The following is a 72089-nucleotide window of genomic DNA, read 5'->3' as shown; positions in this document are numbered from 1 at the left end:
GCCTCGAAGTGCAGCTAACATGGTTATACAAATACTATCCATGATCTCGGGCTTATATTTTCACTGCACTTTTAATGACCGCTTGCTATCCATTCCACATGCCGGAGAACTTGGTCTTCAATAGACACAAGAGGCTACAGACTGGTGGTGGTACCCCACAGAGCAGGCCCTTGACACTCTTCGAGGAAGCAGCATTAGCCATTTCCCCACACACAGCTCTTTGAGAGCGGGGTGGAATGCAAAGCAGCTGGAAGCAAACTGGATTGGTAATCATTGTATTTGTATAACACCGTATCAAATGCAAACATCTGAATGCACATCACGTAATGAATTACTTGAGGAGTGCATTATATTTGCAAGGCACGACACTGACAGGAAGGTGACACTCCATCTGGCCACAATAGGCACTAACAGTGCCCAAGGAATATGCATAACAATGCCTACATACTCATAATATGCCATTTCTTTTACAGGAGTGACAGAAGCCAGTGCTGATGAAGCCAGTGCTGAAGAAGTCAGTCCCTCTGGAGAACATGTGACAGCAACAGTGCCCTGTGTCAGCTTTGTTGTGAATCAGCAGAAACCCATTGACTATCCAACCAACTGACCAGGAAATCGTAAAGATACCCAGTTTCTGCTTGTCCGATTGTAGAATTCACATTCCCTTCCTGGAGAATGCACTTGAGTTAAGTACAGAACGATTGGGTACTGATTGGTAACAGCCATGATATAGTGGCCAGCACAGCCCGCTCACAAAGTGCGGACAGCGATCATACTGGAGATAACCCACGGCATCACCATACCTGACAGTGAGTGGTGGCTTGCTGAGTTAGTTGGGACTGAGTGGGAAAAATTGCCACACCCCCCCCCCCCCCGGCCCTAATTCCTCATGTCAGTCTGCCTTTAAGGTCCAATTAGTGGGCCTGGCTGCCTGATCAATCATCAGTTATGCGCTGGAGCACCCTGGACCCGTCAAGCACTGATAGCGGATTACCGAGTCTGCCACAGAACGAAAGACTTGCGTGCCTTTCACGAGCACCGGACCTCTCAACGCACTTTACAGCCAATGAAGCACTTTTTAGAATGTAGTCACTGTTGCAATGTGTGAGAGTTGATTCGATTCTAATCTTTCATCCTTCAGTCAACTGGACCCTAAATTGTCCACCACCCAGCAACGGACCCCGTCTCAGAACCACCCAGCAACGTAAGAAGTAGCCCTAGGCCCTGTCTGGGGAGGATGTGAGGAGATGATGCCTGGAACATGTGAGGAAGGGCCTTTGTTGACAACTGAAGCATTTCCGGGTGGAAGTAAAACATGATGATTGACCCATTTCGCAGTGCTTCTAGATTCTAATGTCACGAGACCAGCTTTGTGACAGGTACATGTTATGAATGTGTACACAGGAATTGTGCAACACTGCTGGAAGATAATGTGGGGAGTGCAGAACAGCCTACTATCAAAATGTGTTTCACTGCATCCAACCTGACCTGTGCCATGAGGGAGCAGGTGTCTGCATTCTGCCTTGAGCATATAGTAACATCTCTGCTGATGTTGAGGTACTGGGAATGAAAACAGCCAACTTCAGATCCCTTGTTGACAATTATGAAGGATGAACCTGAAGGCCCGAGACTAAACATTACCTATCTCCCATACCTATTTCCCTCTTGATTATGACACCGCCACCAATGACCAACTCATGAGCTCACAGAGTGTCACTGATATAATGTCTTCTGGATCTCCCCAAGGCCTCCAACCACATAGTTCCCCAACCTCTCAGACTCTTTCTCGCCAAAAAAACACACAAATTGACTCTCCTCTTGCCTGTACTCTTCCTTCCTTGTCGAGTCTCTATCTGCCTACATCCATGACTCTCCATTGATTGCATGTCGATCGTGGACCTACAGTCCCTACATACACCTACATCTGTCACTGGGAGAATCTCTGAAAATCAACTTCTTTGAACAGCACCACAACCATCACTGGACTTCCCCCCTGACTTCGTTCTTGAACAGCCAGTCCCGACATTCCACCACCTGAACTTGTTCTCACTAGGGAACAACTCTATTAATGACACTCACTGCCTCTGGGTGAAAGGCGGCACTGTGGGAACCCACATGAGTCCCAAATATAAATAAAAACTGCTGCAATGCTGGAAAAACTGGAAACCCCCGCGGAGAGAGAAACCGAGTGAAGGTTGCAGGTCGGGGAACTGGAAGAAGTTAGCGATGTAACATTTTTGGCAAGTACAGAGGCAGGGAAAGGGGGCGAGGAGAGGAGGAAGGAAGAAAAGAGAAGGTCTGTGATAGGGTGGAAGGCAGGAGTGAGTCAATGACAAAAGGGATGATGGTGCGAGGGAAAAGGGAACGCAGAGATCTTGGGGGGCTGTGGGGCTGGAGGAGGTCACAGAGGTAGGGAGGAGTGTAGGGGCTGGAGGAGGTTACAGAGATAGGGAGGAGTGTAGGGGCTGGAGGAGGTTACAGAGATAGGGAGGGGTGTAGGACTGGAGGAGGTTACAGAGAAAAGAAGGGTTGTGGGGCTGGAGGAGGTTACAGAGATGGGGGGGGGCTGTGGGGCTGGAGGAGGTACAGAGATTGAGAGGGTTGTGGGGCTGGAGGAGGTTACAGTGATAGGGAGGGGTGTAGGGGCTGGAGGAGGTTACAGAGAAAAGAAGGGTTGTGGGGCTGGAGGAGGTTACAGAGATAAGGAGGGGCGAGGGCCATGGAGGAAAATGAACACAATGACGAGAATTTTAAAATGGAGGTGTTAGTGGATCGGGAACCAGTGTAGATCAGCGAGCACAGGGGTGATGGGTGAACAGGACCTGGTGCGAGTTCGGATACGGGCAGCAGAGTTTTGGATGAGCTCAAGTTTATGGAGGGTAGAAATCAGGACAAGTAAAGAAACAAAAGATGTGTCTGCAGGAGCTTGAAATTGACCAGAGAACCATCAACTGCTGCTGCTGTCTAAGGAATGGTCTGAAGTCACTGAAACCAATGTTTAATCCACAAGGCTGTAAAGTTCCTCATCAAAAGATGAGGTGCTGTTCTTCGAGCTTGTGTTGAGCTTCATTGGAACAGTGTAGGAAACTGAGGACGGAGATGTCAGAGTGGGAGTGGGATGGAGAATTAAAATGGCAAGCAACCGGAAGCTCGTGGACTGAATGGAGGTGTTCAGTGAAGCAATCATCCAAACTGCGTTTGGTCTCCCGAATGTTGAGGAGACCGCATCGTGGCAGTATACTAACATGAAAGCAGTATAAGTAACTTGTGACAGAAGGTCAGGGAGCTGAAACGTTCATTCTGTTTCTCTCCCCACCTGCTCACCAACACACATTCTCTTTATTTCAGATTTGCCACATTCTCAATGTTTTGCTTGTGTATTATTGACACTGAAAACCTTGTTCGTTCTGCTTCCTGCTCTTGCTCTGATCCTGGCAATTTCATTGCATGTGCCACCCATCCCTCCCTAAGATCCGACAAATCCCCTGGGAGGACAAACATTAGCGTCCTCGACCAGGCCAACATCCCCAGTATTGAAGCACTGACCACACTCAACCAGCTCCGTTGGGCGGTCCGCGCAGTTCACATGCCAGACACGAGACTCCCAAAGCAAGTGCTCTACTCGGAACTCATCCACGCCAAACGAGCCAAAGGTGGGCAGAGGAAACGTTGCAAGGACAACCTCAAAGCCTCCCTGATAAAGTGCAACATCCCCACCAACACCTGGGAGTCCTGGCCAAAGACCAGTCCGCCCTAAGTAGAGGAAGTGCATCCGGGAGGGCGCTGAGCACCTCGAGTCTCATCGCTGAGAGCATGCAGAAACCAAGCGCAGGCAGCGGAAGGAGCGTGCAGCAAACCTGTCCCACCCACCCCTTCCCTCAACAACTATCTGTCCCACCTGTGACAGGGACTGTGGTTCTCGTATTGGACTGTTCAGCCACCTAAGGACTCATTTTTAGAGTGGAAGCAAGTCTTCCTCGATTCCGAGGGACTGCCTATGATGATGATGTTCGTTCTGCTTCCTGCTCTTCCTCTGGTCCTGGCAATTTCATTGCATGTGCCATCCATCCCTCACTTTTATGTGAGCCAAGTCTGATTCCTTCCTTCCTGGATTCGCTCTTTGCCTCCATGGCAAATGGTCTTTCCACAGGCATCTCTTACAAGCGTCACCAGTAATTCCCATAGGAGTTCTCACTATCCTATCGTAACTTCAATGGGAGGTCAACTGAAACCCCAGAGATAGGCATTTTTCCGCCATTTCTTTGGGGTTTCTGCCAATCTTATGCCAAAGTTACTCAGGACCATCAAGGAATCGTTCCACCTTCATCACGTTCTTCCAGTTTCTCTGTCTTTCTAATCACTTCACTTTCAACTACAACAATTGGCATGTATATAATGGCTTTACCAAAGTAAATCGCCCCACGGCGCTTCACAGGAGCATTATCAGATAAAATTTGACACTGAGCTGCATAAGGAGATATTAGGACAGGTGACCAAAAGCTTGGTCAAAGAGGAAGGTTTTAAAGAGAGTCTTACAGAAGGGAGAGGGAGAGAGGCGGAGAGGTTTATTGAGGGAATTCCAGAAGTTGGGGCCTCGGCAGCTGAAGGCACTGCTGACAATGGTGGAGCGAGGGAAATCGGGGACGCTCAATAGGCCAGAATTGGGAGAACGCATAGATCTTGGAGGGTTATAGGGCTGGAGGAAATTACAGAGATAGGGAGGGTTGTAGGGCTGGAGGAAATTACAGAGATAGGGAGGGTTGTAGGGCTGGAGGAAATTACAGAGATAGGGAGGGGTATAGGGGCTGGAGAAGGTTACAGAGATAGAGAGGGTTGTAAGGCTGGAGGAGGTTACAGAGATAGGGAGGGGTTTAGGGTTGGCGGAGGTTACAGAGATAGGTGGGATTGTAGGGCTGGAGGAGGTTACAGAGATAGGGAGGGTTGTGAGAGCTAGAGGGGGTTACAGAGATAGGGAGGGTTGTAGGGCTGGGGGAAGTTACAGAGTTAGGGCGGGTTTTACGGCTGGAGGAGGTTACAGACATAGGGAGGGTTGTGGGGGTGGAAGATGGTTACAGAGATAGGAAGGGTTTTAGGGCTGGAGGAGGTTACAGAGATACTGAGAGTTTTAGGGCTGGAGGAAGTTACAGAAATAGGGAGGGTTGTAGGGGCTGGAGGAGGTTACAGAGATAGGGAGGGTTGTAGGGCTGGTGGAGGTTACAGAGATAAAGAAGGTTATAGGGCTGGAGGAGGTTACAGAGATAGGGTTTTAGATCTGGAGGCGGTTACAGAGATAGGAAGGGGTATCGGGCTGAAGGAGGTTACAGAGATGGGGAGGGGTGTAGGACTGGAGGACGTTACAGAGATTGGGAGGTTTGTGGGGGCTGGAGGAGGTTACAGAGATAGGGAAGGTTGTAGGGGCTGGAGGAAATTACAGATAGGAAGGGTTATAGAGCTGGAGCAGGTTACAGAGATAGGGAGGGTTGTAGGGCTGGAGGAGGTTACAGAGATAGGGAGGGTTGTGGGGCTGGTGGAGATTACAGAGATAGGGAGGGTTGTAGGGCTGGAGCAGGTTACAGAGGTAGGGAGGGTTGTAGGGGCTGGAGGAGGTTACAGAGATAGGGAGGGTTGTAGGGGCTGGAGGAGGTTGCAGAGATAGGGAGGGTTGTAGGGCTGGAGGAGGTTACAGAGATAGGGAGGATTGTGGGGCTGGAGGAGGTCACTGAGATAGGGAGGGGTGAGGCCCATGGAGGAAAATGAACACAATGACAAGAATTTTAAAATGGAGGTGTCAGTGGATCGGGAACCAGTGTAGATCAGCGAGCACAGGGGTGATGGGTGAACAGGACCTGGTGCGAGTTCGGATATGGGCAGCAGAGTTTTGGATGTGCTCAAGTTTATGGAGGGTGGATTATGGGAGACTGGGCAGGCGAGCGTTAGAATAGTGTCACGGTAACAATAGAATGGCTAAGGGTTTCAGCAGCACGTAGGCTGAGGCAGAGGCCGAGTCGGGCAGTATTAGGAAGGTGGCAGTGGGCAGTTCCTTACCAGGACTTCTAAAATATCCATTTTCTTCAACCAAGGTTTTCCCTGCTGATCATACAATTGTAGAAATTTACAGCATGGAAGGAGGCCATTTCAGCCCATCGTTTCCGCGCCGGCCGACAAAGAGCTGCCCAGCCTATTCCCACTTTCCAGCTCTGGGTCCATAGCCCTGTGGGTTACGGCTCTTCAAGTGCACATCCAAGTACTTTTTAAATGTGGTGAGGGTTTCTGCCTCGACCTCCCTTTCAGGCAGTGAGTTCCAGACCCCCACCACCCTCTGGGTGAAGAAATTTCCCCTCAAATCCCGTCTAGACCTCCCCACAATTACTTTAAATTTATGCCCCCTGGTTGTTGACACCCCTGCTTATACACCTCAATAAGGTCTCCTCTCAACCTCCTCTGTTCTAAAGAAAACAAGCCCAGGTTTATGAGGCTATTGCCTGGACTGACGAATTTTAGCTATGAGGAAAGATTGGATAGACTGGAGTTGTTTTCATCAGAACAAAGGAGGCTGAAGGAGACCTTATTGAGGTGTATAAAATTATGAGGTGCCTAGATAGAGTGAGTAGGACGGACCTATTTCCCTTAGCAGAGCTGAAAAGTGGGATTAGGCTGGGTAGCTCTTTGTTGGGCGACGCGGACATGATGGGCCGCAATGGCCTCGTTCCGTGCTGTGAATTTCTGTGATCCTATGATTTCTATGAACAAAGAACTACCTGAAGTACCTGCATGCTGCATGCTTACACACTCAGGACAGGTGGCTCCTGGTATGTGTATTTTATAGTACCTTGAACATTCTTGAACACTCTTAGTTCAACGTAACTATTTATTTGGGAGATCTCAGACAGCCATGTGGAGCTTAAGATAGTGCTCCTTCACGAACCTCTCTCTCAATACAGCTCCCGATACCTCCGAGGTAAACGGCGCGATACATTATATCGATACCTCCTAGCTAGAGGACGCTAAATATTATATCGATACCTCCGAGCAAGAGGGCGCTATACATTATATTGATATCTCCGAGCTAGAGGGCGCTATACATTATATCGATACTTCCTAGCTGGAGGACGCTATACATTATATCGATACCTCTTAACTAGAGGGCGCTATACGTTATAGCGGTACCTGCTAGCTGGAGGGCGCTATACATTATATCATACAAACATAGAAAATAGGTGCAGGAGTAGGCCATTCAGCCCTTCGAGCCTGCACCACCATTTAATGGCTGATCATTCACCTCAGTACCCCATTCCTGCTTTCACTCTATACCCTTTGATCCCTTTAGCCGTAAGGGCCATAACTAACTCCTTCTTGAATATATCTTACGAACTGGCATCAACAAATCTCTGCAGTAGGGAATTCCAGAGGTTAACAACTCTCTGAGTGAAGAAGTTTCTCCTCATCTCAGTCCTAAATGGCTTACCCCTTATCCTTAGACTATGACCCCTGGTTCTGGACTTCCCCAACATCAGGAACATTCTTCCTGCATCTAACCTGTCCAGACCCGTCAGAATTTTATGTTTCTATGAGATCCCCTCTCATTCTTCTAAACTTCAGTAAATACAGACCCAGTCAATCCAGTCTCTCCTCATATGTCAGTCCTGCCATCCCTGAAATCATTCTGGTGAACCTTTGCTGCACTCCCTCAATAACAAGAACGTCCTTTCTCAAATTAGGAGACCAAAACTGAACACAATATTCCAGATGAGGCCTCACCAAGGCCCTGTATAACTGCAGTAAGACCTCCTTGCTCCTAAACTCAAATCCCCTAGCTATGAAGGCCAACATACCATTTGCCTTCTTCACCGCCTGCTCTACCTGCAAGACAACCTTCAATGACTGATGCACCATGGCACCCAGGTTTCGTTGTATCTCCCCTTTTCCTAATCTGCCGCAATTCAGATAATATTCTGCCTTCATGTTTTTGCCACCAAAGTGGATAACCTCACATTTATCCACATTATACTGCATCTGCCATGCATTTGCCCACTCACCTAACCTGTCCAAGTCACCCTGCAGCCTCCTCGCGTCCCCCTCACAGCTCACACAGCCACCAAGCTTAGTGTCATCTGCACACTTGGGAGATATTACATTCAATTCCTTCATCTAAATCATTGATGTATATTGCAAATAACTGGGGTCCCAGCACTGTGCCCTGCGGCTCCCCACTAGTCACTGCCTGCCATTCTGAAAAGGACCCGTTTATCCCGACTCTCTGCTTCCTGTCTGCCAACCAGTTCTCTATCCACGTCAATACATTACCCCCAATACCATGTGCTTTAATTTTGCATACCAATCTCTTGTGTGGGACCTTGTCAAGAGCTTTTTGAAAGTCCAAATACACATCCACTGGTTCTCCCTTGTCCACTCTACTAGTTACATTCTCAAAAAATTCCAGAAGATTCGTCAAGCCTGATTTCCCTTTCATAAATCCATGCTGACTTGGACCGATCCTGTCACTACTTTCCAAATGCGCTCCTATTTCATCTTTTATAATTGATTCCATAATTTTCCCCACTACTGATGTCAGGCTAACTGGTCCATAATTACGTGTTTTCTCTCTCCCTCCTTTTTAAAAAAGTGCTGTTACATTAGCTACCCTCCAGTCCATAGGAACTGATCCAGAGTTGATAGACAGTTGGAAAATGATCACCAATGCATCCACTATATCTAGGGCCACTTTCTTAAGTACTCTGGGATGCAGACTATCAGGCCCTGGGGATTTATTGGCCTTCAATCCCATCAATTTCCCTAACACAATTTCCTGACTAATAAGGATTTCCTTCAGTTCCTCCTTCTCGCTAGACCCTCGTTCCCTTAGTACTTCCGGAAGGTTATTTGTGTCTTCCTTCGTGAAGACAGAACCAAAGTATTTGTTCAATTGGTCTGCCATTTCTTTGTTCCCCATTATAAATTCACCTGATTCTGACTGTAAGGGAACTACGTTTGTCTTCACTAATCTTTTTCTCTTCACGTATGCTTTTGCAGTCAGTTTTTATGTTCCCGGCAAGCTTCCTCTCATACTCTATTTCCCCCCTCCTAATTTAACCCTGCTGAATTCTAAATTTCTCCCAGTCCACAGGTTTGCTGCTTTTTCTTGCCAATTTATATGCCTCTTCCTTGGATTTAACACTATCCCTAATTTCCCTTGTGAGCCACGGTTGAGCCACCTTCCCTTTTTTATTCTTATGCCACAGAGGGATGTACAATTGTTGTAGTTCATCCATGTGATCTTTTAACGTCTGCCATTGCCTATCCACCGTCAACCCTTTAAGTATCATTCGCCAGTCTATCCTAACCAATACACATCTCGTACCATCGAAGTTACCTGTCTTTAAGTTCAGGACCTTAGTCTTTGAATTAACAGTGTCACTCGCCATCTTAATAAAGAATTCTACCCATATTATGGTCACTCTTCCCCAAGGGGCCTCGCACAACAAGATTGCTAATTAGTCCTTTCTCATTACACATCACTCAGTCTAGGATGGCCAGCCCTCCAGTTGGTTCCTCGACATATTGGTCTAGAAAACTATCCCATATACACTCCGGAAATCCTCCTCCACCGCATTGCTACCAGTTTGGTTAGCCCAATCTATATGTAGATTAAAGTCGTCCATGATAACTGCTGTACCTTTATTGCACGCATCCCTAATTTCTTGTTTGATGCTGTCCCCAACCTCACTGCTACTGTTTGGTGGTCTGTACACAACTCCCACTAGCGTTTTCTGCCCTTTGGTATTCCGCAGCTACCCATACAGATTCCACATCATCCAAGATAATGTCCTTCCTTACTATTGCATTCATTTCCTCTTTAATCAGCAACGTTACCCCACCTCCTTTTCCTTTCTGTCTTCCTTCCTGAATGTTGAATACCCCTGGATGTTGAGTTCCCAGCCTTGGTCACCCTGGAGTCATGTCTCCGTAATCTCAATTATATCATATTCATTAATAGCTGCCTGCACAGTTAATTCGTCCACCTTATTATGAATACTCCTTGCATTGAGGCACAGAGCCTTCAGGCTTGTCTTTTTAACACACCTTGTCCCTTTAGAATTTTGCTGTAATGTGGCCCTTTTTGATTTTTGACTTGGATTTCTCTGCCCTCCACTTTTACTTTTCTTCTTTCTGTCTTTTGCTTCTGCCCCCATTTTACTTCCCTCTGTCTCCCTGCATAGGTTCCCATCCCCTGCCATATTAGTTTAACTCCTCCCCAACAGCACTAGCAAACACTCCCCCTAGGACATTGGTTCCACTCCTGCCCAGGTGCACACCATCCAGTTTGTACTGGTCCCACCTCCCCCAGAACTGGTTCCAATGTCCCAGGAATTTGAATCCCTCCCTTCTGCACCACTCCTCAAGCCACGTATTCATCTGAGCTATCCTGCAATTCCAACTCTGACTAGCACGTGGCACTGGTAGCAATCCTGAGATTACTACCTTTGAGGTCCTGCTTTTTAATTTAACTCCTAGTTCCCTAAATTCTGCTTGTAGGACCCCATCCCATTTTTTACTTATATCGTTGGTACCTATATGCACCATGGCAACTGGCTGTTCACCCTCCGCCTCCAAAATGTCCTGCACCCGCTCCGAGACATCCTTGACCCTTGCACCAGGGAGGCAACATACCATCCCGGAGTCTCGATTGCGGCTGCAGAAATGCCTATCTATTCCCCTTACAATAGAATCCCCTACCACTAAAGCTCTCCCACTCTTTTTCCTGCCCTCCTGTGCAGCAGAGCCACCCACAGTGCCATGAACTTGGCTGCTGCTGCCCTCCCCTGATGAGTAATCCCCCCCCAACAGTACCCAGAACGGTACATCTGTTTTGGAAGGGGATGACCGCAGGGCACCCCTGCACTACCTTCCTTCCACTGCTCTGCTTGATGGTCACCCATCCCCTATCTGCCTGGGTAACCTTTACCTGCAATGTGACCAACTCACTAAACGCGCTACTCACGACATCCTCAGCATTGCGGATGCTCCAGAATGAATCCATGCGCAGCTCCAGTGCCGCAATGCGGTATCGATACCTCCTATCTAGAGGGCGCTATATATTATCTTGTTACACCTTTCCTTTCATAAGAAACAAAAATGAATTAAAGTTAGCTTCAATATAAACGGGTAGTTAACTTCTTATGAATACATGTATTAAACAACTACAAGTTTAGCAAACAACAACAAAACTCTTGTCTTATTAATTCTTTATCCAAGTGTCCCGTGTCCATGATTCCTTATTTCTGTACATAGTGTTCCAGGTATTTCGGTGTTGTGCGGATTCTGTTACTTCGCCTCAAACATTGTTTCAGTGGTGTTCTGTGCACTGATCGCTTTAGTCCCTTTATCAGTGCTCTGAGTGGAAATATCAGGCAACATATCCCTGTTTTCACGTGTTGTCATTGAGGTGCTGTTTCGCGTGTTAGTTGGCTGTGTAGTCACTGAGATCTCTGGGGTTTCGATCAATGTCTCAGCGCTCTCTCTCAGATGTGTCCTATTTCTGCGATACTCACGGCCTCTGTAATGACCTGATATGATCGAATGCTGATTTGTTTCTGAACCTGAGCTTTTTGCCACTCTTTGCTTTCTCCAGTTTGTTTGAGTCTCACTGTTTCTTCTTCCTGCAGTATAGGAAGTGCTGTAACACCTCTGTTGTAGTAGTGTGTTTGTATGGCATGGTTCCTTTCTTTGTTGACGATGACATCGTGTATGATTCTTGGTTTGAGCAGTTGCAATTGGGAGTGTGTCTTCGTGTGGTGACCGAGTAAGCGTTGTGCTGGCGAACTATCAAGGCCTTCAGTTAGTGAGTTTTGCCAGATGAGAAGGTTCATGTAGAAGTCACCACAGTCTTTCTTTGATTTCTTGATTAACCGCTTTGCAAGCTTAACCGCGTTCTCAACCTTTCCGTTGCTTTGTGGATATTCTGGTGAGCTTGTTGCGTGATCGAATCAATATTCTGTGGCAAAGTTTGTGAACTGTTGAAAGTTGAAGGGAGGTCCATTGTCAGATTGAACCTTGTCTGGAATATTGTGGTTAGAGAAGTGTTTCTTGAGGTGTTTGATGATGACAGTGGCAACATTCTTTCCATGCAAATTGTCTGTCTCGAAATAGTCAGAGTAGTAGTCTACTGTGCAGAAGTAGTCTTTGCCATCGAGTGTGAATATGTTACAACCAATCTTTTCCCACAATCTCTCAGGGAGGTCGTGACTTATCAATGGTTCTTTTGGTTAGCTCCATTGATAGGTGTTACATGTTTCACACTTTGAAACATAGTCTTTAATGTTTAGTCCTTGTTTGGAGAATGGGAGGAAGTCCACCATGTGGATGCATTCCACTGCAATTTCTGTCGATGATCTCGCCACGTTTTTGAGGTATGCGCGTGAGAGGGTGTTTGCTAGGCACATTTCTTTTCCTGGTTGATACTTTATTTTGACGCTGTATTGGTTGAGCCGAATGAGCAGGCGTTGTAGTCACTTGGGTGCTGCAGATAACGGCTTGTGTCGTACAGCAACCATAGGCTTATGGTCTGTCCATAGCGTGATCTTGCGACCGTATACATATTGATGGTTTTGTTCCATTCTGAAGACTTGAGCAAGCAGCTCCTATTTGATTTGAGAGTATCGCGTTTCTGCTGGAGGTTGTCCCTGTTGCAGAAGGACGAACCCAAGACCCTTGCTTGAAGCATCTCCTTGACCTTCGGTTGCAAGTTTGTGGTCAAAGTACCCGAGCACCCGAGAATCTGTCATGCGTTGTTTGAAAGCTTCAAATGCTTTGTCTTGTTCTTCAGTCCATTTCCCGGCCGTGTCTTTATGAGTAAGTCGTTACAGAGGCTCACTGATCTGGCAAGAATTTTGCGAGGTACTTTGTCATGCCGACAAATTGTTGTACACCTGCGACATCCTGCGTTTTCTGCATTTCGTTGATTGCAACCACTTTGCTTGGGTCAGCTTTGAGTCCATCACTAGACAGTATGTGTCCATGTATTTCACATGGGAGCTCTTGTATTCGAACTTATTGAAGTTTAGTTTGATGTTTCGCTCTCTGCATCTCTGCATGAATTTGCGTAGGTTTGCGTTATGATTGTGATTAGCCTCTTTAAGTGTCTCACTGCATCCAGTGATCAAGATATTATCTGCAATCTTGTAGAATCCATCTCGACCCTCGAGGTTCTGGTCTAGCTTCTGCTGGAAGATTTCCGGGGCATGACTGATGCCAAATGGCAATCTATTATATCGATACTGTCCCCATGGTGTCTGAATGATCTAGTTCACATTGCAAGAAACCCTCCTTGCAGTCAGCTTTAGTGAAGATCTTTACATTTGACATCAGTGGCAAGATGTCATTGATCACAGGAAGTGGATAGTGTCCATGTTTCAGGGCATTGTTCAGATGTTGAGGGTTGATACATACTGGTATCTTTCTATTGGTTTTTGTACAGTCACTAAATTGGATACCCAGTCCGTCGATTCAACCACTTTCGTGATGATTTGTCGTTTTTCCAAACGATCGAGTTACTCTTTTAGCGTTTGTTTGATCGCTATTGGTACTCGTCTGGGTGGCATTACCGCTGGTGTCCCTGATTCATTAAGTTCAAGGTGAACTGTCCCTGGCATGTGTCCAAGTCCCTTAAGCACATCCAGATATGTATTGTTGACATTAGTTTTGGACGCTAGCGAGATGATGTTTGCCTTGTTGGTAGTTTGCGATTCGCGTGGTTCATTTCCCACCGCGATATTCTGATGCTGCACTTTTATCAGTTGTAGCTGTTGAGTAGTGCGTGAGCCAATCAGTGGTACACTTCGGCCCTCAATGATCACAAAGGGCACAACATGCTTTTGCTTGTTCTTTGTATTTTCCAGTGGCACATTACAAGGCCCCACCACTGGAATGGTTGCAGGTTGTCATATAGTGACAGTGTTGTCTTAGATTATTTTATCGTTAAGACTTTAGATAAGTATCTAAGAGGTAGCACATTGCATGTGGTCCCACAATCTATTTGCATTTTTAACATTTGACCTTTAATGGAGAAAGTAGCCATAATCTTGTTAGGATACTTTCTGTAAGCTTTGTTCTTGATTCTGCGATCAACTTTATCAAGCATCTTTACAGTCATGACTTCAAAATCAGAATCATAACTCTCCTCATATAGTGCATGAAATTTTGGTTTGCCCTTATATTTAGGGTTATGTGTAGACTTCTGCCTCGATCCACTCTGCCTGCACTTTTGAGAAAAGTGATTTAATTTACCACAACTTGTGCAGGTCTTCCCATATGCTGGGCATTTAGTTTTTGACAGCTCATGTCTGTTGCCACAATATCTGCAATTGTTCATGAACTCTTTGTCTGTGAATTCTTTCTTTGTGGGTCGGGGTTTCTGTCTGACAGCTTTGACATCTTCAAAGTCTGTTTTAGTGAGCTTCATGGATTTCATTTGCACAACTTGGCCTCTGTAGCTTTACAGAGCATCACACATTTATCGAGTGTTAGGCTTAATTCTTGCAACAGCCTCTTACGCAGAGTGTTATCAGATATTCCGGTGACTATGCGGTCTCTGTTGAAATCATCCCTCAAATTGCCGCAATCACATGACGATGCTAGCTCTCTCACTTTCACGAGATATCTGTCAAACCATTCATCCCCTTGTACAAGTTGTTAAACTGGTACCGTTCATAGATGATGTTGGTTTTACCTTTACAGTGTTCTTTCCCAGAGCTTCAAAATAATCTCAATTTCCTGCTTGTCTACCTCTGATTTGTAGGGAAGATTATTGTGGATATCTGGGGCATTGCTGCCAGTGGCAGTGATAAATGTTGCATCCCTAATCTATCTGTTTTTTCCACAATATTCTTGATAATTTCATAGCTGTCCCACAGCTGTTTGAATTTTTTCCAGTTAGTTCAAATCGCCAGTCACCTGCGATGGAGGTGGGTGAGGAATGTGTGCGGGAGTTGGCACTGTGGTGGTCATGATAGTTCGATACAGATTAGGACTTTGAGTTTGTCACATTCATATACACAGTTCAAATACCCAGAGGACTAGAAGAAGTCTAATAGTAAAATATTGTGGCCATGTAATTGTAGAAATACTTTTCCAATCGAGGTTCTACAATACGTTATGTCACTTTAAGTTTACTTTACTAATGCCTCTAGATTATGTTGCAAACTTCTGACTATTTATCGACCTTCACGGATCCACGCGTGATGTGTAGGAAGCATGCACTGCACTGCACTGCTTAATGTCGATTTCCATCAGCTCGAAAAAGCCTTACAGTTCCAATATTGCGGTCATAGATGCGTTCGACGAACGAGCGGAATTCTCCGTTTCTGACACCATGTATTTTATAGTCTCTTGAACACTCATAGTTCAACTTAACTCTATTTATTTGGGAGATTTCAGGCAGCCATGTGGAGCTTAAGATGGCATTCCTCCACAGACCCTCTCTCTCAATACAGCTGCCTATACCTCCTAGCTAGAGGGCGCTATACATTATATCGATACAATATGTACCCTTGGGTCACACAGGTTGAGCTACGTACAAGAGGCCAGTGGCATGTGAAAGGTCAGCAAGGTGCAGAGATTATCCTCAGTGGAAGTCATGACAACATAAGGATTGCCATTGCCAATACACAACAACTTGTATTTATATAGCGCCTTTAGCTTAGCGAAACATCCCAAGGCGCTTCACAGGAGTATTATAAGACAAAAAATTAGACACCGAATGCCATAAGTAGAAAATAGGGCAGGTGACCAAAAGCTTGGTCAAAGAGGTATGTTTAAAGGAGCATCTTGAAGGAGGAAAGAGAGGTAGAGAGGCGGAGAGGTTTAGGCAGGGAGTTCCAGAACTTGGGGCCCAGGCAACAGAAGGTTGAAAGATTATAATCCAGGATGCTCATGTAATGAAGGACGAGGAGGGATAGTTTACCTTTGTCACAGTGACAAAGGATGTCATTTGTGACTTTGATGAGAGCTGTTTCAGTACTGTGACAGGGGCGGGAAGCTGATTGGAGGGATTCAAACATGGAGTTCCGGGAAAGATGGGCACAGATTTTGGATGCAACAACACGTTCAAGGACTTTGGGGAGAAAAGGGAGGTTGGAAAAGGGGTGGTCTTTTGCAAGGACGGAGGGGTTAAGGGTTGTTTTTTTGAGGAGAGAGGTGATGACGGCAGATTTGAGGGAGAGGGGGCCCGTACCCGAGGAGAGAGAACCGTTAACAATGTCAGCTAACATGGGAGCCAGAAAAGGAAGTTGGGTGGTCAGCAGTTTAGTGGGAATAGGGTCAAGGGAGCAGGAAGTGGGGCTCATGGACAGGATGAGCGTGGAGAGGTCAAGAGGGGAGAGAAACTGGAGAAAGATGTGAATTGAGGGTTAGGCCAGGGCCTAGTTATTTTGAATTTATTTAACATTCATTGACTTCAGTTTAACTGTTCAATACTAGGAAATGTGTAAACATTTTTTAACTGCTGCCTTATCTGTGGGCTGGTTTGAGCCATTAATTAACTGATTACATAAGTGCTGACATTAGCTGTTCCCTGATTGGTGGCTCTTTCCACTGGCAGTTACACCATAGTGTAGGTTAATACAGAATTACTTTGAGCTAATGAAAGATTAATCTTGATCCGTGCAAAGCCGTGTAGGGAGTGGAAGGCTAGGAGAGCGTGGAGCTATAGAAGTTTACAGCACTTAAGGAGGCCAATTAACCCATGCTTACTCTTTGCTGGAACACTCCAGAACAAGTTCCTCCCCAGATTAGCCCCAGAGGGATGTCAGTTTTAAAGGGCCCTTAGTCTTGAGGTGCACTTGGCCAACAATTACACTTGAGCAATTCAACCGGAGAGTCTAGAACCAGGGGTCACAGTCTCAGAATAAGGGGTCGGCCATTATGGACTGAGATGAGGAGAAACCTCTTCACTCAGAGGGTGGTAAATCTCTGGAATTCTCTACCCCAGAGGACTGTGGAGACTCAGTCCCTTGAGTATATTCCGGAAATCAATAGATTTTTGGATATTAAGGGAATCGAGGGATATGGGGACAGTGCAGGAAGGTGGAGTTGAGGTAGAAGATCAGCCATGATCTCATTAAATGGCGGAGCAGGCTCAAAGGGCCGAATGGCCTCCTCCTGCTCCTAATTCCCATGTCCTTATGTTCTTCCACTTCATGAAATATCAAGGCAAAGTCAGGCAACTTCAGCACTGAAGGACAGACTGCAGGTCTTGTCGTGTCTGGACAGGTCAGTGCAAAGTGTAGAGGGCAGCACCTCTAGAGGGGCAGAAGGATATTGAGTTGATTATCTGTCAGGGATTGAAGGATCTTTCCGATTCTGTGAGGCCCATTCTCTCATTGATCGCTAGTAACCGGACTCCTGTTCTCGGTACAAGGGGAGGAGTTTGTGTACATGTCTCAAAGGCTGGAGCCCTTCACAGCAGCAGCACAGAGGAGCACACCACTAGCTCCCTGCAGAAGGCTATCGAGACTCCTGAATGTTCTGAGGAAGGATCATAAGAAGGAACAGAGGAATAGGAGGAGGCCATTCAGTCCCTCGAGCCTGTACTTCCCATTCAATTAGATCTTGATCAAATAATGTAAAAAGTTTAATTGGTTTAATTAGTCGGTTTTAGTGTCTCTTTTAAGGGGGGCACTTGGATAATAGTTTTCACTAAAATAGTTGTGGAGCTGTTGCACTGTGAGTGGCTTACCCAGTCACTTGGCATTCACAAGATGCAATAAAACCCCGGTTAATTGAGTTCAGATTCTCCACGATGGGCCTGGTGGATAAATTGGTAGTGTTCAGTTCGTTGTTAAACCTTTGCGAATACACAAGCTAGTTCTTTACAGCAAATGTGTATTCTTAAGCAAAGAATCCAAGAAGCAAACGTAGAGGAGCATCTAGGCAATAGTGAGCATAATATAATACACTTTCAGATGCTAATTGAGAAGGACATAAGTATGACGAAAACCAAGGTGATAGATTGGAGAAAAGCTGATCTGTATCTCAACTCCATTTACCTACCTTTGACCCTTGACACACTTATCCAAAAAAAATCTATCAATCTCAGTTTTGAAATTTTCAATTGACCCCCAGCCTCCCCCAGTTTTTGGGGAGAGAGTTCCAGATTCCCACTGCCCTTTGTGTGAAGAGGTGCTTCCTGACCATCACCCCTGAATGGCCTGGCTCTAATTTTAAGATTATGTTCCCTTGTTCTAGACTTCCCCCACTAGAGGAAATAGATTCTCTTCTGAGCATCCAAATAGTTTTCTCAATTCTCGTCCTTGCCTTAATTTGTATTTTGTTATAGAGTTGCTCTGCAGCACTGGTGGACATACATAGAGGATCGTGAGTTATGGAAGTAGCAGGAATCCCTTGTCGCCCAGAGGCTACCCGGCCCCTTACCTCTGCTGTTGAACTGGAGAAAGAGCTGAGACATTAGACTGATGAAGTACATCATCATCATCATCGGCAGTCCCTCGAGTCGAGGATGACTTGCTTCCACACCAAAAAGGATGAGTTCACAGGTGTTTCAATGAAGGACCTAATATTCCAGATCCTGAACTACATCCTGAAGGGTGGAAGATGCCTGTGCATGGATTTTTTTAACGTGGGGTGGCCGTTGCACACCAGCTAGGTCTTGGTCCAGTGGCAAGGGTTAACCAAGATGACTGGAGACCAGCTCTGCTGCATGGACCTAGTGCGCACACATATGTCCCTGGGCCCTCGGCTCTTCTGGGCCCCGAACTCACACCTCTCCTGGGCCCCGATCACATCCCTCTACAAACTCTCGCCGCTCCTTCGCCCCGACCTCGCCGCTCCTGCTGTACCTGCCGCGCTCCAATCACTGACCTGGATCTTGGTGACGTCCAATCCAGTCGCCCTCTTCGCTGCCGTTTCTCTCCTGCTCCAGCACATACAGCAGCATCATGACAGCTCCCAGCATGTTGTCAGTTCTCATGCCTCTTAAATGGGCAGTGCCAATGAGGACATTGCATGGGCGAATCATAGCTTGAGTGAGCCAGAGTGGAGAGTGGAAAGAAAGAAACACTTGCATTTATATAGCGCCTTTCTAGGCCACCTTAAAACGCTTTACAGCAAATGAAGTACTTTTGGAGTGTGGTCACTGTTGTAATGTGGGAAACGCAGCAGCCAAATTGCGCACAGCAAGCTCCCACAAACAGCAACAGATAATCTGTTTTTTTGTTATGTTGATTGAGGGATAAATATTGACCAGGATACTGGGGATAACTCCCCTGCTCTTTTTCAAAATAGTGCCGTGGGATCTTTTCCGTACACCTGAAAGAGCATACAGGGTCTCAGTTTAACATCTCATTTGAAAAACGGCACTCTGACAGTACAGCACTCCCTCAGCAGTGCACTGGAGTTGTCAGCTTAGATGTCCCTGGAATGGGACTTGAACCCACAGCCTTCTGACTCAGAGGAAAATGTGCTGCTCACTGAGCCACAGCTGACACTGACATTGGTTAAGGAGACTCTGTGTTGCTTGTCCTGCTCACTCAGGTCCCAGATGCTCTGTTTCCCTCGCCATGCTATTATCAGCTCACATTTTCACCAACTTTATGGGCAAAACATTTTTCAGTTGAAGGGCGCAGGGGCAAGTCTAACTAACGCTGTTAGATGCACTGCTACATCAAAGTTTGGCCCGTTAAAACTCTTTTGGATTAGCTGTAAACATGCAGATATCAAGTAACAAATAAACCTTTCACGACCATCCCCTCTTCACACCTCAGGAATTAATAATGACAAAAACAAAATACTGTGGATGCTGGAAATCTGAAACAAAAACAGAAAATGCTGGAAATATTCAGCAGGTCGGGCAGCCTCTGAGGAGAGAGAAACAGAGTTAACGTTTCAGGTCGGTGACCCTTTGCCAGAACTGGAAAAAGTTTGAGATGTAACAGGTTTTTAAGCAAGTGTAGGGGCAGGGAGAGGGGGGAGGGATTAATAATGATACTGCTCATGATGAAACGAGTTGTTTCCACATCGTACAGTAACAATGTGTGCTATAATCTTTCTAACTAGCCTGATTCGCTTGGTTCTAAAGAACAATGTGTAACGTCAACATCTATGGGATAGCCTTCCGCTGTCCAACAGCAGCCAAGAGTGCACAGCCTGCATTGTAGAAACAATAAGAACATAAGAAATAGGAGCAGGAGTAGGCCATACGGCCCCTCGAGCCTGCTCCGCCATTTAATACGATCATAGACTCAGGTCCACTACCCTGCCCGCTCTCCATAACCTCTTATTCCCTTATCGTTTAAGAAGCTGTCTATTTCTGTCTTAAATTTATTCAATGTCCCAACTTCCACAGCTCTCTGAGGCAGCGAATTCCACAGATTTACAACCCTCTGAGAGAAGAAATTCCTCCTCATCTCAGTTTTAAATGGGCGGCCCCTTATTCTGCCCTCTGGTTATTCTCCTATCAGTGGAAACATCCTCTCTGCATCCACCTTGTCAAGCCCCCTCATAATCTTATATATTTCGATAAGATCACCTCTCATTCTTCTGAATTCCAATGAGTAGAGGCCCAACCTACTCAACCTTTCCTCATAAGTCAAACCCCTCATCCCCGGAATCAACCTAGTGAACCTTCTCTGAACTGCCTCCAAAGCAAATATATCCTTTCATAAATATGGAAACCAAAACTCTATGCAGTATTCCAGGTGTGGCCTCACCAATACCCTGTATAACTGTAGCAAGACTTCCCTGCTTTTATACTCCATCCCCTTTGCAATAAAGGCCAAGATTCCATTGGCCTTCCTGATCACTTGCTGTACCTGCATACTATCCTTTTGTGTTTCATGCACAAGTACCCCCAGGTCCCACTGTACTGCAGCACTTTGTAATCCGGAAGTCAGTGTAAATGGGGCGGTGACTACACGAGAGGGGTAAAGAGATGGCGGTGACAGTAACTGGGGGATGAAGTTGGGGGGCGGTGCGGAGTCACCGTGCGATGATGTCATCACGGCGCCGCATCACCACGGCTCTCTCCTTCACTTAAAGGGGAGAGCTGCCGCCATTTTTAAACTTCGGCCTACTGGGCCACTCATGAGGGTTTCGGTCGGGCCAGCGGCCTGGCACCCAAGATGGGGTGTGTGTGCCAGGTTGCCTGTTGGTGGCTCGGCCGAACCCGGGGGGCATAATTGTCGGGCCGACCTGGCACCACCGCTGCAGAAGGCCACAGCCTCTCTGGACCACCGGGAAAAAGCTTGTTTTCGCACCGCCGGGTGGGCCAGAAAATATCGGAGGGGAATGTCGCCGTCGGCGGTACTCACGGTGATGACACGCTTACCGCGGATCAGCAGCAGCGGAGCGTTAAGGGGGTGATCGGGCACCACTAGGAAATCTCAGGAGGGCAATTGGGCTATCAGCGGCCATTCCACCAAAAGTCAGCGGCCCCTCCACTCATCAGCGTGGCCATCAATTTGAGGGTAACAGGTCGTAAGGAGAGGGGCAATTTTGGCCCCAATAAACTTACTGCAATTATATAGGGCCCTGGTGAGACCGCACCTGGAGTAATGTGTACATTCTGGTCTCCTTACCATTGAGGGAGTGCAACGAAGGTTCACCAGACTGACTCCTGGGATGGGGGGATTGTCCTATGAGGAGACATTGAGTAGACTAGGCCTATATTCTCTAGTGTTTAGAAGAATGAGCAGGGATCTCATTGAAACATACACAATTCTGACAGGGCTTGACAGGGTAGATGCAGGGAGGATGTTTCCTCTGGCTGGGGAGTCTAGAACCAGGGGTCACAGTCTCAGAATAAGGGGTCGGCCATTCAGGACTGAGATGAGGAGAAACCTCTTCACTCAGAGGGTGGTGAATCTCTGGAATTCTCTACCCCAGAGGGCTGTGGAGGCTCAGTCCTTGAGTATATTCCAGAGCTCGATAGATTTTTGGATATTAAGGGAATCGAGGGACATGGGGACAGTGCAGGAAACTGGAGTTGAGGTAGAAGATCAGCCATGATCTCATTGAATGGCGGAGCAGGCTCGAGGGGCCGAATGGCCTACTCCTGCTCCTAATTCTTATCATCATAGGCAGTCCCTCGAAAAGGAAGACTTGCTTCCACTCTAAAAGTGAGTTCTTAGGTGACTGAACAGTCCAATACGAGAACCACAGTCCCTGTCACAGGTGGGACAGATAGTCGTTGAAGGAAAGGGAGGGTGGGATTGGTTTGCCGCACGCTCTTTCCGCTGCCTGCGCTTGGTTTCTGCATGCTCTCGGCGATGAGACTCGAGGTGCTCAGCGCCCTCCCGGATGCACTTCCTCCACTTAGGGCGGTCTTTGGCCAGGGACTCCCAGGTGTCAGTGGGAATGTTCCACTTTATCAGGGAGGCTTTGAGGGTGTCCCTGTAACGTTTCCTCTGCCCACCTGGGGCTCACTTGCCGTGTAGGCGTTCCGAATAGAGCACTTGCTTTGGGAGTCTCGTGTCAGGCCACATTGTTCTCATGCCTAATTCTTATGTTCAAGTATTTATCCAATCCCCTTTTGAAAGTTATTATTGAATCTGCTTCCAACACCCTTTCAGGCAGCGCGTTCCAGATCACAACAACCCGCTGCGTGAACATTATTTCCCTCAAGTGTCAACACGCTGGGGATGAGGTAATTTTCAAAAATGTAGCAAGTGCTCCATGTTTTCTTTTGAAGGTTTCAGAAATAAAGTCAAATAATTTCTGCTCTGGATTTGCTCTGGTGTTAAAAGCGGCTCACTCGCAAGCTTCTTATCTTCCTGTTCTTGTATGCTGTGCATAGGTCATTCAGAGAACAAAACGGCAACCTTTTAGCACTCTCGCCTCTGAGTCAATTCATGGCTTCAAGCCCTACTCCAGAGACTTGAGCACACGATCTCAGATGATACATCTTTCAGAGGAGATGTTAAACCGATGCTCTGTCTGCCCTCAGGGATGGAGGTAAAAGATCCCATTGCAATATTCAGAGTAGGAGGGACGTTGTCCTGTTATCCCACACAATATTTATCCCTCAACCAACACCACTAAAACACATTATCTGGTTATTTATCTCATTTCTGTTTTTGGGACCTTGCATATTGATGTTGTTTGCCTTCATTGCAACAGTGGCTACACTTCAAATGTGCAACTTTGACTGCAACGCGCTTTGTGATGTCCTGGGGATATGAAAGGCACTATGTAAATGCAAGTTCTTTCCGCTGACAAGGCTGAATTGTCTCAGAGAGTGGGCCGGGGAAACTTTGTTAATGATAACATAAATAGCTTGAGTTCAATGTGTACATCACTGGAAAATGCATGGTGCCTGTTATAATGCTTGAGCAAAAACAACAGAACAAGTGACACAACTGACTCATGAAAACCTAAATTCCAGCAAAGTATCAGCTGTGGCTCAGTGGGTAGCACACTTGCCTCTGAGTCATGAGGTTGTGGGTTCAAGTTCTGCTCCAGGGGCCTAAGCACATAAATCTAGGCTGACACTCCAGTGCAATGCTGCACTGTTGGAGGGGCTGTCTTTTGGTTGAGATGTTAGAAAGATTTGCATTTATATCGTGCCTTTCACGACCACTGGATGTCTCAAAGTGCTTTATAGCCAATGAAGTACTTAAACTGAGGCTGCGTCTGCTCTTTGGTGTGTATGTAAAATATCCCATGGTGCTATTTTGAAGAAGAGCAGGGGAGATATAAAATTCTGACGGGACTGGACAGGTTAGATGCAGAAAGAATGTTCCCGATGTTGGGGAAGTCCAGAACCAGGAGCCATAGTCTAAGGATAAGGGGTAAGCCATTTAGGACTGAGATGAGGAGAAACTTCTTCACCCAGAGAATTGTGAACCTGTGGAATTCTCTACCACAGAAAGTTGTTGAGGCCAGTTCATTAGATATATTCAAAAGGGAGCTGGATGTGGCCCTTACAGCTAAAGGGATCAAGGGGTATGGAGAGAAAGCAGGAAAGGGGTACTAAGGTGAATGATCAGCCATGATCTTATTGAATGGTGATGCAGGCTCGAAGGGCCGAATGACCTGCTCCTGCACCCATTTTTATGTTTCTATCCCCGGTGTCCCAGCCAATATTTATCCCTCAATCAACACAACAAAAACAGATGGTCTGGGTCATTTTCACATTGCTGTGTGTGGGAGCTTGCTGTGCGCAAGTTGGTTGCCTTGCTTCCTACATTACAACAGTGACTGCACTCCAAAAGTATTTTATTGGCTGTAAAATGCTTTGGGACATCCTGAGAATGTGAAAGGCGCTATATAAATCCAAGTCTTTCGTTTTAGAAAAATAAAATACAAAAAAAATAAATTGGTCAAAAAAGGGAGTGAAAGTTTGTAAATGTGATGTACTTACGCTTGCCCGTTAATCAACGACTGGTTTCCCGGCAACGGCGGAAGCCCCATATCATGGGCCTTTCTTCAGAACCAACAATCAGCATGCCCTAATGTTGGGAAAAGCCATTGAGGATGTCCTGCCCCTGTGAATATTTAAACGCAGCATCAATCTCCAACAGGCAGGCACTCCCTACCTCACCGGTCTCACTCTCAGAAACAATACCATAGAGCCAAGGGAGCAGACTTCCAATCATACAATCATAGAACAGAAGGAGGCCGTTCAGTCCATCGAGTCTGCACGGCTCTTTCACAGTGCTATCCAGTGAGTCCCACTCCCCCGCTCTTCCCCAGATCCCAGCAACTTTTTCTCCTTCCAGTATTTATCCAACTCCCTTTTAAAGGCTACAATTAAATCTGTATCCACCACCCTATCAGGCAGTGCTTTCCAGATCCAAACCACTCGTTGCGTCAAAAAGCTTTTCCTTGTGTCGCCTCTGGTTCTTTTGCCAAACATCTTGGGCTCTGGGCTGGATTTCCGCTCGTTGCCATCTCAGTTTTTGCCTCGGAGCGGCGGTAATGGCGGCGGTGAGCTCTCCCTGGCAGGCGTCTGGCCTCCAGCGCCCGCCGGGGTTTTCGGGGCCGGTTACGCCGGGGCGAGGAGCAGTACTGCCCGGGAGAGGTGAGCCGGTGTGTAACACCCCCGGGTTGCGACACCGGCTCGGTTTGTGACTGCTGCCTGATCCGTAGCGCCCGGTAGAGCGCCCCCTGCTGGGACCGCCTGGGAAAGCGGGCAGTCCGACCTGTAGCGGCCACAGTAAGGTCAATAATGCCCACCTCTGGTAAGTGTGGTTGTGTTTCAAAATTTTGTTTTGCAGATTTATGATGTGAGTTATTTATTGGGAATGTTTTTGGTGTTTTATTTCCAGGTTTTTCCTCTCACCAGGCCTCTCTCAATGCATTCCGAGGCTGGCTGTTTAGCACGGGATCTTCCCATTCTCAGCTGGCCTAGCGCCCTGAGAGAGGTGTGTAACACCTCCCTTAGCGCCCCCCCCCCCCCCCACACTCAGGGCCCAGCTGCCCAATATTGCTGACTGAGGCACAAACTGTTCCCGGGCGCTAACTTTACCGCCCCACCACCATTACCACCTCGGAATCAACAGCATCGAAAATCCAGCTCAACTTTAAAGTTTAAAGCTGTCAATGTAACTGAGTATCAGACGCTCTGTAGACGGGCAGCCGATCCCATACCGCCCGCTTTGCACCAGCGCCCGTGACGAATTTCTAGGTCAATAGCTAATAATTTTTGAGTGAAATCATTTCTTCTGACTTCCCCCCTTCAAGATAATTCTGACTCTATGCGGCCTTTCTATCAATTGGCCAACCAGCGGGAACAAGCTCTCACTGCTTATCCTCTGAAAAACCCTTTCGAGTTTTAAAAATCTGTACTAGATTCTACTTCAACTTTCTTAACCAACATCAGTAGAACAGAGCATCTGGTCACCAGCTCATTGCTCTTTGTGGGACCTTGCTGTGCACAAATTGGCTGCCAAATCACAGAACCATAGAAATTTACAGCATGGAAGGAGGCTATTTCGGCTGACAAAGATCTATCCGCCTAATCCCACTTTCCAGCTCTGGGTCCATAGCCCTGTAGGTTACGGCACTTCAAGGGCACATCCAAGTACTTTTTAAAAGTGCCGAGGGTTTCTGCCTCTACCACCCTTTCAGACAGTGAGTTCCAGACCCCCACCACTCTCTGGGTGAAGAAATTTCCCCTCAAATCCCCTCGAAACCTCCTACCAATTACTTTAAATCTATGGCCCCTGGTTGTTGACCCCACTGCTAAGGGAAAAAGTCCTTCCTTTCCACTCTATCTAGGCTCCTCATAATTGTATACACATCAATTAAGTCACCCCTCAGCCTCCTCTGTTCCAAAGAAAACAACCCCAGCCTATCCAATCTTTCCTCATAGCTAAAATTCTCCAGTCCTGGTGTTGGAGCGGATTTTTGGACATATACTTGACTAGTATACGGGACCAAACATTTGTTTTTATTTTCCTCTTTAATGAATTTTGTAAGGGACAATACTGATGCATTATGCTTTATATAAAAAAACACAGTTAGACTTCAAGGTATGCTGGCCTTGAGTTATGGAGATAGGAAAGTGAGATAATGAACGACTGGAGAGATAATTAAGTGGGATGTTTGTCGATACCGGTGCCAAAAGCCTGCACTTGTTTATAATGCCCTGTCACAATGCGAGAATGGTTTATATCAAGAACTCAGCATTGGATGAAAAGCTTTGTAAACCTTGTAATGCGATGATTAGACTTAAGGACTAGTGCTAAAACATGTGATGTAAAGTGACGTAATTTGTAAGATAAAAGAACCTCACTGGAGATACCAAATTGAGAATTGGTTCAGAGACAGGGGTCTCTAACACTTCTCCCAAAGCTTTGTCTCCGATTTAATAAACCTCTCTTTATAGATTATACAGTCTCGGAAATATTTTTCCACAACACTGGCAACATCTTCGTAAATCTCCTCTGTACCCTTTCCAGTGCAATCACATCTTTCCTGTAATGTGGTGACCAGAACTGCACGCAGTACTCTAGCTGTGGCCTAACTAGTGTGTTATACAGTTCAAGCAAATATCCTACATTACAACAGTGACTTCACTTCAAAAGAACTTCCTGGGCTGTAAAGCGCTTTGGGACATCCTGAGGTTGTGAAAGGTGCTATATAAATGCAAGTCTTTCTTTCTCTCTTCCCATGAATAATGCACTCAATTGTACGTGTTTTTCATAACTATTATCTCTCGTTCCTCGTTCCTGTGTGACGTGTCAATGTCTTACCTTGGCTGTCTCTATGGCCTGGGTGAGACGGCCAAGGTTCAGGGTTGCATTCTCCTTTCTTTGATGGACTAGCAGCCGGGTCGTCCTGGTTAACCGTTGCCACGGAACCAAGACCTCGCTCTGTCAAGCCCGTGTGGTGGCTGGTGTGCAACGGTCATCCCACGTTAAAAAATCCACGCACAGGCATCTTTCACCCTTCAGGATGTAGTTCGGGATCCGGAATATTAGGTCCTTCATTAGAACACCTGTGAACTCACCCCTTTTTGGTGTGGAAGCAAGTCATCCTCGATACGAGGGACCGTCTAAGAAGAGAGAGCATCAGACTGGGACTTCTGCCCAACCATGCGAATCTGGCTTCAACCCACTGGGTTCCGGGACCAGCCCGTATTACTTCTGCTAGGTCGAATGGCAGCGGATAAAAATACCGCCTGTTGGTTTACCGCCACTGGCGGAGTGAAATTGAGGCATGGTGCGTCACTGGAAATGCACGCGCTATCTCGGAAGGGAGCAGAAGAATGTGAAAATGAGCAGCATCAGGAGCAGGAGGAGCTCCCGCATTTAAGAACATAAGAAATAGGAGCAGGAGTAGGCCATGCGGCCCCTCGAGCCTGCTCCACCATTTAATACGATCATGGCTGATCCGATCATGGACTCAGATCCACTTCCCTGCCCATTCTCCATAACCACTTACCCCCCTTATCGGTTAAGAAACTGTCTATCTCTGTCTTAAATTTATTCAATGGCCCAGCTTCCACAGCTCTCTGAGGCAGCGAATTCCACAGATTTACAACCCTCTGAGAGAAGAAATTTCTCCTCATCTCAGTTTTAAATGGGTGGCCCCTTATTCTAAGATTATGACCCCTAGTTTTAGTCTTTCCATCAGTGGAAACATCCTCTCTGCATCCATCTTGTCAAGCCCCCTCATAATCTTATACGTTTCGATGAGATCACCTCTCAGTCTTCTGTCCAAAGAGTAGAGGCCCAACCTACTCAACCTTTCCTCATAAGTCAACCCCCTCATCCCCGGAATCAACCTAGTGAACCTTCTCTGAACTGCCTCCAAAGCAAGTATATCCTTTCATAAAGTGATGCTTCCAGTCCCTTCAGTGGGAATATGGGCGAGAAGAGAAGGTTTGCTGGCACTGCGATCAGGAAGGTCCATACGATGATGGTGCGGACGCTATGGAGGGAGCTGGCAGAGACGATGAGTGCAGCCTCCAGCACCCCAGCTTAACGGGGGACACATTCCTCCAGTTGACGGAGGAGTAAGCTGTTACCAGACTGCGAGCCGTCGAGCTGTAGCTAACAGTGACATTCACTACCCGCTCGCAAACGCCAAACTACAGTTGCCTTGTGTGGGATTTGAACTCAGCTTTCCCGATCATTAGTCCAGACCTCTGGGTAAGTAGTCCAGCAACATAACCATTATGCTGCTGTACCCAGGCCTAAGGTGCGAAGGGTAGCACTCTCTCTCACCTCTGAGTCCGAAGGTTGTGGGTTCAAGTCCCACTTCAGGGACCTGAGCACATAAATCTAGCCTGACACTCCAGTGCAGTGCTGAGGGAGCACCGCACTGTCGGAAGGGCAGTGCTGAGGGAGCACCGCACTGTCGGAGGGGCAGTGCTGAGGGAGCACCGCACTGTTGGAGGGGCAGTGCTGAGGGAGCGCCGCACTGTCGGAGGGGCAGTACTGAGGGAGCGCCGCACTGTCAGTGGGGCAGGGCTGAGGGAGCACCGCAATGTCGGAGGGGCAGTGCTGAGGGAGCGCCGACTGTCAGAGGGGCAGCGCTGAGGGAGCGCCGCACTGTCAGAGGGGCAGTGCTGAGGGAGCGCCGCACTGTCAGAGGGGCAGTGCTGAGGGAGCGCTGCACTGTCAGAGGGGCAGTGCTGAGGGAGCGCCGCACTGTCAGAGGGGCAGTGCTGAGGGAGCGCCGCACTGTCGGAGGGGCAGTGCTAAAGGAGCACCGCACTGTCGGAGGGGCAGTGCTGAGGGAGTGCCACACTGTCGGAGGGTCAGTATTGAGAGAGTGCTGCACTATCGGAGCAGCAGTGCTGAGGGAGCACTGCACTGTCGGAGGTGCCATCTTTCGGATGAGACGTTAAACTCAGGCTCCGTCAGCTCTCTCAGGTGGATGTAAAATATCCCATGGCACTATTTCGAAGAAGAGCAGGTGAGTTATCCTCTGTGTCCTGGCCAATATTTATCCCTCAATCAACATAACAAAAACAGATCATCTGGTAATTTTCATATTGCTGTTTGTGGGAGCTTGCTGTGCGCAGATTGGCTGCCGAGTTTCCCACATTGCAACAGTGACTACACTTCAAAAGTACTGCATTGGCTGTAAAGTGCTTTGAGCCATCCAGTGGTCGTGAAAGGCGCTATATAAATACAAGTCCTTCTTTCTTTCTTTACCAGCTTGCACACAGTGGAGGAAGAGGTCGAATGATCTTCACAAGGTTAGCCAGAGTAAATAAAGGCATTGCTCCCTGTGTGCACCCTGTTGGAATGAGAGTGGCGTGACTCGCCTCCGTACCTGGATGGCCATTGCCTGGGTGACCTATTCACAGGGAACCAATAGCCCACCATGTTAACACCTAACCACTGGAAGAACTCATATCGACTGTCACAAGGGGTTTTTGTTGATCCTGAGTCTATGCCTGCAAGTGTGATAACAATGGCATGCAAGCACACATATGGGCGATAAGAATTGTCCTTGCTAGTCACGTTACTTTAACTCTGCGTTCTCTCACTTCAAAGGATAAACAATCGCACGCAAGCAGTGCCAAAGAACTGCTCCTGAAGGAGAGTCATCAACCTTGAAAACCTTGGCCCCGAATTTGCAATGGTAGTTCTCCTGATCTCCTGCTGCAACCTTTCGGCAGATTGGAGGAACCCTGGGGAAACAGCAGAAGCTGCTGGAAAAGACAGCTCCTTTGGAAGTTCGGCCGATCTCGCACTAAGGTTAAGGGTCAACCACTCCTGTATGTCTCAGAGATATGGACCATATACAGTAGACACCTCAAGTCGCTGGAGAAATACCACCAACGATGCCTCCGCAAGATTCTGCAAATCCCCTGGGAGGACAGACGCACAAACATTAGCGTCCTCATCCAGGCCAACATCCCCAGCATCGAAGTACTGACCACACTCGATCAGCTCCGCTGGGCAGGCCACATTGCCCGCATGCCAGACACAAGACTCCCAAAGCAAGCACTCTACTTGGAACTCCTTCACGGCAAACGTGCCAAAGGTGGGCAGCGGAAACGTTACAAGGACACTCTCAAAGCCTCCCTGATGAAGTGCAACATCCCCACTGACACCTGGGAGTCCCTGGCCAAAGAATGCCCTAAGTGGAGGAAGTACATCCGGGAGGGCGCTGAGCACCTCGAGTCTCGTCGCCGAGAGCATGCAGAAACCAAGCGCAGGCAGCGGAAAGAGCGTGCGGCAAACCAGTCCCACCCACCCCTTTCCCTCAACGACTATCTGTCCCACCTGTGACAGGGACTGTGGTTCTGTATTGGACTGTTCAGCCACCTAAGGACTCATTTTAAGAGTGGGAGCAAGTCTTCCTCGATTCCGAGGGACTGCCAAGGATGATGATGAAACCTCTGCAGTAATTCAGGACCATTAAATCGGCGAGGATGACATTTTGAAGGCAGTAGAACGATGAGCGGCGGCCGTTGCAGGAGATGGGGTATCAGGCGAGATGCCCAAGATCAAGATGACAAAGGCAGGGTAAGGCGGAACTCAGATTGGTTCCAGTTTTAAATGGGTTGTTACACTATGGCAGCGGCCATGCACTCTGTTGCTATTTCTTCAAGAAGCCATGCTAGTGCTTATACAGCTAAACAAGTTTCTGTTTTTTTTAAATCTTAGTGCACTTGGAGGAAGAGGCATGCCGCTCAGGTGAACAGATGGGCACAAGATCAACAGCCCATGCTCACCAACTCTGCCATAGCATCAGAGACATTTACAGCACGGAAGGAGACCATTTTGGCCCATTGTGTCTGCGCCGGCCGACCAAGAGCAATCCAGCAAATCCCACTTTCCAGCTCTGGGTCCGTAGCTCTGTAGGTTACGGAACTTCAAGTGCACATCCAAGTATTTTTTAAATGTGATGAGGGGTTTCTGCCTCTACACTCTTCTTCTTAGGCAGTCCCTCGTATCGAGGATGACTTGCTTCCACACCAAAAAGGGATGAGTTCACAGGTGTTTCAATGAAGGACCCAATATTCCAGGTCCCGAACTACATGTTGAAGGGAGGAAGATGCCCATGTGTGGATTTTTTTAACGTGTGGTGGCCGTTGCACACCAGCCACCACACGGGCTTGGCAGAGCTCGGCCTTTATCCAGTGGCAAGGTGTCATGTATCTTACATTATTATATATAACTGTATCCTAACATGCTGTACATGACTGTAATAAGATATGACCTGTAACCACCAGAATACCTTACCACCAGGGGTGCACTTGCAAGAGACAGGTATATAAGCACAGGTCTCAGGCAAGTGCAGCATTCCAGAGCTGTGAAATAAAGGTGCAGGTCCAAAGTGACCTTGACTTCACTACATGCCTTGTGTGAATCTGTACTGAGGGGACAGGACTTTACAGTGGCGACGGGTTACGGGATTACAGAATCCACAGAATGGCAAACAACGGATCAGATGAAAAGTACAATGCGGGAGACAATTGGGAGGACTTTATAGAAAGGCTCCAGCAAAGATTTGTAACCAAAGACTGGTTAGGCGACGATAAGGCAGACAAGAGAAGAGCCCATCTCTTGACCAGCTGTGGCTCGAAAACATACGCTTTAATGAAGGATCTGTTGGCACCCGAGAAACCAGCAAGCAAGTCGTTTGAAGAATTGAGCACACTGGTAAGAGACCACCTGAAGCCAGTGAGCAGCCTACACATGGCCAGACACAGGTTCTACAACTACAGACACTGTATAGGGCCAGAGCATACCCGACTTCGTGGCGGAACTTCGGAGGTTGGCTAGTTTATGTGACTTCTCTGATGAACTGAGGAGAGAAATGCTGAGAGACTTTTTCATTGAAGGAATAGGCCACGCAGGCATATTTCGAAAGCTCATAGAGACCAAGAACCTGACCTTAGAGGCAGCAGCATTGGTTGCACAGACATTCTTGGTAGGGGAAGAAGAAACGAGGTTGATTTACAATGCAGGTACAACAACTAACGAAATATCGGAACAAGAAGTTCACAGCACTAAACAAGCTGCCACCCCCACACACAGACAAAACCGGGAGAACAGGTTCTCGACAGCAGGCAGAAGCCATCAAGGGCCACAGGAATGGCCGTTCACACCTCATCAATCCAAAATGCGAGCAATCAACTACAAACTGAGAGAAGCTCAAGAGAGATCAGCCAGACGCTGCTCATTCTTTGGGAACACTTTGAACAATGGAACAGGTCTGTGCTGGAGGTGTGGGGGTGGGCACTCGTCAAGGGGATGTCGATTTTAGCAGGCTGTTTGCAGAAATTGTGAATATACAGGGCATTTGGCCCGCATGTGCAAAAAAATGGCAGCTCGGCTGGTATACGAATCGGATGGGTCGGAAAGCGAACCAGAAGATGGTGGGGACAGTACCCGGGACACCGATGTCCAGCGGGTCAACACGATCAATGGCCGCTGCTCCTACAACAGGACGCCTCCTATAATGATGAGGGTCCGACTCAACGGGATATCTGTCAACATGGAGCTGGATACGGGAGCGAGTCAATCTCTCATGGGTGCTCAACAATTTGAACAACTGTGGCCGCATAAAAGAGACAGACCAAAACTCACAAGGGTCGACACCAAACTAAGGACCTATATCAAAGAAATCGTACCAGTCCTCGGCAGCGCCATGCTCTGTCACACACAAAGGGACAGTGAACCGACTTCCCCTGTGGATTGTCCCCGGAGACCCCCCAGCACTGCTGGGGAGAAGCTGGCTGGCAAAACTAAACTGGAAATGGGATGATGTCCATGCCATGTCATTAGAGGAACGGACCTCCTGCTCAACAGTTATAAAGCGATTTGAACATCTCTTTCAGCCAGGTGTGGGCACTTTCAAAGGGGCAAAAGTCAAAATCTACATCACACAGGATGCTAGACCGGTTCATCACAAGGCCAGAGATGTACCCTATGTGATGAGGGAAAAGATTGAACACGAACTAGACAGGCTTCTGCGGGAAGGCATTATATCACCTGTGGAATTTAGCGACTGGGCAAGTCCCATCGTCCCAGTCATGAAGCCTGATGGATCCGTACGAATCTGTGGGGACTACAAATCTACCATAAACAGAGTCTCCCTACAGGACCAGTACCCGCTGCCCAGAGTGGAGGACTTATTTGCCACATTGGGCTGGAGGTAAACTTTTCTCAAAACTAGACCTCACATCTGTGTATATGACGCAAGAATTGACCGAGGAATCCAAGCTACTCACCACCATCAACACACTTCGAGGCCTTTTCATGTACAATCGATGCCCATTCGGCATCAGGTTGGCAGCTGCCATATTCCAGCGCAACATGGATAGTCTGCTCAAGTCCATCCCGGGGACGGTTGTATTTCAAGACGACATACTTATCACGGGCAGGGACACCGACTCCCATCTCCGTAATTTGGAGGAAGTACTAAAGCGGGTGGATCGGGTAGGCCTACGAGTCAATAAATCCAAGTGCCTGCTTCTCGCACCCGAGGTTGAATTTTGGGCAGAAGGATTGCCGCTGATGGAATCCGCCCAACAGAGTCCAAAACAGAAGCAATTCGCCTGGCACCCAGGCCCCGGAATGTCTCAGAACTGCGCGCCTTTCTCGGGCTACTCAATTACTTTGGGAACTTTATGCAGAACTTAAGCACGCTGCTGGAGCCTCTCCACATGCTACTCAGGAAGGGGTGCGATTGGTTTTGGGGGGACGCCCAGGAACGCACCTTCAATAAGGCATGCAACCTTCTGTGTTCCAACAGTGTTTTGACTTTCTTTGATCCAGGTAAAAAGCTAGTTCTCACATGCGATGCCTCAGCGTATGGGGTCGGGTGCGTTTTGCAACATGTCAATAGTGCGGGCAAATTACAACCCATAGCTTATGCCTCCAGGTCACTTTCGCGGGCGGAGCGTGGGTATGGAATGGTAGAGAAGGAGGCGCTCGCATGCGTGTACGGTGTCAAAAAGATGCACCAATACCTTTTCGGGGCCAAATTCGCGTTAGAAACCGACCACAAGCCCCTCACGTCCCTCCTATCCGAGAGCAAGGCAATAAATGCCAACGCCTCGGCGCGAATTCAACGGTGGGCACGCATGCTGGCGTCCTACGACTATACCATAAGGCACAGACCAGGCACAGACAACTGTGCCGATGCCCCTGGTGACCACGGAAGGGTCTGATGAACAGGACTGTGAGATAGTCATGGCAATCAATGCCTTTGAGTCCACAGGTTCGCCCATGACGGCTCGTCAAATCAGAGCCTGGACGGCCAGTGACCCCATATTATCCCTAGTAAAAAGATGTGTCCTAACCGGTGACTGGGCAGGGGCTCGCGATGCCTGCCCCGAGGAATTAAAACCCTTTCACAGGCGCATGCATGAACTATCAGTGCAATCAGACTGCCTGATGTGGGGCAGCCAGGTATTCATGCCTCTGCGAGGCAGAGAGGCATTTGTCTGGGAGCTCCACCGCGAGCACCCGGGGATCGTTCTCATGAAGGCCATAGCCAGATCCCACATCTGGTGGCCTGGTATTGACGCGGACTTGGAGCTCTGCGTCTGAAGGTGCACCATTTGTGCCCAACTCAGCAATGCCCCCAGGGAGGCTCCACTGGGCCCCTGGCCTTGGCCTACCAAACCGTGGTCGCAGGTGCACGTAGACTATGCGGGCCCATTCATTGGCAAAATGTTCCTCGTAGTTGTAGATGCATTTTCAAAGTGGATCGAATGCACCATTTTAAACTCGAGCACAATCTCCACCACTGTGGAGAGCCTCGCAACCATGTTTCCAACACATGGAATCCCTGACAGTGACAATGGTCCGTGCTTCACCAGTGCAGAATTCCAAGACTTTATAATTGACCACGGCAAAAATCACATCAAGATGGCACCGTTCAAGCCGGCCTCCATCGGCCAGGTGGAGAGAGCAGTGCAAATCATTAAACAAGGTATGCTTAAAATCCAAGGTCCCACGCTGCAGGGTCGCCTGTCGCGACTGCTGCTGGCATACAGATCTCGTCCGCACTCACTGACTGGGATTCCCCCCCCCCCGCGCAACTGTTGATGAAAAGGACTTGAAAAACAAGGCTCTCATTAATCCTCCCAGACATGCATGAAATCGTTGAGGCAAAGCACCGTAATCTGACTGAGTACCATGACAGAAATTCGAGGGGGAGATGGAATGAGATAGGGGACAAAGTGTTTGTACTAAATTATGGCAGGGGTCCCAAATGTCTTGCAGGGACAGTAATGGGCAAGGAAGGAAACAGGCTACAGGTAGTACAAATGGACAATGGCAAAACCTGCCGGAGGCATGTAGACCAAGTCAAAAGCAGATTTACCGACAACACTGTGGAACCAGAGGCTGACTACAATGTGGAACTCGCACCACACCTGGTGGACAGACAGAGGGAACAACCTGAGGAAAGGGCAATCCAACAGACAGTCCAGGCGAGTCAACAACAATCACACCAATCGAAACAGACAGCCCAGGCGAGATACCAGCAACCACACCCAAAGAAAAACAGACACCAAGGCAAACAACTGAACCACAACTCAGACGCTCCACGCGAGAGCGTAGACCACCTGAGAGACTGAACCTATAAAGACAATAAGACCTTGGGGGAGGGTGATGTCATGTATCTTACATTTTTATATATAACTGTATCCTAACATGCTATACATAACTGTAATAAGATATGACCTGTAACCACCAGCATACCTTACCACCAGGGGTACACTTGCAAGAGACAGGTATATAAGGACAGGTCTCAGGCAAGTGCAATATTCCAGAGCTGTGAAATAAAGGTGCAGGTCCAGAGTGACCTTGACTTTACTACATGCCTCGTGTGAATCTGTACTGAGGGGACAGGACTTTACACAAGGGTTAACCAAGACGACTGGAGACCAGCTCTGCTGCATGGACCTAGTGCGCACACATATCACAGTGTGGGCTGGCCCGTGCTGCCCCTGGGCCCTCGCCTCTTCTTCTGCCTCTACCACCCTTTCAGGCAGTGAGTTCCAGACGCCCACCATCCTCTGGGTGAAGACGTTTCCCCTCATATCTCCTCTAAACCGTCTACCAATCTATTCCCCGTAGTTGTTGACCCCTCGGCTAAGGGAAATAGGTCCTTTCTATCCACTCTATCTAGGCCCTTCATAATTTTATACACCACAATAGGGTCTCCCCTCAGCCTCCTGTGTTCCAAAGAAAACAACCCCAGCCTATCCATTCTTTCCTCATAGCTAAAATTCCCCAGTCCAGGCAACATCCTCATAAATCTCCTCTGTACCCTCTCTAGTGCAATCGCATCTTTCCTGTAATGTGACCAGAATTGCACGCAGTACTCCAGCTGTGGCCTAACTAGTGTTTTATACAGTTCAAGCATAACCTCCCTGCTCTTGCATTCAATGCCTCGGCTAATAAAGGCACCTGTCATGGCAACTAACCTGCTCAAGCAGCAGCCCAGATACAAGCACTGGGGCAGAAGTTGTTTCCAAGTCGGAAAGGTTTTCACTGGGTGAAGCAGCGTGCACAGTAAGCAAAAGAACCTGGGGGTGTATGAGCGCTGGAGAATTGATCACCCTCAGCTAAGAAGCCAGATCTCAGGAGCCCAGCCTTCAAAAGAAGAATGATTCAGGAGCATTTAATTTATGTGCAGGCAATGGAGATTGCATTCCTTTATACGATTCTGCTGATAGAGAAGTGGCAGGCGTCCACTGGGAAATGTTTGTGTTCAGAGGGACCTGGGTGTCCTTGTACACAAATCACTGAAAGTTTACATGCAGGTACAGCAAGCAATTAACAAAGCAAATGGAATGTTGGCCTTTATTACAAGGGGATTTGAGTATAAGAGCAAAGACGTCTTACTGCAATTATATAGGGCCCTGGTGAGACCGCACCTGCAGTATTGTGCACAGTTTTGGTCTCCTTTACCTAAAGAAGGATATACTTGTCATACAGGGAGTGCATCAAAGGTTCACCGGACTGATTCCCGGGATGGGGGATTGTCCTATGGAGAGATTGAGTAGACTAGGCCTATATTCTCTCGTGTTTAGAAGAATGAGAGAGGATCCCATTGAAACATACGAGATTCTAACAGGGCTTGACAGGGTAGATGCAGGGAGGATGTTTCCTCTGGCTGGGGAGTCTAGAACCAGGAGTCACAGTCTCAGAATAAGGGGTCGGCCATTTAGGACTGAGATGAGGAGAAACCTCTTCACTCAGAGGGTGGTGAATCTCTGGAATTCTCTACCCCAGAGGGCTATGGAGGCTCAGTCCTTGAGTATATTCCGGAGATCAATAGATTTTTGGATATTAAGGGAATCGAGGGATATGGGGACAGTGCAGGAAAGTGGAGTTGAGGTAGAAGATCAGCCATGATCTCATTGAATGGAGGAGCAGGCTCGAGGGGCCGAATGGCCTACTCCTGCTCCTAACGCTTATGTTATGTCCTTCTCGCAGCACATTGTTGGACTTTTCTCCTGTCAGTCAGAGCACCTTGGAGAGAGTGACAGTGCAGGGGATTCCCGAAACAAGCCATCAGGAGGGGTATTATTGGCTTCTGGAGTGGCAGCTATCCCTGCTCCAATAGATTCTTTGAAGGCATTCTAAACACACTTTCACAGACCTTACAAAACTTGAGTGGGTCTATCAGACTGTAGCGATAGTGACCAGTAGCACATCGCATCCTGTGCCCTAAAGCCATGGGAGACAGGCAGTGGGAGCAGATATTGCTGCCACTCATCATAGGCAGTCCCTCGCAATCGAGGAAGACTTGCTTCCACTCCTGAAATGAGTCCTTAGGTGGCTGAACAGTCCAATACGAGAGCCACAATCTCTGTCGCAGGTGGGACAGATAGTCGTTGAGGGTAAGGGAGGGTGGGACAGGTCACAGTCTAAGGATAAGGGGTTAGCCACTTATACCGAGATGAGGAGAAACTTTTTCACCAAGAGAGTGGTGAACCTGTGGAATTCTCTACCACAGAAAGTTCTTGAGTCCAGTTCGTTGGATATATTCAAAAGGGAGTTAGATGTGGCCTTTATGGCTAAAGGGTTCAAGGAGTATGGAGAGAAGGCAGGAATGGGGTACTGAAGTTGCATGATCAGCTATGATCATATTGAATGGTGGTGCAGGCTCGAAGGGCTGAATGGCCTACTCCTGCACCTATTTTCTATGTTTCTATGAAGGTGTTCTGAGTAGAGCGCTTGCTTTGGGAGTCTCGTGTTGGGGCATGTGAACAATGTAGCCTGCCCAGCGGAGCTGATCGAGTGTGGTCAGTGCTTCAATGCTGGGGATGTTGGCCTGGTCGAGGACGCTGACGTTGGTGCGTCTGTCCTCCCAGGGGATTTGTAGGATCTTGCGGAGACATCGTTGACAATGCCCCTATTGTCAGTGTCAGCTGTGGCTCAGTGGGTAGCCCACGCGCCTGTAAGTCAGAAGGTTGTGGAACATTGAGGCTGGGTCTCAGAGGTGGAACAGCAGTTTCCATTCTACATCACCACCCCAGGTCCCTGGAAAAACGATTCTGATTTCTATTTGGAAAATCGAGCAGACTTTCAATTTCCACGAAAAAATCCAAAAGGAACAGAGAGGGACCCTGACAATGTGCTTCTCGGGGGGGCGGGGTGTGGGGGCGGGGGCGGGGTGCCTTCCTGGAGTTTCTTTGTAAACATATTGTGTCGTTATTAAAAGAAGGGCTGCAATGTTATTAAGCAGCTGGATTTCTATAAACAAATGAACACTTGTATTTGGATAGCAGCAAAGGAATCCCTAGCTGTCAGCGGACTCCATGGTAACAATGGTCTGACTCAGCAACCATTCCTCTTGCAAGAAGGTTCAGCTGTAACACATTAACCAAACAGCTGTGTGAATAATACAGCATCCACCGGTAAAGCACAGAGGACAGAGACTCTGGCAGCCAGCCATCGGAGAGGTGCGGACTAACTCAACGATCACACACACACTTATATTTAACTCTTCCTCGTGCTGTATTGTAAGAAAGTTTACTGTGGTTTAGTTCAAGGTGGTGGGTCCAATTTAAGGTGTGCCACCTGTTTTTGAAAAGGTCTATCATTCTGTCTGTTGAAAATGAAGATCATCGTCATCATAGGCGGTCCCTCGAGTCGAGGATGACTTGCTTCCACGCCAAAAAGTTTACAGGTGTTTCAATGAAGGACCTAAATATTCCAGATCCCGAACTACATCCTGAAGGGTGGAAGATGCCTGTGCGTGGATTTTTTTAACGTGTTGTGGCCGTTGCACACCAGCCACCACACGGGCTTGACAGAGCTCGGTCTTGGTCCAGTGGCAAGGGTTAACCAGGACGACTGGAGACCAGCTCTGCTGCACGGACCTAGTGCGCACACATATCGCAGTGTGGGCTGGGCCGTGCTGCCCCTGGGCCCTCGGCTCTGAAAATGAAGAGCAGCTCTATTTTCAGCCGTAGTTGTGCAGCACTTAACAAGTCAGGAAAGATTCCCAATTGAAGTGTCAGCCGTGGTTCAGTGCGTTGCACTTCCGCCTCTAAATTAAAAGGTTGTGGGTTCAAGTCCCACTCTAGGGACTGAGCTCAAAAATCTAGGCTGACACTCCAGCGCAGTGCTGAGGGAGTGCTGCACTGTCGGAGGTGCCGTCTTTCGGATGAGACATTAAACGGACTCCCCATCTGCTCTCTCAGCTGCGTGTAAAAGGTCTCATGATGCTATTTGACGAAGTGTAAGGGAGTTATCCCTGCTGTTCTGGGGCAATATTTATCCCTCAACCAACATCACTAAAACAGATTATTTGGCCATTAGCAGATTGCTCTTCTTGGGATCTTGCTGTGCGCAAATTGGCTGCCGCCTTGCAACAGTGAGCACACTTCAAAAAAATGCTTAATTGTTTGTAAAATGTTATGGTCCACCTGTAGTCATAAGAACATAAGAAATAGGACCAGGAGTCGGCCATTTGCCCCTCAAGCCTAATCCACCATTTAATAAGATCATAGCTGATCTGATCCTGGACTCAGCTCCACTTCCCTGCCTGCTCCCCATAACCCTGTACTCCCTTATCATTCAAAAATCGGTCTATCTCCGCCTTAAATATACTCAATGATGCAGCCTCCACAGCTCTCTGAGGCAGAGAATTCCACAGATTTACAACCCTCTGAGAGAAGAAATTCCTCCTCATCTCAGTTTTTAAAGGGCGGCCACTTATTCTGAAACTATGTCCCCGAGTTCTAGATTACCCCACGAGTGAAAATCTCCTCTCTGCATCTACCTTGTCAAGCCTCCTCATTATCTTATATGTCTCAATAAAATCACCTCTCGTGGGTCCCGAAAGGTGCTATATAAATGGTCTTTCGGGCTGTAGTAATACCCGCCCTCCTGTATGGCTCAGAGACATGGACCATGTACAGTAGATACCTCAAGTCGCTGGAGAAATATCACCAACGATGTCGCACACTCTTTCCGCTGCCTGCGCTTGATTTCTGCATGCTCTCGACGATGAGACTCGAGGAGCTCAGCGCCCTCCCGGATGCACTTCCTCCACTTAGGGTGGTCTTTGGCCAGGGACTCCCAGGTGTCAGTGGGATGTCGCACTTTATCAGGGAGGCTTTGAGGGTGTCCTTGTAACGTTTCCGCTGCCCACCTTTGGCTCATTTGCCGTGAAGGAGTTCCGAGTAGAGTGCTTGCTTTGGGAGTCTCGTGTCTGGCATGCGGACAATGTGGCCTGCCCAGCGGAGCTGATCAAGTGTGGTCAGTGCTTCAATGCTGGGGATGTTGACCTGGTCGAGGACGCTGCTGTTGGCTGTTCCTCCCAGGGGATTTGTAGGATCTTGCGGAGATATCATTGGTGGTATTTCTCCAGCGACTTGTGGTGTCTACTGTACATGGTCCACGTCTCTAAGCCATACAGGAGGGCGGGTATTACTACAGCCCGAAAGACCATGAGCTTGATGGCAGAATTGCGGGCCTGGTCTTCGAACACTCTTTTCCTCAGGCAGCCGAAGACTGCACTGGTGCACTGGAAACAATGTTGAATTTCGTCGTCAATGTCTGCTCTTGTTGATAAGAGGCTCCCGAGGTATGGGAAATAGTTTGTAGCCTCTTGGCCACTGTAATGTATTTGCTACATGAGTTCTTTGCTTAAGAATTCATAGCAATACATTGATATTAAGAACTAGTTGGTTTATTAGCGAAGGTTTAACAATCACACTACACATTACCAGTTCATCCACCAGGCTCACAACCACCTGCCCCATCGTGGATCCCCCGAACCCAACTGGCTGGGGTTTTATTGAGTCTTGTGAACATCACATGACTGGCTAAGCCACTCCCAACTCAACAGCTCTACAACTATTTGAAGTTGAAACAATAATCAACTGCCCCCTGATTAAAGCAGTACTAAAACCGACACATTAAACTTTTGACATTAAATTTAAATCAAATTAAAATTTGGTTGCCGGGGGTGATGATGCACTCCAGTCCCACTGGCGCCCACCTCTCGCAGAAGGCCGCGAGCATACCAGTGGACACCGAGTGCTCCATCTCCAGGGACACCCTGGCTCGGATGTAACTGTGGAAGAGAGGCAGGCAGTCGGGCTGAACAACCCCCTCGACCGCCCGCTGCCTGGACCGGCTGATGGCCCCCTTGGCCATTCCCAGGAGCAGTCCTATGAGGAAGACCTCCGACCTGCCCGCTTCCCTCCGCACAGGGTGCCCAAAGATCAGGAGTGTGGGACTGAAGTGCAACCAGAATTTGAGAAGCAGCCCCTTCAAATAATGAAACAGGGGTTGCAAACTCACATATTGAACATAGACGTGGAACACGGACTCCTCCAGATCGCAGAAATTGCCTGGGAGCCCGTAAACTGACTTAAAAACTTATTGCACAGATTTCCTGACCTCTACCGACACATTAACACCCCAAATTGGAGTCACCACAAGGTGAGATTGTGAGTTGTGAGGAGGATGCAAAGATGCTGCAAGGCGATTTAGATGGTGATGGCTTGGGAAGTGTCGATGTACAGAGGGACCTGGGTATTCTTGTACACCAGTCATTGAAAGTAAACATGCAGGTGCAGCAAGCAGTTAGGAAGGCACATGGTATGTTGGCCTTCATTGCAAGAGAATTTGAGTACGGGAGCAAGGATGCCTTACTCCAGTTATACAGGGCCTTGGTGAGACCGCACCTGGAGTATTGTGTGCAGTTTTGGTCTCCTTACCTAAGAAAGGATAGACTTGCCATAGAGGGAGTGCAGCAAAGGTTCACCAGACTGATTTCTGGGATGACAGGGCTGTCATATGAGGAGAGAATGGGTCGACTAGGCCTTGGAAATAGCGGATGCATTGACAGTCATTTTCCAACATTCCATAGACTCTGGATCAGTTCCTATGGAGTGGAGGGTAGCCAATGTAACCCCACTTTTTAAAAAAGGAGGGAGAGAGAAAACAGGGAATTATAGACCGGTCAGCCTGACATCGGTAGTGGGTAAAATGATGGAATCAATTATTAAGGATGTCAGAGCAGCGCATTTGGAAAGAGGTGACATGATAGGTCCAAGTCAGCATGGATTTGTGAAAGGGAAATCATGCTTGACAAATCTTCTGGAAATTTTTGAGGATGTTTCCAGTAGAGTGGACAAGGGGGAACCAGTTGATGTGGTATATTTGGACTTTCAGAAGGTTTTCGACAAGGTCCCACACAAGAGATTAATGTGCAAAGTTAAAGCACAGGATTGGGGGTAGTGTGCTGACATGGATTGAGAACTGGTTGGCAGACAGGAAGCAAAGAGTAGGAGTAAATGGTTACTTTTCAGAATGCCAGGCAGTGACTAGTGGGGTACCGCAAGGTTCTGTGCTGGGCCCCCAGCTGTTTACATTGTACATTAATGATTTGGATGAGGGGATTAAATGTAGTATCTCCAAATTTGCGGATGACACTAAGTTGGGTGGCAGTGTGAGCTGCGAGGAGGATGCTATGAGGCTGCAGAATGACTTGGATACCATTTGCCTTCTTCACCGCCTGCTGTACCTGTGTGCCAACTTTCAGTGACTGATGAACCATGACACCCAGGTCTCGTTGCACCTCCCCTTTTCCTAATCTGCCACCATTCAGATAATATTCTGTCTTCGCGTTTTTGCCCCCAAAGTGGATAACATCACATTTATCCACATTATACTGCATCTGCCATGCATTTGCCCACTCACCTTACCTGTCTAAGTCACCCTGCAGCCTCTTAGCGTCTCCCTCACAGCTCACACTGCCACCCAGTTTAGTGTCATCTGCAAACTTGGAGATATTACCTTCAATTCCCTCATCCAAATCATTGATGTATATTATAAATAGCTGGGGTCCCAGCACTGAGTCCTGCGGTACTCCACTAGTCACTGCCTGCCATTCTGAAAAGGACCCGTTTATCGCGACTCTCTGCTTCCTGTCTGCCAACCAGTTCTCTATCCATGTCAGTACATTACCCCCAATACCATGTGCTTTGATTTTGCACACCAATCTCTTGTGTGGGACCTTGTCAAAAGACTTTTAAAAATCCAAATACACCACATGCACTGGTTCTCCCTTGTCCACTCTGCTAGTTACATTCTCAAAAAATTTCAGAAGATTCGTCAAGCATGATTTCCCTTTCATAAATCCATGCTGACTTGGACCGATCCTGTCACTGCTTTCCAAATGCGCTACTATTTCATCCTTAATAATTGATTCCAACATTTTCTCCACCACTGATGTCAGGCTAACCGGTCTATAATTACCCACTTTCTCTCTCCCTCCCTTTTTAAAAAGTGGTGTTACATTAGCTACTCTTCAGTCCACAGGAACTGATCCAGAGTCGATAGACTGTTGGAAAATGATCACCAATGCATCCATTATTTCTAGGGCCACTTCCTTAAGTACTCTGGGATGCAGACTATCAGGCCCCGGGGATTTATCGGCCTTCAATCCCATCAATTTCCCGAACACAATTTTCCGCCTAATAAGGATATCCTTCAGTTCCTCCTTCCCTAGTTCATTTGGAAGGTTATTTGTGTCTTCCTTCATGAAGACAGAACCAAAGTATTTGTTCAATTGGTCTGCCATTTCTTTGTTCCCCATTATAAAGTCACCTGAATCCGACTGCAAGGGACCTACGTTTGTCTTCAGTAATCTTTTTCACTTCATATATCTATAGAAGCTTTAGCAGTCAGTTTTTATGTTCCCGGCAAGCTTCTTCTCGTACTCTATTTCCCCCCTCTTAATTAAACCCTTTGTCCTCCTCTGCTGAATTCTAAATTTTTCCCAGTCCTCAGGTTTGCTGCTTTTTCTGGCCAATTTATATGCCTCTTCCTTGGATTTAACACTATCCTTTGCCAGTATCATTTGCCAGTCTATTCTAGCCAATTCACGCCTCAAACCATCGAAGTTATCTTTCCTTAAGTTCAGGACCCGAGTTTCTGAATTAACTGTGTCACTCTATATCCTAATAAAGAATTCTACCATGTTATGGTCACTCTTCCCCAAGGGGTCTCGCACAACAATATTGCTAATTGGTCCTTTATCATTACACATCACCCAGTGTAGGATGGCAAGCTCCCTGGTTGGTTCCTCGACATATTGGTCCAGAAAACCATCCCTGATACACTCCAGGAAATCCTCCTCCACCGCATTGCTACCAGTTTGGTTAGCCCAATCAATATGTGGATTAAAGTCACCAATGATAACTGCTGTACCTTTATTGCATGCATCCCTAATTTCTTGTTTGATCAAGGCCTATGGGGAAAAAGCGGGAATATGGTGTTGAGATAGAGGATCAACCATGATCATATTGAATGGCGGTGCAGGCCCGAAGGGCCCAATGGCCTACTACTGTTCCTATTTTCTATGTTTCTATGTTTCACCCCTCTTGTTCAGAATCGATTTGTTTTTGACCCTGGAAAATTACCAAGGGGGAAAGGAATTTGAACATTCACTCTGTACAAGGACACAAGGCCGAGAGCTGACTGTGCAGAGGGTGTATGTGAAGGGACTCTTCAAGGCAAAGCAATCTCACTTTGTTCCTCATTCCAGGCATTCCGTGCTGCTGGACACGGACTAAGTAGCAAACACTAACCGAAGTAGAGGCACGTGTTTGCAAGGAACAGAGGCAGAGACGGCAGCCACCAGAATAAACTTGGGTCGAGCTCTGAAATGCCAACAATAATATTGATGGCCCTGAAATCCCGGCCTCCCCGTGTCCGTATGGAGTGTGTACGGAGTGTGAAGGATCCGGGAAGGCATCGCAAAAGTCGGTTTTCAGCACGCAACGCGCATGCGCTGAAAACCAGATTTTCCGATCTGTTAAATTTCTGGCCTGACAGATCTCCCACATCTCAGGGAGAAGGACATTCCCATGGCAGAGATTGGGCTATTTGCCCGTCTCTTGCCCTACAAATGTCCTTAAAACTCTTGCGCCTGGTAAAAGCAGGTGCATAGCCTACTTTTACCAGCGTAAGAGTTTAAAAACATATCAAAACATATTAAAATAAAATTTAAAAATACATATTTATGTTAAAAAACCCTGCCCACTCAGGTAATTTTATTTTAAACCATAATTAAAACTTTTTTAAAAAATGGGCAAATATTTTTTTTCAAAAACATTTCTATCAACTTTAATTTGTATAGAGTATTTATGTGAGGCGTTTTATTTAATGTTTTATGTAGTGTTTGGGTGTTTGGGGTGTTTCTCATTCATAGTAATAGGAGTTTCGGACTTACGAAACCCCTATTACAATGAATGAGAAAATACTTTACTGTGATTGGGTGTCCAGGCCCATGTGACTCCTGCGGACGTCCCAAAGTGAATGCGCTCCGTTGCGAGTCCGGGATCTCTGGCAAGTATTCGACCAAATGGTAAGTGTGTATCTTCTGTCCTATTTTTAGTCGAACGCCCGCGGGAAGAAGAAACCGGGATTTCAGGGCCGGTGTTTAATAAACTATGGGGATTGCTGCGGGCGGCAGCTTTACAAATGGGCACTTACTTCCGGGAAGCCCAGGAGCCAAGTACAGAGTGTGTAGAGTGTTCCTCACCAAATGGAAAGTTTCCCACTCGCAGGATGGCATTCCATAAAAGGTTTAGCATTTCTCTGTTTGGCAAGAGCTTTTTCAAACGTTTGGGGATTGAAGTGAGACAAACAATTTTTGGATTGATGTAGGGATTTGGTGCAATAAAGGTCGAATGCCAAGGGTCGACAGGCATAAGCCTGAAAATTCCATTCTGAGTTCTGCTGACAACGAATTACTTAGCAGGAGTGACTACCTCTTGCTGGGGGTGCAAAGAAGGAGAAATCATTATGGACTTTAGCATTGGGTCCGCTACTGCCCAATTAAAATTAGCTTTGACTCCAGACTGATTGTCACTTACCCTGTAAAAGAAAGACTTGCATTTATATAGCTCCTTTCATGACCACCGGACATCTCAAAGCGCTTTGCAGCCAATGAAGCACTTTTTGGAGTGTAGTCACTGTTGTAATGTGGGAAACGCGGTAGCCAATTTTCACACAGCAAGCTCCCACAAACAGCAATGTGATAATGACCCAGATAATCTGTTTTTTTGTTATGTTGATTGAGAGATAAATATTGGCTAGGACAGCGGGGATAACTTCCCTGTTCTTCTTCGTCTTAGTGCCGTGGGATCTTTTACATTCGGTTGAGAGAGCAGACTGGGCCTCAGTTTAACGTTTTACCCAAAAGACGGCACCTTCGACAGTACAGCGCTCCCTCAGCACTGTACTCGCAGCCTAGATTTTTGTGTTCGAGTCCCTGGAGTGGGACTTGAACCCACAACCTTCTGACTCAGAGGTCAGAGTGCAACGCACTGAGCCACAGCTGATACTGGAAGCTGACAACAGTCAATTTCCATGTGGGGCGGGCGGGGAGGGGGGGGTGGGAGGCGGTGGCTCTCCTGCTTACCCGCTGTGACTTTGATGGAAGAACCAAGGAAACCCCGCAAAACTGTCAAAAACAAGGACAATCCTCGGCGTATTGTAACACGGAAAAGGAATATCGGAACCATCACCATCATTATCATAGACAGTCCCTCGGAATCGAAGAAGATGTGCTTCCACTCAAAAAATGAGTCCTTAGGTGGCTGAACAGTCCAATACGAGAGCCACGGACTCTGTCACAGGTGGGACAGATAGTTGTTGAGGGTAAGGGTGGGTGGGACAGGTTTGCCGCACGCTCTTTCCGCTGCCTGCGCTTGATTTCGGTATGCGCTCGGTGATGAGACTCGAGGTGCTCAGCGCCCTCCTGGATGCACTTCCTCCACTTAGGGCGATCTTTGGCCAGGGACTCCCAGGTGTCAGTGGGGATGTTGCATTCCAAAAGAGGGCACACTCTCTGAATGGTAGATATTACAGCGTGAAAGGAGGCCGGCCCATTGTGCATGTAGCAGGGCTGGTTCTTCAACTAGAACTATCAAGGTAGATTTTCATTTCGAGAGGGTTAGAAGTGTGTCGGATGATACTTACACCCTGATTCTACCATCACCCTGTCCTATTTTACTGAGTCAACCTTATCTTATTATTGGAATTAAATAATCTCTCACCATTGTGCTCAAATCCCTCACCTGGTCCCATTGTTATCTATCCAGAGAAGGACCATCGACCTGAAACATCTGTTATAATAACATAAGAGGAGGAGGCCATTCGGCCCCTCGAGCCTGCTCCTCCATTCAATGAGATCATGGCTGATCTTCTACCTCAACTCCACTTTCTTGCACTGTCCCCATATCCCTTGATTCCCTTAATATCCAAGAATCTATCAATCTCCGGAATATACTCAAGGACTGAGCCTCCACAGCCCTCTGGGGTAGAGAATTCCAGAGATTCACCACCCTCTGAGTGAAGAGGTTTCTCCTCATCTCAGTCCTAAATGGCCGACCCCTTATTCTGAGACTGTGACCCCTGGTTCTAGACTCCCCAGCCAGGGGGAAACATCCTCCCTGCATCTACCCTGTCAAGCCCTGTCAGAATTGCGTATGTTTCAATGAGATCCCTGCTCATTCTTCTAAACACTAGAGAATATCGGCCTAGTCTACTCAATCTCTCCTCATAGCACAATCCTCCCATCCCAGGAATCAGTCTGGTGAACCTTCGTTGCACTCCCTCAATGGCAAGTCTGTCCTTCCTTAGGTAAGGAGACCCAAACTGTGTACAATACTCCAAATAGCTGCACACAGGAAATGGCTGCCTGGACCCTTTCAGCTGCTGCAGCCACTTCAAGCAGTGCTGGAACTGCCAGAAGCAAGCTCCCAATAAGGGCAGCAAATCCCACTGGCAGCCCACCCGGTGTATTAACAACATCAGCTTGCATTTATATAGCGCCTTTAACATTATAAAACACCCCAAGGGGCTTCTCAGGAGCGTTAGCAGATAAAATGTAACACCGAGCTACATTAGGAGATATTAGGGCAAATGATCAAAAGCTTGGTCAAAGACGTAGGTCTTCAGGAGCGTCTTAAATGAGGAGAGAGAGGTGGAGATGCGGAGAGGTTTAGGAAGGGAATTCCAGAGCTTATGGTCTAAGCGGCTGAAGGCACGGCCGCCAATGGTGGAGCGATAAAAATCAAAGACGGGCAAGAGGCCAGAATTGGAGGAGCGCAGAGATTTTGGAGGGTTGTAGGGCTGGATGAGATTACAGAGATAGGGAGAAAACAGCAAAGAACTAGAGGAAAGGAATTGTCAGGGGGGAGGAACCCAAAGACTTTGCCCTCTCACCCTGTACGAAGAGGAAGTCTTGGAGCTGTGGGAGTTGGAGAAGCAGGAGTTGCTGGCGGTAAGTGATCAGGAAACTCCTCATGTCGTGTTGTTGTATATCATTACATTATCCCCGAGCTTGCACCACACCTACGCCGCGAATATGCAGTCTCCAGAGAACACAACCACTACACCAGCAAAGACATGCCGATCCAGGCCGACTTGAACAACTTACCACCAACCCGTCTCAAATCTAGGTGGCCATTTTGGACCGTCGCCGAAGCCCTTCAGCAATCTCCCATCAGCCTTGATGACTGATGGCGAAATGCTTTGAAGAACTGTGACATACGGAATGGATTCCTTATAGAGGACCCCACAGTATAACCTGAAGGATCAAACCTTCCTCACAAACAGTGGACAACCATCAACCGCCTCAGAACCGGTCACGGTCGACGCTGCCACTTTCTCCATAGGTGGAAGCTTAAAGCCTCCCCATCATGCAACTGTGGAGCTCCTAATCAGACCCTGGAGCACATTATTGAGCACTGCCCTCAGAGGGAATTCACAAGCAGCCTACAAGATATCCACATTGTTACACCGGGAGCTTTGGCCTGGATATCCAACTTAGATATCAACGTTCTACCATTCGAAAGAAGAAGAAAATTATATATTCATTGTTATTAAAAAGCGGGATACTAAGCTGACACCAAACTGCCACCAAGCTCATGGTCTATAGGGCTGTAGTAATACCCGCCCTCCTGGATGGATCAGAAACATGGACAATGTACATTAGACATCTCAAGTCGCTGAGCACCTACAAAACCTGGAGGAGGTCCTCCAGCGACTGGATCGCGTATGGCTGCGGCTGAAGAGGTCGAAATGCGTCTTCATGGCAACAGAAGTGGAGTTTTTGGGAAGAAAGATCGCGGTGGATGGCATACGGCCCACAGATGCCAAGACAGAGGCTATCAGGATCACAGAACATCACGGAGCTGCGGTCAATCCTGGGACTCCTCAACTATTTTGGTAACTTCTTACCGGGGTTAAGCACCCTTTTAGAGCCCTTGCATGTGTTATTGCGCAAAGGTGAAAACTGGGTATGGGGAAAAAAACAAGTAATTGCTTTTGAGAAAGCCAGAAACATTTTATGCTCCAACAAGCTGCTTGTATTGTATAACCCGTGTAAAAGACTTGTGCTAGCATGTGACGTGTCATCGTACGGAGTTGGGTGTATATTTCAACAAGCTAACGTTGCGGGGAAGTTGCAACCTGTCACCTATGCTTCCAGGAGCTTGTCTAAGGCCGAGATGGCGTACAGCATGATTGAGAAAGAGGCATTAGCGTGTGTTTTCGGGGTAAAGAAAATGCATCAGTACCTGTTTGGCCTCAAATTTGAGCTGGAAACCGATCACAAGCCCTTCACATCCCTGTTCGCTGAAAACAAGGGGATAAATACGAATGACTCAGCCCGCATACAAAGATGGGCACTCGCGCTATCAGCGTATAACTATACCATCCGCCACATGCCAGGCACCGAGAACTGTGCGGATGCTCTCAGTCGGCTACCATTGCCCACCACGAGGGTGGAAATGGCGCAGCCTGCAAACTTGTTGATGGTGGCACAGCCCGCAGACTTGTTGATGGTCATGGAAGCGTTTGAAAATGATAAATCACCTGTCACGGCCCACCAGATTAGGACTTGGACCAGCCAAGATCCTCTGCTGTCCCAAGTAAAAAACTGTGTACTGCATGGGAGCTGGGCCAGCATCCCCGTTGAAATGCAAGAGCCAATCAAGCCGTTCCAGCGGCGAAAGAATGAGCTGTCCATTCAGGCAGACTGCCTGTTGTGGGGTAACCGCGTAGTGCTACCCAAAAAGGGCAGGGAGACGTTCATCTCGGATCGCCACAGCACACACCCGGGTATAGTAATGATGAAAGCGATAGCCAGATCCCACGTGTGGTGGCCCGGTATCGACTCTGACTTAGAGTCCTGTGTACGGCAATGCCGTATGTGCTCAGTTGAGCAACGTGCCCAGAGAGGCACCACTAAGTTTGTGGTCCTGGCCCTCCAGACCATGGTCGAGGATCCATGTTGACTATGCGGGCCCGTTTCTCGGCAAAATGTTCCTGGTGGTGATGGATGCTTTTTCAAAATGGATTGAATGTGAAATAATGTCAGGAAGCACCGTCACCGCCACCATTGAAATCCTGAGGGCCATGTTTGTCACCCACAGCCTGCCTGACATACGTCAGTGACAACAGGCCATATTTCACCAGTGCCGAATGTAAAGAATTCATGACCCGCAATGGGACCTAACATGTCACCTCGGCCCCGTTTAAACCAGCCTCCAATGGGCAGGCAGAGCGGGCAGTACAAACCATCAAACAGAGCCTTAAACAAGTCACAAAAGGCTCACTCCAAACCCGCCTGTCCCGAGTACTGCTCAGCTACCGCACGAGACCCCACTCGCTCACAGGGGTGCCCCCGGCTGAGCTACTCATGAAAAGGACACTTAAAACCAGACTCTCGCTGGTTCACCCCAACCTGCATGATCAGGTAGAGAGCAGGCAGCAGCAACAAAATGTAAATGATGGTCGCGCCACTGTGTCACGGGAAATTGATCTGAATGACCCTGTGTATGTGCTAAACTATAGACATGGTCCCAAGTGGATCGCGAGCATGGTGATAGCTAAAGAAGGGAATGGGGTGTTTGTAGTCAAACTAGACAATGGACAAATTTGCAGAAAGCACCTGGACCAAACGAGGCTGCGGTTCACAGACTGCCCTGAATAACCCACAACAGACACCACCTTTTTGAGCCCACAACACACACGCAAAGGATCAATGACACCACCCCGGACCAGGAAATCGAACCCATCATGCCCAACAGCCCAGCAAGGCCAGGCTCACCTAGCAGCCCTGCAGGGCCAACAACACGCCAGCCCAGCGAGGGCACAGCCAACACACCAGAACAGAGATTTGTACCAAGGCAGTCCACCAGGGAAAGAAAGGCTCCCGACCGCCTCACCTTGTAAATAGTTTTCTTTGACTTTGGGTGGGGGAAGTGATGTTGTGTATCTGTAAAGCATGCACTCCCATGTCCCGCCACCAGGGAGTTCATCCCCTGAAGTCCCAAGGGATTCCAGCATCCCTTGGGAGCACTGTATATAAGCCGGCCCCTAAAGCCTGTTCCTCACTCTGGAGTGTCTTATTAAAGACTGAGGTCACTGTTACTTTAACCTCTCTGTGTGCAGCCTCATCTGTGTTAGGAACACAATAGATTATATGAAGATGTGGTTATAGTTTACATGCTGCTGATCTCGTAGGTTCCTGCAGAATAACCGGAGACAAGTGGCCAGCGATGTGGGAAAGCAGACACCCTGCTCAATAAATGTATAATTAACTCTTGAAAATGTTGTACTGCTGAAAAATTGTCAGCAAAGAATCCTTGAGGAAGGATAAAAATAACATATCATAAAGATTACATTTATAAAAAAGTGGGTTATGAAAGTGGAAAGGAGACAGGCTTTATTGCTGACAAGAGCTGACAGACCAATCGGGCGAAGGGGCCTCGACCACAAGTGAAAGGTTATGCATCTTTCTTCTCCTTCTTCTCAGGCAGTCCCTCGGAGTCGAGGATGACTTGCTTCAACACTAATATGAGTTCTCAGATGAATGAGGAGACCAATGAGGGATCTACAGTCTTTGTCACAGGTGGGGCAGACGGTTGGAGGGACGGGTGGGTGGGGTGCTTGCATTGTCGTGTGCTCCTTCTGCTGTTTCTACTTGACGACTGTGTGCTCCCGGCAAAGAGACTCGAAGTGTTCAAGCCCTTCCCGAATGCTTCTTTTCCACTTTGAGCGCTCTTGAGCCAGGGATTCCCAAGAGTCGGTGGGGATGTTACATTTTTTTCAAGGAGGGTTTGAGGGTGTCCTTGAAGCGTTTTCTCTGCCCTCCTGGGTCTGGCTTGCCATGACAGAGCTCGGAGTAGAGTGCTTGTTTCAGAAGTCTAGTATCGGACATGCGGACGATGTGGTCCATCTATCGGAGCTGGTTGAGCATGGTCAATGCTTCGATGCTGGGGATGTTGGCCTGAGAGAGAACATTGACGTTGGTACTCCTATGCTGCCAATATATTTGCAGGATCTTGCGGAGGCAGCGTGGGTGGTACTTCTCCAGTGTTTTGAGGTGCATGCTGTACATAATCCATGTCTCTGAAACATATAGGAGGATGGGTATGCTCTGTAGACCATGAGCTTGGTGCCGGGTTTGAGACCTTGGTCTTCAAACACTTTCTTCCTCAGGTGACCGAAGGCTGCACTGGCACACTGAAGGCGGTGTTGGACTTCGTCATCGATGTCTGTCCTTGCTGACAGTAGGCTCCCAAGGTATGGAAAGTGGTCCATGTTGTCCAAGGCCACGTCATGGATCTTGATAATCATGGGGCAGTTGTGTGTGGTGGGTGCAGGTTGGTAGAGGACCTTTGTCTCTCGTACGCTTCAGTGAAGGTGTCAACAATGGTTTGGAGTTCGGACTCCGAGTGTGCACGGACGCAAGTGTCGTCTATATATTGCAATTCAATGACAGAGGTTGGAGCAACCTTGGATCTGGACTGGAGGCGTCGGAGGTTGAACAATTTCCCCCTTGTCCTGTAGATTAACTCCACTCCAGCGGGGAGCTTGTTAAGGTTGAGATGAAGCATAGCAGTGATGAAGATCGAGAAGAGCGTTGGTGCGATGACACAGCCTTGCTTGACCCCGATCTGTACATGTATTGGGCCTGTGGTGGATCCGTTGGTGAGAATCACGGCTTGCATGTCATCATGAAGCAGGCGAAGGATGGTGACAAATTATTGAGGACAGCCGAATTTGAGAAGAACACTCAACATTCCCTCTCGGTTGACAGAGTCGAAGGCCTTTGTGAGGTCAAAGAAGGCATGTACAGAGGTTGGTGCTGCTCACTACATTTCTCTTGAATTTGTCGCGCGGTAAAAATCATGTCCATTGTGCCCCTGAGTGGACGGAATCCGCATTGCAACTCTGGGAGGAGCTCTTCAGCCACTGGGAGGAGGCGATTGAGGAGGATTCTTGTGGTAAGTTTCCCTGTGGCAGACAACAGGGAACCTCCTCTGTAATTAGTGTAATCGGACTGTACATAATGTTGTGTTAAGTGTCAAATAACTTTAGCAACAATAAACACAGCCACATTTATATAGCGACTTTCACGGCCTCAGGACATCCCATAGCTCTTCACAGGCAATAAAGTACTTTTGATGGGCAATCACTGTTGAAATGTAGGAAATGCGGTCACCAATTTGCACACAGCAAGGTCCCACAATCAGCAGTGAGATAAACAATGGGATAATCTGTTTTTAGTGATGCTGGTTGAGGCATAGATATTGGCCAGGACACCGGGAAAAATTCCCTTGTTCTTCTTTAAACAAGGCCTCAGTTTAACGCCTCAAATAGATGTGAAAACAAAAGGTGTGGGAATCTGTCTCCCTCTTTTCCAGAGTCATATCAACATTTCAATAAATCACAGGCAAGATAACAGCTGGTTCGGTAACTTGGGCAATATACGTATATAGACTGTCAAAGGTGGGTCTGATTGCTGAGTTTACCTGCACGGATCTGACACAACAATTTCTCTGCAGTTCCGGTTTCTCAAACACAATCTGTCATGACAATACCTTGCCAATGCTTCAGCTCTGAATGAACTTGAAGGGTTCATTTCTGGAGGGATAGAATTGAAGAGCAGAGAGATTATGTTAAATATACATTATGCAGTCAAGCAGAGTCAGCATAGTTTTATGAACGGGATATCGTGTTTGACAAATTTGCTGGAGTTCTTTGAGGATATAACAAGCAGGGTGGATAAGGGGGAACCAGTAGATGTGGTGTATTTGGATTTCGAGAAGGCATTCGATAAGGTGCCACATAAAAGTTTACTGCATACGATAAAAGTTCACGGGGTTGAGGGGTAATATATAGCATGGATAGAAAAAACAGAGAGTCAGGATAAATGGGTTATTTTCAGGTTGGCAAACTGTAACTAGTGGGGTGCCACAGGGATCAGTGCTGGGGCCTCAACTATTTAGTAAAGGCTAAGTGAGCGGGCAAACATTTGGCAGATGGAGTATAATATGGGAAAATGTGAGGTTAGCCACTTTGGTAGGAAAAATAAAAAAGTAAATTATTATTTAAATGGAGAAAGATTACAAAATGCTGCGGTACAGAGGGATCTGGGGGTCCTCGTACATAAAACATAAAAAATACGCATGCAGGTACGGCAAGTAATCAGGAAGGCAAATGGAATGCTGGCTTTTATTGCAAGGGGGATAGAGTATAAAAGCAGAGAAGTCCTGCTACAACTGTACAGAGTATTGGTAAGGCCACACCTGAAGTACTGTGTACAGTTTTGATCTCCGTATTTAAGGATGGATATACTTTTATTGGAGGCAGTTCAGAGAAGGTTCACCAGGTTAATTCCTCAGATGAAGGGGTTGTCTTATGAAGAAAGGTTGAGTAGGTTGGAGCTATATTTATTGGAGTTTAGATGAATGAGAGGTGATCTTAATGAAACATATAAGATTCTGAGGGGGCTCGACAAGGTAGATGCAGAGAGGATGTTTCCCCTCAGGGGGGAATCTAGAACTAGCCGGCATAGTTTCAGAATAAGTGGTCGTCCATTTAAAATGGAAATGAGGAGAAATTTTTTCTCTCAGAGGGTCATGAATCTGTGGAATTCTCTGCCCCAGAGAGCTGTGGAGACTGGGTCATTGAATATGTTTAAGGTGGAGATAGACAGATTTTTGAACGATAAGGGAGTAAAGGGTTATGGGGAGCGGGCAGGGAAGTGGAGCTGAGTCCAGGATTAGATCAGCCTTGATCTCATTAAATGGCGGAGCAGGCTCGAGTGACAAAATGGCCGACTCCTGCTCCTATTTCTTATGTTCTTATGTTCTATGTTCCAAACTTGTATAGAAACTTGGTTAGACCACACTTAGACTACTTGTACAGTTCTGGTCTCCTCATTACAAAAAAGATATAGAGGCACTGGAGAAGGCAAAAAAAATATTTACGAAGATGCTACGAGAACTGAGAGGTGACTGAACAGGCAGGGGCTTTTTTCTCTAGAAAAGAGAAGTCTGAGGGGTGACCTAATAGAGGTCTTTAATATTAAGACGGTATTGATAGCAGAGATGTAGAGAAAATGTTTCCATCTGTGGGGGAGTCTAAAAACTAGGGGCTGGATTTTATGCACGTTGCCGCCCCTGTTAGCACCCCGGAGGGGTGGCAATGGCGGCGGTGAACTCCCCTGAGCTGGCGGCCAGCATCCAGCATCCCGCCAGGCTTTTCGGGGCCAGTTTTGGTGGGGCGCGGAGCATCACTGCCCGGGAGAGGTGAGCCGGTGTGTAACGCCTCCTGGTTGTGACACCGGCTCAATTTGTGGCTCCCAACCGATCCATAGTGCGCCCCCTGCTGGACTGCCTGGGAAAGCGGGCGCTCTGTCCTGTTGCGGCAAGCAGCAGCCATTTTGTGGTGCTCCTTTCTTCCACATTTTTGTGGTGCTGCAGTCATTTTGTGGTCTTGTTGCAGGCAGGCTGTGGTAGTGGTGGTCTTTTCTTCCACATGCTTGTGGTGCTGCAGTCATTCTGTGGTCTTACTGCAGACAGGCTGTGGTGGTCTCTTCTTCCACATCACCACTTCCCCTGATGTGGACCCGGTTCATCCAATTCTTGCCCAGCAGCGTGGGACCGTCGCCGGCTACAATCCACAGGGGGTTTGTGCAACATGCCACCCTGGGAGATCTGGACGTCTACACTGCCAACGATTTGGATTTTACCTTTGGTGTAGGTGAGCAGCTTTGCCTGGACAGGAGACAGTTTTGGTCGAGTGGCAGGATTCCTCCAAATTTTTTCAAAGGTCTTTTGGCTCATCACAGACTGCTTGCCCCTGTGTCGATATCCATGGAAACTGGGACCCCGTCGATGTCCACTTCCATCATCCACGGAGAACTTCCGGTGGAGCAGGTAAAGATTCCATACTCCTCTCCCAGGGTTAAAGCAGCTTCATCTTCATCTGTGTCGGAGCCCTGGTGATTAGCCAATTCATCAGAGACACAGTGAGTACAGCCTTTTCTGCACATTCTCTGAAGGTGCCCTTTTTCTTTGCAACCTTTGCATGCATAGTCTTTGTAGCAGCCCTGGTGGGCCCTGTGGTTTCCTCCACAGTGCCAGTACAGGGCCATCCGGTTTGCCCCATGTGGCGGACTCAGGGTTGCAGAACTCGGGGCAGCATTTCCGCCTTTAGAAGTGTCTATGCGGTGCACTGCGCTCGCTGGTTTAGAGTCCTGGGTCAGTATTCGCCTGGAGTCGCTGGTCAAAACCATGTAGGCCTGGCTCACTTGAATTGCTTTCTGCAGGGTGACCATAATGTCAACTGAGAGCAATTTGTGTAGGAGGCCTTCGTGGCCGATTCCGATGACAAATATGTCCCTTAGTGCTTCATTAAGGTGGTCGCCAAACTCACACGATGCAGCTAGTCTTCTTAAGTGTGCAGCACACTTGGCAATTTCCTGGCCCTCAGGTCGCCGGTAAGTATAGAACCGGTGCCTGGCTGTGAGGATGCTTTCTTTAGGTTTTAGTTGTTCCTGTATGATTGTTACAAGTTCCTCATTGCTCTTGGTGGTTGTCTTCTCCGGGGCTAGTAAGTCCCTGACGAGACCGTAGATGGTGGGCCCACAACTGCTAAGCAGGATGGCCTGCGTTTGTTCGGTAGTGTGGCCGGTGTGTCCCCATCCAGGTCGTTGGCTATGAAGAAGTGTTCCAATCTTTCCACAAAAGCATCCCAATCCTCCCCCTCCGTAAATTGCTGAAAGTTGCTGAGGTTAGACATGTTGAGCGTGTAGTTCGTGATCCCGTATTCCCGTCGCCAGTTGTAGCGCATGTAGGCACCTTTAGTAATGACTCCACGAGGCAGGGTATGGTACTTAAACTCTGCAGCCCTGCAGTCCTTTATTAGCAGCTCCTGAGTGCTGACAACAAGCTGTGTGTTCCTTTTTATACTGGGTTACCTGCCGTGTGCAGGCAACCCCTGGGTCTCCAGCAACAGCACCCTCTGGTGTACCTGTAAGGTGTGTACAGTACAAGGGTACATTCAATGTTGCATACAGTGTTACAGACATCGCACAGTAAACAGGCATGCCTACACAACAAGGATCATCGTGGAGCAGGTACAGGATGATGACGTACTTTTGGGGGCATCCGAAATGGAGGAGACGCTCCATAGACCCTCGCGATTGACAGTGTCAAAGGCCTTTGTCGCGCTACAAAAATCATGTCCGTTGTGCCCCGGAAGGGGCGAAATCCGTACTGTGACTCCGGGAGGAGCTCCTTGGCCACAGGGAGAAGACGGTTGAGGAGGACTCTAGCGATGACTTTCCCAGTTGCTGATAACAGGGAGATTCCGCTCTAGTTGCCGCAGTCGGACTTGTTCCCTTTTTTAAAGATGGTCACGATCACTGCATCTCTGAGATCTCCCAGCATACTCTCCTCCCCCCAGATGAGAGCGATGAGGTCATGCATTCGCGCCAGCAGTGCCTCCCTGCCATACTTCAGTGCCCCAGTAGGGATTCCATCCACTCCCGTAATCTTGTTGTCCTTAAGCTTATACAGCTCAATCAGGTCTCCCCTCAGCCTCCTCTGTTCCAAAGAAAACAACCCCAGCCGATCCAATTTTTCCCCATAGCTAAAATTCTCCAGTCCAGGCAACATCCTCGTGAATCTCCTCTGTACCCGCTCTAGTGTAAGCAGCCACTCATCTCTCTCTGCTCACCCTTCACACTAAAAGCTCAACCATGTTCCTCACTTTCATTTCAGGTGCTGAACATGTTGGCATGCCTCTGCTATTTCAGGAAGCGGAGCACAGCCTTCCTGCAGAATCCTTCCTTCAATCTGACTCTAGGAATCACCAGTCCAGAGATGGGTGCGGCATGTACTTTAGAGGGTGGGTTAGAGGAGGAGTCTTCACATGCTGAACCACCAATCACAAGTGTGCAGCAACTGGGCCAGTGGTGTCAGCTTGCCAGAAGGCTGGATCACATACTAGCTCTGCTGTGTCAGCTGTGGCTCAGTGGGCAGCACCCTCACCTCAGAGTAAGAAGGTCAGAGTTCATAGTCCAACTCCAGGAACTTGAGCACATAAATCTAGGCTGACACTGCAGTGCAGTGCTGAGGGAACTGTCAGAAGTGCCGTCTTTCAGGTGAGATGTTAAACCGAGGCCCCGTCTGCTCTCTCAGGTGGATGTAAAATATCCTAAGTTCCTATTTTGAAGAAGAGCAGGGGAATTATCCCCAGTGTCCTGGCCAATATTTATCCCTCAATCAACATCACTAAAACAGATTATCTGGTCATTATCACATTGCAGTTTGTGGGAGCTTGCTATGCGCAAATTGGCTGCCGCGTTTCCTACATTGCAACAGTGACTACGCTCGAAAAATACTTCATTGGCTGTAAAGTGCATTGAGACGTCCGGTGGTCATGAAAAGCACTATATAAATGCAAGTCTTTCTTTTTCTTTGATCCCCCAGATCGCAAATGATCCAATTCACTAGTCGCCAACTTCCAGAGCAGAAGGGCAGAGAAAAAGAGGGAGACTTGCAGTTTGCAGTGCCCTGTGACAGCAGATTACCAGCCAAGCTCCACTGAGTTAGTTACAGAGTGGTTCTAACGTACAGTTCTGCTCTGAAAGCTCTGTGTGGAACAGAGAGAATCTCGCCCAGTGCTGGGGCAGTGCAGGGGCTAACCCTCCCATCCCCCACTTCCTTTCACCGCCACTTTCTGTCGACAAGATAATTTTTTGCTGTGCTGGCCTCTTTGTGAAGCCAGAGTTCAGAAAGCCTGCATTGCTGTTGTGAAAGATGTTTGTCTGTTCTGTCAGAGTCCATGGAGCCCCAATACAGTGGATGTTTTTTAAAAAATTTTAATTACCTTTTGGCCCTGCTCCACATACTTTCTAAATCAGCCTCCCTCCTGTGGATCTGTTTAGCTGGTTTGCATGAGGCTGTTCCGGTCTCGAGGAATTCTTCTATTCATTTGCCAATGAGCGACCCATGAAATTTAACACAGGCCAAGCCAAATATGGGGAGGCAGAGACATTGAACTATTTCATCTGTTTTTCCATTGTAGATGATTTTGATGAGATAGAGAGGAAACTTGCTATATATGGAACAACACAGTTCCTGTCCTGTTGGCATCATCGAATGTTAAATATGGAAATCAGCCGCTAGCGGTTAAATAATATCAATTATAATGTTATTAGTAGAATTGGAAAATGACTACAGGCTTATTTACAATTCAGCCAACATGAACCATTAAACGCACACTGATCCATTCACTTGTACTGAAGGCACCATTGAACGTCTAATCCACATCTATTTACAACCACAACGTGCTCCTAATTTTTAGGCTGTGACTTCCGACGCAGGTAGTGGCTGACTTTAATTAGAGATGTCTCTGGGGAGGGGCTGGCTTTATCGATTATATTGGCCGGGGTCTCCCTGACATCGGCGGGTCGGGGGGGGGGCGGGCGATGTCGGTCAGGGGTTGCGACCCCACTGCTGGCTCCACCCCACTCTGGAAAATGAACTCACATTGACGGGGCTTGTCAAATCCGCCCCGCCGCATTCTCGGTCCAGTTAGAGGCAGCGGGTCTGGTGACGTCATTCATGACCCGTCATCGGCCGGTTTCCTGAAGGGACCACGGCCAACTTACTTTTTACGTTGGTGCTGCCAGTGTTCTACAGCATTGAGGTGCTGCAATCATCATCATCATCATAGGCAGTCCCTCGAAATCGAGGAAGACTTGCTTCCACTCTTAGAATGAGTCCTTAGGTGGCTGAACCGTCCAATACGAGAACCACAGTCCCTGTCACGGGTGGGACAGACAGTCATTGAGGGAAAGGGTGGGTGGGACAGGTTTGCCGCACGCTCTTTCCGCTACCTGCGCTTGGTTTCTGCATGCTCTCGGCGATAAGACTCGAGGTGCTCAGCACCCTCCCGGATGCACTTCCTCCACTTAGGGCAATCTTTGGCCAGGGACTCCCGGGTGTCAGTGGGGATGTTTCACTTTATCAGGGAGGCTTTGAGGGTGTCCTTGTAACGTTTCCTCTGCCCACCTTTGGCTTGTTTGTCGTGTAGGAGTTCCGAGTAGAGCGCTTGCTTTGGGAGTCTTGTGTCGGGCATGTGGCAATGGGGGCTGGTCGAGTGTGGTCAGTGCTGGGGATGTTAGCCTGATCGAGGACGCAAACGTTGCTACATCTGTCCTCCCAGAGGACTTGCAGGATCTTGCGGAGACATCATTGATGGTATTTCTCCAGCGACTTGAGGATTTGAGCAAGCAATGAAGAAGGCAAATTGCATGTTGTCCTTTATTGCAAGGGAGTTGGAGTATAAGAGTAAGGAAGTCTTGCTACAATTGTACAGGGCCTTGGTGAGACCACACCTGGAGTACTGCGCACAGTTCTGGTCTCCGTATCTAAAGAAGGATATACTTGCCTTGGAGACGGTACAACGAAGGTTCACAAGACTGATTCCTGGGATGAGGGGCCTGTCTTATGATGAGAGATTGTGAAGAATGGGTCTATACTCTCTGGGGGCCGAAGTTGCCCTTTTCTACAAGAGCCTCAAAGAGGACAGCCGGAGGAGTCACCGCTCGGTCAGCCAGAGGAGCCGCCATTTTGTAAATTGCCCTCCTTTATTTTTGGAATGGTGTACGGGAATGCCCCATCCATTTTCCCGCCGTGTCGAGCACGCGCCAACCCCGCGTCGACTTCTTCTGGGAAATTGCCCCGCGGGAGCGACGCCGCCACCGGTCGGTGCTCCCGACAGCTTTTCCCGGCGGAAACCTTCTCGTGGCTTGGTGGCGCCGTCCGCCCTTAAAGGCCACGGCTGCCATTTTATTTTAATTGTCGGCCGACTGCCAGATCGGCCCAACAATGACGGCCACAGGTTCGGCCGAGCCGCCAACAGGCAGCCCGGCACCCGCTATTAGGTATGGGGGCCACTGGCCGGGCGGAAACCCTCCCTGGTGGCCCAGTGTAACCAGGACGACTGGAGACCTGCTCTGCTGCATGGACCGAGTGCGTACACATATCGCGGTGTGGGTTGCCCCTGGGCCCTTCGCTTTTCCTGGGCTCCGAACTCACGCCTCTCCTGGGCCCCAATCGCTTCCCTCTACAAACTCTTGCCGCTCCTTCGCCCCCCCCTGTTGTACCTGCCCGCACTGCAATCAGCGACCTGGCTTCACAGCCGCTGTCCTCCTGCAGCAGCACGCGCTGCACCCTGCACTGGTATGTCGCCGCACGCTGCTCCCTCCAATGGCCCCGGCCTGCTGATGGTCTTGCAGGCTGGGACCATGCTGAACCCACAACCTTCTGACTCAGAGGCGAGTTTGCTGCCCACTGAGCCACAGCTGACAAGATTTGCCTTTATATAGTGCCTTTCAAGACCTATGGGTGTCCCAACAACAACCTCCATTTATACAGAGCCTTTAATATACTAAAATGTCCCAAGGCCCCATCACACGAGCATTATCAAACGAAATTTGACACTGAGCTACAGAAAGAGAAATTAGAACAGGTGACCTTAAGCTCGCTAAAGAAGGAGAGAGGCAGAGAGGTTTAGGGAGGGAGTTCTAGTGCCTGGTGAGCTGAAAGAACGGCCGTCAATGGTGGAGTGATTACAATCCCAAACTGCTTTACAGACAATGTCGTACTTTCTTGAAGTTGCATTCACTGTTGTAATGTGGGAAACGCGGCAGCCAATTTGCACACAGCAAGCTCCCACACACAGCAATGTGACAATTTGTTTTAGTTACGTCGATTGAGTGATAAATATTGGCCAGGACACCGGGGGAGAACTCCCCTGCTCTTCTTCCAATAGTGCCGTGGGCTCTTTTACATCCACCTGAGAGGGCAAGCCTCAGTTAAACGTCTCATACAACAAACGGCACCTCCAACAGTGCGGCACTCCCTCAGCACTGCATTGAGAGTGTCAGCCTAGAATACTGAGATATTTCGCCTTGGTTTCTCAATGGTAAGAGAATTATGTACCGAGTCATTAAGCGAAGTAAGACACCTTCAATTTTTTAAATCATTTATATATGTTGATCCAAAAGTTGCAACATTCAAAGATTACTGCCACATTTTATTCAAGTTTGGTTCGATGTCGAAATAAAATGTAGCAGAAAAGATCGTTGTGGCCAAGCAGTGGAATGGGGAGGCATTCATCTCATGACCCTAAGCGCTATGATTAAACATACACTCGCGCGTCTGAGAGCTAACAGAAAATCAAAACTCTCTGTCACCCTGTTACCATGGTGACTTCCTGGCAGTTCCAATTATAACATAAATGTGACAATAAGGCAGTGCTAGCAAATAGAGGGCTAGATTTTCGGTCCGTTGCCGCCCCTGTTAGCGCCCCGGAGGGGCGGCAATGGCGGCGGGAAGCGTTTCCGGGCGGGCGGCCAGCTCCCAGCGCCCTGTGGGACGTTCGGTGCCGGGTTTGCGGGGCTCACGGAGCAGTACTGCCCGGGAGAGGCGATCCAGTGTGCAGCGCTCCCGCTGGCGACACCAGTTTGAGATTTCCTTCGCGCCCGATCCGTAGCGCCCCGCAGCACCCCCTAGCGGGACCGCCTGAGAAAGCCGGCGGTCCGAGCGGTAGCGGCTGCAGTGAGGGAAGGAATGTCGGCCTCGGGTAAGTGTGGATGTTCGTTACATTTTTATATTTTGCAATTTATGTTGATATGGCGTCAGGAAGCTATTGGGGAAAGTTTCTGGTGGGTTTTTTGTCAGACTTATTTCTCTCCATGGAAGCCTCTCTCAGGGCGCTCAGAGGCCGGCTGGTTATCTGGGGATTTTCAGTTGCTCAGCCGGCCTAGCGCCCTGAGAGAGGTGTGGAACACCTCCCTTAGCGTTCCGCCCCACACTCGGGGCCCAGCTGGTGAATCTTGCGGCTGGAGACTACTTGAGCTCTGCTATAACTATAGGGTTAAGAAGGGGTTGCGGGGCTCAAATGAAGTGCTGAGAGTAACATGTTGACTTTGCAGTAACTACCCGAGATAAGCTGCATGACTTAGAAAAGGAACCACAAGGGGCCTCGGAGGGTCGGAAAGCAGAACAATGGGACAGGTGTGAACCGTTAACAGGATACCACCTGGCCTGAGCAAAGGTCAGGACTGACAATAGATTATGGCCACATCAGTCATGCGCTTCTTCCGGTTATGGAAGCAGTACCTTAATGTTACGCAAGCTAGGCAGAAAACAGAGGTGAATGACGTTATGTGACGCTGAAGGAAATTAACCAGTCACGGGCTTTAAACTAATCAAATTGTGCCAAAGGATCGTGCACGAGGTTGAGCATGTACATTTAAGTGTATAAAAGGTTGTTTGAAGCTACGTATCGTTGGACAGTGACTTGGCTAGTCTCACAGTGTGTCACCTCCCCACCAGTGCGAATAAAGACTGCTTGAATCTTCGAATACAGACCTGGTGTCGAGTGCTTATTTAAATATTCCAATTCAGAGACGCAAACCATTTCCCGGCGCAAAATTGACCGCTCCGCCTGGGTTAGTGCTGCAACAAAGGCACGACCGAATCTCCATCCCCATGGGCTATCATTCAGAATTAAACTTAGAGTATTAAAAACAGAGAATGCGGGAAATCTCAGCGGGTCAGGCTGCAACTGTGGAGAGAAACAGAGTTAACGTTTCAGGTCAATGACCCTTCATCAGAACTGGCGAGTGTTCGAAAAGAACAGATTTTTAAGGAGCACTGAAAGGGGGAGGGAAGAAAGAACAAAAGAGAAGGTCTGTGATAGGGTGGGAGGCAGGAGAGACTAGAGAGACAAAAGGGATGATGGGACAAATTGAAATAGTAATGAGAGAAGTTAGAAAACGGTTAGTGTAGATAGGGTGTGAATGGTGAAATAATGACCAGCTGCCATTGGAGACAGAGAAAAGACAGAGATAAGATCCAGGGGGGGGCCGGGCGTGGGGGGAGGGGAGGGTAGGTGGTGCGGGGGGGTGGGTGAGGGGGGCTGGGAAAGGAACCAAAGATGGACAGAGCTTTGAAATTGTTGAACTCGATGTTGAGTCCAGAAGTCTGTAAAGTGTCTAAACGAAAGATGAGGTGATGTTCCTCGAGTGTTACACATAGTGTAATTGGCTGCAAACCATGATTTTAGATTAGCTTCACATTGTAAACGCTACAATTTGAATGTCCCGCTGCTATGAAGGACAGAGACTCTGTATTCTGCCCACATATCTGAGCTCCAAGGCCAGCCAGACTCTGCAATGGTTCTTGTACAATTGCATCAGATTCTAAGTTACAACAAATCTTAAGATTTACTGCAGAACCTATGTATTTTTAGAAAAGGCTGTATCCCCTATAATTCTGTTAAATTTAATTAAGCACATTTAATTTAATTAAATATAATTAGATTAACATAAATTAATCTCAGAAGTTTAAAGCACACCAACAACGGACTGTCCTGATGCCTGATTGGGTAGAATCACATGGCACGACACGGAGCTAATTAAATGCTCAGAGTTAGACGGTTTGCCGCAGTGATTGGGGTGCTACATAGAAAGTAGGTGCAGGAGTAGGCCATTCAGCCCTTCGAACCTGCACCACCATTCAATATGATCATGGCTGATCATTCCCTCAGTACCCAATTCCTGCTTTCTCTCCATACCCCTGATCCCAAAAGCTGTAAGGGCCACATCTAACTCCCTTTTGAACATATCCAACGAACTGGCCTCAACAACTTTCTGTGGTAGAGAATTCCACAGGTTCACCACTCTCTGAGTGAAGAAGTTTCTCCTCATCTCTGTCCTAAATGGCTCACCCTTAGACTGTGACCCCCTACAGTTGTGGTCCTCATGCCCCGAGGCTGGAGAAAAGGTTAAAGCATCAGCCGGACTTCTCAATCCGGACAAGTATGCTGTGGCACTTGCTGGATAATTCACAGGTCCCGATGTCCTCTGCTAGTGCTCTCCTTGGCCAATTTGGGCACAGACCACATCCTCAGGGCCTCAGCTTTCTCTCATGCCTTACTTACAAAACCGAGGCGTACATAAGGACATAAGGACATAAGAAATAGGAGCAGGAGTCGGCCATATGGCCCCTAGAGCCTGTTCTGCCATTCAATAAGATCATGGTTGATCTGATCATGGACTCAGCTCCACTTCCCTGCCCGCTCCCCATAACCCTTGACTCCCTTTTCTCTCAAAAATCTGTCTATCTCCGCCTTAAATATATTCAATGACCCAGGCTCCACAGCTCTCAGGGGTAGAGAATTCCAGAGGTTCACCACCCTCTGAGTGAAGAAGTTTCTCCTCATCTCAGTCCTAAATGGCCGACCCCTTATTCTGAGGCAGTGACCCCTGGTTCTAGACTCCCCAGCCAGAGGAAACATCCTCCCAGCATCTACCCTGTAAAGCCCTGTAAGAATGGTGTATATTTCAATGAGATCCCCTCTCATTCTTCTAAACACTAGAGAATATCGGCCTAGTCTAATCAATCTCTCCTCATAGGACAATCCCCCCATCCCAGGAATCAGTCTGGTGAACCTTTGTTGCACTCCCTCAATGGCAAGTATATCCTTCCTTAGGTAAGGAGACCAAAACTGTGCACAATACTCCAGGTTTGGTCTTACCAGTGCCCTATACAAAGTCAGTTGTTAAATCCCCTGCTCCATTTCCAGTGTTTTTTTGGCAGGTGTCAGGGTCTGTAACTCCGCGCCCCCCCCGCCCCTCCCGCCATTGTCGGTGTTCATGATCCCCGCAATGCCCACCCCCATCATTGCTACCGCACTTGACTCTATCCGAGCGATTGCTGGTCCCGATCTTCCCTGACCTACTGTGTCAGCCGTGGCTCAGTGGGCACCACACCCGCCTCTGAGTCAGAAGGTTGTGGGTTCAAGTCCCACTCCACGGACGTGAGCACATAAATCCATGCTGACACTCCAGTGCAGTGATGAGAGAGCGCTGCACTGTCGGAGGTGCCATCTTTTGGATGAGACGTTAAACCGAGGTCCGTCTGTTCTCTCAGGAGGTTATATTGAGGCACTATTTCGAAGAAAAGCACGAGAGTAATCCCCGTTTTCTTGGCCAATATCTTTCCCTCAATCAACATTAAAAAAAAACAGATTATCTGGTCATTATCGTATTGCTGTGTGTGGGAGCTTGCTGTGCGCAATATGCTGCCGCGTTTCACACATTGCAACAGTGACTACACTCTAAAAGTATTTCATTGACACCGACCTCAGTGACCCCCGACCTCAGTGACCCCCAACACCGACCTCAGTGATCCCCGACCTCAGTGACCCCCGACACCGACCTCAATAAACCCGAAACAGAACTCAGTGACCCCCGATACCAACCTCAGTGACCCCGACACCGACCTCAGTGACTCCCGACACCGACCTCAGTGACTCCCGACACCGACCTCAGTGACCCCGGACACCGACCTCAGGGACCCCCGATACCGATCTCAGTGACTCCGCCACCGACCTCAGTGACCCCGACACCGACCTCAGTGACACCCGATACCGACCTCAGTGACCCCCGGCAATGACCTAAGTGACCCCCGACACCGACCTCAGTGATCCCAGACCTCAGTGACCGCCGGCACCGACTTCAGTGATCCCCGGCACTGACCTCAGAGACCCCCGACACTGACCTCAGTGACCCCGACATCAACCTCAGTGATCCCTGACCTCAGTGACCCCCAACACCGACCTCAGTGATCCCCGACCTCAGTGACCCCCGACACCGACCTCAATAAACCCGACACAGAACTCAGTGACCCCCGATACCAACCTCAGTGACCCCGACACCGACCTCAGTGACTCCCGACACCGACCTCAGTGACCCCGGACACCGACCTCAGTGACCCCCGATACCGATCTCAGTGACCCCGCCACCGACCTCAGTGACCCCGACACCGACCTCAGTGACACCCGATACCGACCTCAGTGACCCCCGACAATGACCTAAGTGACCCCCGACACCGACCTCAGTGATCCCAGACCTCAGTGACCCCGACACCGACTTCAGTGATCCCCGGCACTGACCTCAGAGACCCCCGACACCGACCTCAGCGATCCCCGACCTCAGTGACCCCCGACACCGACTTCAGTGATCCCCGGCACTGACCTCAGAGACCCCCGACACTGACCTCAGTGACTCCGACATCAACCTCAGTGATCCCCGACCTCAGTGACCCCCGACACCGACCTCAGTGACCCCCGACACCGACCTCAATAAACCCGACACAGAACTCAGTGACCCCCGATACCAACCTCAGTGATCCCGACACCGACCTCAGTGACCCCGACACCGACCTCAGTGACCCCCGATACCGACCTCAGTGACCCCCGATACCGACCTCAGTGACCCCGCCACCGACCTCAGTGACCCCGACACCGACCTCAGTGACCCCCGATACCGACCTCAGTGACCCCCGTCAATGACCTAAGTGACCCCCGACACCGACCTCAGTGATCCCAGACCTCAGCGACCCCCGACACCGACCTCAGAGACCCCCGACACTGACCTCTGTGAACCCGACACCAACCTCAGTGACCCCGACACCGACCTCAGTGACCCCCGACACTTACCTCATTGAACCCAACACCAACCTCAGTGACCCCCGACACCGTCCTGAGTAACCCCCGACACTGACTTCCGTGACTCCCGACACCGACCTCAGTGATCCCCGACACAGACCTCAGTGACCCCAGACACCAACCTCACTAACCCCGACACTGACCTCAGTGATCCTCGACACCGACCTCAGTGACCCCGACACCGACCTCAGTGACCCCCTTCACCGTCCTCAGTGACCCCCGACACCGATATCAGTGACCCCCACACCGACCTCAGTGACCCCGATACCGATCTCAGTGACCCTGACACCGACCTTAGTGACCCCGACACTGACCTCAGTGACCCCCGATACCGACCTCAGTGACCCAGACACCGACCTCAGTGACCCCCGGCACCGACCTCAGTGACCCCGACACCGACCTCAGTGACCCCCGACACGGACCTCAGTGACCCCCGACACTGACCTCCGTGATCCCCGACACTGACCTCAGTGACCCCAGACACCGACCTCAGTGACCCCCGACACCGACCTCAGTGACCCCCGAAACCGACCTCAGTGACCCCCGACACCGACCTCAGTGACTCCCGACACCGACCTCAGTGACCCCCGACACCGACCTCAGTGACCCCCGACACCGACCTCAGTGACCCCCGACACCGACCTCAGTGACCCCCGACAGCGACCTTAGTGACCACCGACACCGACCTCAGTGACTCCCGACACCGACCTCAGTGACCCCCGACACCGACCTCAGTGACCCCCGATACCGACCTAATTGATCCCCGACACCGACCTCAGTGACCCCCGACAGCGACCTCAGTGACCACCGACACCGACCTCAGTGACCCCCGACAGCGACTTCAGTGACACCTGACACCGACCTCAGTGACCCCGACAGCGACCTCAGTGACCACCGACACCGACCTCAGTGACCCCCGACAACGACCTCAGTGACTCCCGACACCGACCTCATTGATCCCCGACACCGACCTCAGTGACCCCCGACCTCAGTGACCCCCGATACCGACCTCAGTGACCCAGACACCGACCTCAGTGACCCCCGACACCGACCTCAGTGACCCCGACACCGACCTCAGTGACCCCCGACACGGACCTCAGTGACCCCCGACACGGACCTCAGTGACCCCCGATACCGACCTCAGTGACCCCGACACCGACCTCAGTGACCCCCGACACGGACCTCAGTGACCCCCGACACTGACCTCAGTGACCCCCGATACCGACCTCATTGATCCCCGACACCGACCTCAGTGACCCCCGATACCGACCTCAGTGACCCCCGACACCGACCTCATTGATCCCCGACACCGACCTCAGTGACCCCGACACCGACCTCAGTGACCCCCGACACCGACCTCAGTGAATCCTGACAGCGACCTCAGTGACTACCGACACCGACCTCAGCGACCCCCGACACCGACCTCAGTGCCCCCCGACACTGACCTCAGTGACTCCCGACACCGACCTCATTGATCCCCGACACCGAACTCAGCGACCCTCGACACCGACCTCAGTGACCGCCGACACCGACTTCATTGATTCCCGCAAACGACCTCAGTGACCCCCAACACCGACCTCAGCGACCCCCGACACCGACCTCAGCGACCCCCGACACCGACCTCAGCGACCCCCGACACTGACCTCAGCGACGCCCGACACCGACCTCAGCGACCCCCGACACCGACCTCAGCGACCCCCGACTCCGACCTCAGCGACCCCCGACACCGATATCAGTGACCCCCACACCGACCTCAGTGACCCCGATACCGATCTCAGTGACCCTGACACCGACCTTAGTGACCCCGACACCGACCTCAGTGACCCCCGATATCGACCTCAGTGACCCAGACACCGACCTCAGTGAACCCGACACCGACCTCAGTGACCCCCGACACGGACCTCAGTGACTCCCGACACAGACTTCAGTGCCCCCCGACACGGACCTCAGTGACCCCCGATACCGACCTCAGTGACCCAGACACCGACCTCAGTGACCCCCGACACCGACCTCAGTGACCCCGACACCACCTCAGTGACCCCCGACACGGACCTCAGTGACCCCCGACACTGACCTCAGTGAGCCCCGACACCGACCTCAGTGACTCGCGACACCGACCTAATTGATCCGCAACACCGACCTCAGTGACCCCTGACACTGACCTCAGTGACCCCCGATAGCGACCTCATTGAACCGCAACACCGACCTCAGTGACACCCGACACCGACCTCATTGATCCCCGACACCGACCTCAGTGACCCCCGACACCGACCTCAGTGACCCCCGACACCGACCTCAGTGACCCAGACACCGACCTCAGTGACTCCCGACACCGACCTCAGTGACTCCCGACACCGACCTCAGTGACCCCCGACACCGACCTCAGTGACCCAGACACCGACCTCAGGGACTCCAGACACCGACCTCAGTGACTCCCGACACCGACCTCATTGATCCCCGACACCGACCTCAGTGACCCCCGACACCGACCTCAGTGATCCCCGACACCGACCTCAGTGATCCCCGACACCGACCTCAGTGACCCCCGACCTCAGTGACACCCGATACCGACCTCAGTGACCCAGACACCGACCTCAGTGACTCCCGACACCGACCTCAGCGACTCCCGACACCGACCTCATTGATCCCCGACACCGACCTCAGCGACCCCCGACAGCGACCTCAGTGACCACCGACACCGACCTCAGTGACCCCCGACAGCGACTTCAGTGACCCCCGACACCGACCTCAGTGACCCCCGACAGCGACCTCAGTGACCACCGACACCGACCTCAGTGACCCCCGACAGCGACCTCAGTGACCCCCGACAGCGACTTCAGTGACCCCCGACACCGACCTCAGTGACCCCCGACAGCGACCTCAGTGATCCCCGACACCGACCTCAGTGACCCCCGACCTCAGTGACACCCGATACCGACCTCAGTGACCCAGACACCGACATCAGTGACTACCGACACCGACCTCAGTGACCCCGACACCGACCTCAGTGACCCCCGACACGGACCTCAGTGACCCCCGACACGGACCTCAGTGACCCCCGACACGGACCTCAGTGACCCCCGATACCGACCTCAGTGACCCAGACACCGACCTCATTGATCCCCGACACCGACCTCAGTGACCCCCGATACCGACCTCAGTGACCCCCGACACCGACCTCATTGATCCCCGACACCGACCTCAGTGACCCCGACACCGACCTCAATGACCCCCGACACCGACCTCAGTGACTCCCGACACCGACCTCAG

The sequence above is a fragment of the Pristiophorus japonicus genome, chromosome 8, assembly GCF_044704955.1.
Source record: "Pristiophorus japonicus isolate sPriJap1 chromosome 8, sPriJap1.hap1, whole genome shotgun sequence".
Taxonomy (NCBI): domain Eukaryota; kingdom Metazoa; phylum Chordata; class Chondrichthyes; family Pristiophoridae; genus Pristiophorus; species Pristiophorus japonicus.
This window is presented reverse-complemented; position numbering follows the sequence as displayed.